Source organism: Oncorhynchus clarkii, chromosome 5, assembly GCF_045791955.1.
Source record: "Oncorhynchus clarkii lewisi isolate Uvic-CL-2024 chromosome 5, UVic_Ocla_1.0, whole genome shotgun sequence".
Classification (NCBI taxonomy): Eukaryota; Metazoa; Chordata; class Actinopteri; order Salmoniformes; family Salmonidae; genus Oncorhynchus; species Oncorhynchus clarkii.
The window spans coordinates 66,492,636-66,564,724 of record NC_092151.1 but is presented as its reverse complement, the minus strand read 5'-3'; the positions used below and the strand labels follow the sequence as shown (position 1 = coordinate 66,564,724).

Here is a 72,089-nt window from a genome sequence, read left to right as displayed (position 1 = left end):
ACTGCCCACCTAAGCCACTCGAGTGCCAGGGACAGTTTTTACTGTTTAATCTAAAGCAACTCCCTGTACTTACTGCTACAACGTTCTCATTAACATATCGCTAAGCCTCCCCTGAAAGCCCTGAGAGCAGCAGAAAGATATCTGACCTCTGGATGGGGCATAAAAAATTGCATTGCCCCCTCATAACATGAGGATTAATCCCACATATGATTACACATTAAATTACCTGGGATGTATGCATTTGTGCTGTGCTTTGGTGTCAGCACGTCAAGCTTTTTCACAAAGTTGGTAGCAACTACTTCCTTGCAAAAGAAAAAAATCCTTGTAACCAATTGGTTTCTTGACTGATATAGACTGACATTCTGCCTGGCTTACCCTTTTCTTTACAAAAAGGAAAGATTAAGACAATCCGTTGCAAGCCACCTCGACTTTGCAAGGTGCTTAAGGACTAAGAGCAAGGGGGATTTCTCCGGTGGTTTCTGAGAAGATGCTGAGGAATCTAGGGGCATTACTTTTGCCCACCTGGAAGTTAACAGTAGACCACATCAACTCTGCCCTCTGTTTATCAGCTTAGTGCCCTTCCACTCTTGAGCGCTGATAAACAGCACCTCTTGAGTTTCCATTTGTGGCCTTCTCCCTCCTCCTGGCTACAAACAGCTCTTACAGACCGGCTGGAAACTCGCGCACGCACACACGCACGCGCACACACACACACACACACACACACACACACACACACACACACACACACACACACACACACACACACACACACACACACACACACACACACACACACAGTGGCCCCCACTTCCTCACACACACTCACACAGTCTACACTCACACTCATCAGTCAACTGTCCCACTTCTCAAAGCCCAAAACTCCACAACATGTCTTAATACAGGTATGCAGGATCTAATCCCAAGATCGCAGAAATCCTCATTCTTATCTGCTGTGCTCTCAGCATGTAAACCCAGCTCTTCTAGGTCTTTTACCTTCAAATGATCAACTCCTCACTTTCCCCTCACCACTCTCTTACCTGCTAAGCTGTTATTCTGCCAACTTTTAGCTTCATACAGAAAAATAAGCATTTGGTAGATGGGGATATTCTGAATCTGGCAGGGAATGTGGATTTAAGACTTACATAAGGCTACCTTTAAACATTAAGAGCCGATAATCACCATTTCATCTGACAGGACTTGTGTTTTTAGCCTAGCTCTCCCTTTCAGACTCCCTGTCTTGACTGTCACAGGGCGGTGTGAGGTAGAGCCATAGATTGCCCTGGGCGGCTGACGTTAATAGGTGCTCGCTTTGTTGAACCCCTGTGATTTATGCACCTCTGTCTAAAGGCCGGCCGAGTCGGCCTGCTGCTCCTTCAGCCTCTGCTGAACAAAGTGACAGCTGGGAGACTTCACCACCCTTTCAATACTGGCCATGTGCTTTCACCTCTGAGTCCAAATCACCAATTAAATTAACTGCCTCCAGATCGCGAACAACAACAAAGCTAAGTTTTTCAAGATTTTAAGAGTTTATTCCAGAGACTTTTGATAAACACACTGTTCATATTTATCATAAACTGGTCCACCAATCAGAGGAGTGATCTCGGGGCCGTGGGAGATGATCTAACGGGAGCAGACCGGGCCGGATGGATGTTTTCAATGAGAATGACAGAATTTATGTAGGGCAACATTGAAGCCAAACAGCGTTTCTACAAGGAAAGGGAGAAGAAACAGACGGCTCCCTCCAATCTGTCCAAATGCCCCAGTGTACCCGTTGCCCCATGCCAGTCACCCATTTACACCAGGCAGGGCCCGCACTTAATCACCCGTTTATCTCACTCCGTTCCCCCCGGCCAGGCAGATGGCAGTGCCACCCCTGCCAGAGGAGCGTGCCAACCCCCGCACTAAGCAGGAATGCTAAACGAGTCAGCTGTATGCACATAGCATTAGCATATTGTTGACCTGTTTGGAAACTTTCATGATAGCCCCATGCGCTGGAGCCATGTCTCTCACAGTGGAGAGGTGTTTATGGGACCAGTTGGCTATGGGGGACACCAACAAAGGCCCCCGTAAATAAATATTGTTTTATTTAAAAGCCACTAAAACGTCCTTTGTTTTAATAGGCCAAGTGTCCACTATGCCCAGAGTCACCCAATACAACTTGTTCTCCAGTAACCAGGTACTGTTGCACTCTAATATTACAGTTTTTTTCGATTGCTAATCGACAGTGGGCACAACTGGAGTCACATGTGCAAAACTCTAACTACAGTCTGCACTACCAACAGTCACCTGAGCTAAACAGTTCACATCACCTGCAAAACCCATTCCAAGCTACACAACTCTTAACACATGGCTCAAAAAACGCTCAGTGTAGCCAAACACTATGCACAACCCTCACTGAGATAACACACACTGTCACTCAGAACACACTGAGAGTAAAAACACTAGCATCAAACACCAATACAGAAAATACAAACTTTTCATCTTTACAGTTTGAACAATTTCAGTGACTTCATACAAAGTAATATTTTCTTCAAAGAAAAGAGTGACATTCTTTCACATGATTTATTAAATTTTTTAGAACATAACAATTCTTTAAGGTAAATGAAAATTAGCAGTTTGCTTCAATAGTCTGTAGTAATTTACGGAATTACAGTAATGAGAAAAAAAAGGTAGAAACTAAAAGTACATACTGTAATTCAAACAAATAATTGAGGGGCTAATCCTGCCTCTCTCTAGCATCAGGCCACAGGTTTTCTTCAACATCACATCTAATGTTTTCTCTTGCCATGCACCTGGGGAAGAACCTTCTGGAGTGCCTTATCCATCCCTGGCAGTCCTCTGGACTCGTGTCCTCACATCCGGCACGCATGGCTTCCAAAAGAGACATTTGGTCATGTGGGTGGTGACCAAACACTTTCCACCTCCAGGCAGAGAAAAACTCCTCTATTGGGTTGAGGAAGGGTGAATATGCAGGCAGGTACAAAACCATAAATCTGTGATGTGATGCAAACCAATCTGTGACAACTGCAGAGTGGTGAAAAGCAACGTTATCGCAAACTATGACAAAAACTTGGGGGTTTCTTACTGGCTCCCCCTGTTCTGCTGGCACTAGCTGAGCATAGAGCTGTTCTAGGAAAGCTATAAGCCTTTCTGTGTTGTATGGGCCAATGAGTGGTGTGTTGAGAAGCAAACCATCATTGGCCATTGCAGCACACATGGTGATATTTCCCCCCCTTTGGCCTGGAACCTCCACAGTGGCCCTTTGACCTATAACATTCCTTCCTCTGCGCCGTGTTTTGGCAAGGTTAAATCCAGCTTCATCGATAAATACAAATGAATGTGGTCTTTCCAGTGCTTCCACCTCCATTACTCTCTGAAAAACAGTAAGTGCACAGTTTTACTGTAGAAATGCTAGTGTTTTTTTTTACTGTAAATATTTTGTATAGCTGTGTACGTAACCTCAGACGTCTTACCTGGACATATTGGTATCTTTGCTCTTTTACCCGTTCACTGTTTCTCTCGAACGGTACAGTGTATGACTGTTTCATTTTAACTTGGTGTTTCTTTAGGACTCGAGCAATAGTTGTTGTGCTGACAGAATTAACATTTTCAAATATATCATTATCAACCAGCACTCTATCTGGAATCTCCCGCAGTTTTATTGCATTGTTGACAACAACCATGTCAACAATAGCATTTTCCTGCGCATCTGAAAATATTTTTCCTCTTCCCCCTGTTGGGGGCAGCCATTGGGTCATGTTGTAAAAATATATTTTACAGTCAAACTTACTGTGATATATATCTGTGTAAATATTCTATAATTGCAATACAAAATAGATTCCTGTAATGTTTTCATTTACTGTAAGGATGTAACTCTCACCTGTTTGCATGATGGAAAATTCGCATTACAGATGCCACTGTGGATCTTTGCAGATTGGGTTGCACCCTCAACCATGCCTCTCTCAATGAGAGACCATGGTTCACGACATGGTCTATAAGTGTAGCCCTTATTTCATCTGAAATAACAGCTCTTTGTCTTATTTGTCTTCCTCCACGCATCCGCCCTCTCCCTGCCACCCTTCTCCCTCCACGAACCCATCTTCCTTGTTCCATTTCCAAAATGAGTCTTTCTGAGCTCTGCCTATATATACTGTAATATGTGTGTGTGTTCACTAACAAGTCTAAAACAAGACACCTGCTTAGCCTTTCAGCTGAAATTGCAATCAGCAGTGTTTGAAAGGCACAAGGCTGAAATCTATTCCGTTTTGAATGTGTGGTTCACAGTTTTGACAGCAGTGTGTTAGCATTTGAACAAAGTGCTGTAAATCCACAGTGTTGTGCAGGTTGTGGTTAAAGTCATGGGATAAGTGTGTAGAGTTTTGAAAACTGTGTTCAAGCAATGAAAAACGAACTAGAGTTTGGTCCACATGAACTGCTGCTGTGCAGACTGTAGTTAGAGTTTTGCACATGTGACTCCAGTTGTGTTCACTGTCGTTTAGCAATCAAAAAAAACGGTAAAAGCCAGGAAAGTGTGTGGCATCTCCAAGAGGCCATATTCAGGGGTTCCCAAACTTTTTTGGCCCACGACTCCATTTTGATATCTGAAAATTCTCACGACCACAACTTTTTTATTTGGGGCTATGGCAGTCAATGGAAAAACAATCTAACAGTTTTTCTGATTGTCTTCTCAACTCACCATCACATACTTTTAATACGGGCTATGACAGTCAATTGCAAATTATTCTGACATAATGTCTCTTATCTCACCACCACTAATGAGACGGGTGTGGCTTGATGCATGTCACATCAGAGCTTCTCAAAGTCTGGGGGCGTGGTCGACACCTCATCTCCGCTGTCACATTTAACCTGGATCGATATTTGGTTTTAATCCAAACGAGATCACGACATTCACACAGGTATGAGCTGGCGAAGGGTACCATTAGTTTTATGGTGCTTTCAAGACAACTGGGAACTCTGAAAAATACGAGGTCAAATCATGACGTCAATGATCTTCAGGTTGGAAAGTCAGAGCTCTAGAAAGAGGCCTGAATTTCCGAGTTGGATGACCGTTCAAAACTATTTTTCTGATTTCCCAGTTGTCTTGAACGTCGCATTAATGCTCAGAAGGAGACGGCAAGGTATTCCTTTTGAGTCAGAAACCAGAACGCCTTTCCCAATGATTTAAGGGCACTCTCTGGTTAGATTTAAAATTTTAGATTTTAATCATTTTTATTTAGATTTTTAAGGTAATCCACATTACAATGATTTTGAGATACAAAGATGACATTATAATTTATATATATTTTAATATATATATATTAAAAATATATACATGTATTTTTTTTTAATTGTAGCCCTCCACAAATCTGGTTCATCCTTGGGAGCAATTTCCAAATGCCTTACTCTACCACGTTCATCTGTACAAACAATAGTCACAAGTATAAACACCATGGGACCACGCAGCCGTCATACCTCTCAGGAAGGAGATGCATTCTATCTTCAAGAGATGAACGTACTTTGGTGCGAAAAGTGCAAATCAATCCCAGAACAACAGTAAATGACCTTGTGAAGATGCTGGAGGAAACAGGTCCAAAAGTATCTATATCCACAGTAAAACGAGTCCTATATTGACATAACCTGAAAGGCCGCTCAGCAAGAAAGAAGCCACTGCTCCAAAACTGCCATAACAAAAGTCAGACTACGGTTTGCAACAAAGATTGTACTTTTTGGAGAAATATCCTCTGGTCTGATGAAAAAGAAATAGAACTGTTGGGCCATAGTGACCATCGTTATGTTTGGAGGAAAAATAGGGAGGCTTGCAAGCCAAAGAAAACCATCCCAACTGTGAAGCACGGGGTGGCAGCATCATGTTGTTGGGGTGATGAAAGAAATAAAAGCTGAAATAAATCACTCTCTACTATTATTCTGACATTTAACATTCTTAAAATAAAGTGGTGATCCTAACTGACATAAGATAGGGAATTTTTACTAGGATTAGATGTCAGGAATTGTGAAAAACTGAGTTTAAATATATTTGGCTAAGGTGTATGTAGACCTCCTACTTCAACTGTATATATATATCACAAAACACACATCATGACAAGATAGACAACATAACACTACATAAAGAGACAACAACCTAGCAAGGCAGCAATACAACATGACAACCTCATGGTAGTAACACAACATTGTAGCAACACAAAACATGGTACAAACATTATTGGACACAGACAACAGCACAAACAGCAAGAAGGTAGAGACAACAATACATCACGCAAAGCATCCATATCTGTCAGTAAGAGTGTCCATGATTGAGTCTTTGAATGAAGAGATTGAGATATAACTGTCCAGTTTGAGTGTTGAAGCTCGTCCCAGTCGCTAGCTGCAGCAACTGAAAAGAGTAGCGATCCAGGGATGTGTGTGCTTTGGGGACCTTTAACAGAATGTCACTGGCAGAATGGATGTTGTATGTGGAGGATGCGGGCTGCAGTACAGTAGATATCTCAGATAGGGGGTAGTGAGGCCTAAGAGGGTTTTATAAATAAGTATCAACCAGTGGGTCTTGCGAAGGGTATAGAGGGATGACCAGTTTACACAGGAGTATAGAGTGCAGTGATGTGTCCTGTAAGGAACATTGGTGGCAAATCTGATGGCCGAATGGTAAAGTTGTGTATTTTAGATTCTTTCTAAGTAGCCACCCTTTGCCTCTATGATAGCTTTGCACACTCTTGGCATTCTCTCAATCAGCTTCACCTGGAATCCTTATCCAACAGTCTTGAAGGAGTTCCCTCATATGCTGAGCACTTGTTGGCTGCATTTCCATCACTCTACGGTCCAACTCATCCCAAACCATCTCAATTGGGTTGAGGTCGGGTGATTGTGGAGACCAGGTCATCTAATGCAGCACTCCATCACTCTCCTTCTTAGTCAAATAGCCCTTACATAGCCTGGAGGTGTGTGGGGTCATTGTCTTGTTGAAAAACAAATGATAGTCCCACTAAACGCAAACCAGATGGGATGGCGTATCGCTGCAGAATGCTGTGGTAGCCATCCTGGTTAAGTATGCCTTGAATTCTAAATAAATTACAGACAGTGTCACCAGCAAAGCACCCCCACACCATCACACCTCCTCCTCCATGCTTCACGGTGGGAACCACACATGCAGAGATCATCCGTTCACCTAGTCTGCGTCTCACAAATGCATGGCTGTTGGAACCAAAAATCTCAAAATTGGACTCATCAGACCTAAAGGATCGATTTCCACCAGTCTCTCCTTCTTATTGGTGTCATTTAGTAGTGGTTTCTTCGCAGCAATTCGACCATGAAGGCCTGATTCACACAGTCTCCTCTGAACAGTTGATTTTGAGATGTGTCTGTTACTTGAATTCTGAGAATAATTTATTTGGGCTGTAATTTCTGAGGCTGATAACTCTAATGAACTTATCCTCTGCAGCAGAGGTTACTCTGGGTGTTCCTTTTCTGTGGTGGTCCTCATGAGAGTCAGTTTCATCATAGCCATTGATGGTTTTGGCAACTACACTTGAAAATACTTTCAAAGTTCTTGAAATGTTCCAGATTGAATGACCTTCAGGTCTTAAAGTATTGATGGACTGTCATTCATCTTTGCTTATTTGAGCTGGTCTTGCCATAATATGGACTTGGGATTTTACCAGAAAGGGCTATCTTCTGTATACCAACACTACCTAGTCACAACACAACTGATTGTCTCAAACGCATTAAGAAGGAAAGAAATTCCACAAATTAACTTTTAACAGGGCACACCTGTTAATTGAAATGCATTCTAGGTGACTACCTCATGAAGCTGGTTGAGAGAATGCCAAGAGTGTGCGAAGCTGTCATCAAGGCTTAGGGTGGCTGCTATGAAAATATAGTATGATTTGTTTAACACTTTTTTGGTTACTACATGATTCCATATTTGTTATTTCATAGTTTTGATGTCTTCACAATTTTTCTGGGGTGGCATGTAGCCTAGTGGTTAGAGCATTGGATTAGTAACGGCAAGGTTGCAAGATCAAATCCCTGAACTGACAAAGTAAAAATATGTTGTTCTGCCCCTGAACAAGGCAGTTAACCCACTGTTCCGAGGTGGTCATTGAGCATAAGAATTTGTTCTTAACTGACTTGCCTAGTTAAATAGTGAAAATAAAGAAAAGCCCTGGAATGTGTTCAAACTGGTACTGTGTATAATATATTTTTTTCCAGGATTTTGGAAGTTCTCCCGTGACCCCATTTTCATATCAGGTGACCCCATATGGTGGTCACGACCCCTAGTTTGGGAACCGCTGCATTATGTAGTTTAATTTTAGTGTCGGCTGTAAAATCAAATGATGCAGGAGAAAACATTAAGGCCAATTTCATATTTAGGAAGATATCTTCAACTGAAAGAAGATGTATTGTAACCATGAGCTGAATGGCGTTAATATGATTTAAATGGCTAATCAATAGCCTACATGAAATCTGATTATAAACATCAGACTTGCATTCAAGCAACAGAAGTACGAAGCAGCTATTTGTCTCTTGTACAACATGTTCCTTAATGTTGTAGGTTTTCATTATCTGTCTCTGGAAGGATTTCCCATTCTTTAAAATGTTGTGGGCGAAGTTTGTTTGGTTTGGATTATCAATGTGGTTTGAGTCAAGTGGATGGCCCTGGTCTTGCCCTGGTCTAACCCATGTGGCCTTTGCCTTCCTTTAACTTTCTACAGTCTGACCGTTCAACACAAATGGCTTTGACTCCTAAAATTGATGTAATTATACACAGATCATAATACTGCACAATTACCTGCTTTTTTCTTTCTCTTAATGGGGGCAGTGTATTTAGTCTCCACCAGAAGAACACTACTCCCCCTGACTTCCTCAGCTCACACTAGACATGCAGTTTGTTGTGAACAGTAGACAAAGCATATCCTAGTGCTACTGCAAGTTTGACCAAATTAGTTGACAGTTCGCTTGACCAAGGGCTCACATAGTTGGACTGGTGTTCAATAAAAAGGCCACATTGTTCTCATGTTTGGATGGAGTTCTTAGTTGGAATTAAGGCCTTTTCCACCAGGATCACTGTAATCCCGAAATATTACATTTATTCTAACTCTTTTCTTCCTTGATTGATATTTACATCATAACTTTCATGAACAGCTTCATATTTTTGAATGCTCACATTTTGAGACCGACCTCTCACTCTGTGACAATCCATCAACAAACAGACAGCAGGCATAGGGCTGGGTTAGAAAACTGCTACTCCCACCTCAGGGAGTCAGCGGAGATAGCTGAGAGCAACAGTAGAAGAGGTAATTACACCTATCTGTCCACAGCCTTTGTCTCAGGGCAACTGAGCCTCACAGTGGAGAAGATAGAGGCTGCTCGGTCTAGGAGTGGACCTGTCTCTCCGGGGCTAAACAGGCTTTCTCCACCTGCCAGCTGTTGCCCACAGCTTTAAACTGTGGGACGGAGAACCAGCCTGAAGTGTATCGAAGAGATCGGAAGGAACGCAAGACAATAGACAGGTTGACAAAAAAAAGTAGGCCTGCGAGTACCTCTTTCCCACCCTTTCTCTCAATAACATGGTTGTGGAAAATAACACTGTACCTGAAGGTTATTTAACAAAGCTTTACTTATCATGACATTATAACATGTCCTTGTTTGCTATGAGACAGATGTGTTCATCAAATGCATTCATTTATAGTGTATGTATTTCTATTGCCATCCTTTTTGAACCAAGGTAAAGGGGTTAGACAATGGATTTTTGAAGATGTGAATTCTCTGTCCATGACATTACAGCTTAGACTCCATTATTTTTCTCTGTTTTTTTTAAACAATGAAAGCCATTTTCAATGTCAGTCTCAAATCGATATGCAAGCACAATGCAGACCAGAGCACTGCAGTCTGAAACCTTGGTCTCACAATAGCCTGAATAGTTTCATCTCTACAGACCTTGGCCTTGTAATGTACAACATAAATAATAAAATTGCCAGTTTCATAGAATCAGATTGGTTAATTGATTAGAGACCAATCAATTATAAGTTGGCATGTATTTTCACATGCTTTAACCCTTTACACTGGTGGGAATTGTCCTAACTGGGTGGGCTAAATTGAAATATTTCTTACAGAAGAAATATGAAGAGCATATTCATAACTATGGTAGCAATTGAAAGGGAACAGTTTCGAGGACACGGGAAAATGATTAGACCAAAGTTGAGGACACAACAGTTCACCTGACACAAGACTGAATCTAAGTATGTGATTTTTATATTTACTGTACTTTTCGTCACATTTTTTTTATAACGAAATCTGAAAAAGTAACATAAGACTATTCCTGGAAAATATGGGGTAGGTGCAACATAAGACAAATAAAGGGGTTGAATTAACTGGTGGCCAAACACCATTGCAAAGTATGCACAGTTCCTAAGTAATTTCAATGACTCAAAGAAGAGTCTTCAACTATAAGGTACATTTTTTAAAACTCTCCTAGATGTGCTGTTAAGAAACTAGAGCAAGCACACTTATGGTTGTTTTGTTTGGAATACAACCCTGCATTCCCGCCATCACACAATTACTGTTGTTTATACAATCCAAAAACGGTCCATGATAAGTCGCAATCTGGGTCAGGTGGGCATGATTTGAAAGCTTGTTCTATTGCCAACATGACGAGCTAAGTTATAAAATACGATCTTACAGTCTTATGCTTTCACAAGGCAATTCAGAAGCCAATCATAATTTTGGTACGCATAGAAAGGAGTCATAAGTGCATTCAGGGGCGTGTGTGGTGGAAAATGTTCTTCGCAATAGACAAACAGGCTCATTCTGTTCAGACATGTCATCTTGTAACTGTACATAAAACATAGTGATCATACATTTTGACACGGTATATGACATGAGTTTTATGATTTTTGTATATGACATGAGTTTTTTGATTTGGAGATGGTGAAGTGCGCATTTGGACTCACGGGTGTTTGGCTTGCTTGTATGACATCGAAGTGGTAACGTCTCCTCTTTCAAAAATACATCGTCATCTTAACTTAACATTTCCCTCACTCAGACAACAATACATTTGCAAAAGTTGCCCAATTAGCAGGAAGTCTGGGGGCAACTTCTTGTCGAGCGCAGTGCTCAAGTTCAGAATGGCTGTCAGTCAAAACCCATACAACGCTGTGAAGCGCAGAGCCAGAGCTCTGACGTCATGTATAGCATGTTAGTGTACAGCCAATATGTTCCAATTTATGAGTTTATTACTGCCCATTTCTCCCATTTTCCACCCGTATGAGTGTAAAGAGTTAACATAGGCACATGGAGAGGCTGCTTTGTAAAGAGGAAATGGCAGAATCTTTTATAACCCACATGGCTCAGCATACTCATTTGCACCCTCTGTGTGTGGTTAGCAGTGCCGTGAGTAATCCTGGTAACTAGTAAATATTTTGGGCAGCTTTGCAGTTTGTCATGCCATTGGGAGTAGATGGATGATGGATAAACAGCGTGTGTGTGTGTGTGTGTGTGTGTGTGTGTGTGCGAGCCCAATAATCCCCAACCTCCTACAGGTGAGGTCTAACTGGGATCCTCTCAGCTTGGTCCGCCTTGGCATGGAGAGAGGCATTCTGGGAACTGTTAGTTAATGTTTAACTCTCCTAAACAAATATGAATGTACATACAGTACATGAAGTATGTTATGAGGAAAATCTATCTTTCCCAATCTTGTCTGTAACTAATATTTAGGATTAATGTGTTCTAGCTCTATGGACTATGAAACAATTAGGAATTGTCCATTGTTGCCAAATGGTGTTTGGCTCTCTGGTGTTACTTTTTGCCACAAGTTGATGTTAAAATCCTTGTACATTTATTTTGTATTAATTGCACATATGCAGTACACTGTCTTTGCCTATAAAAACAATTGTTTAGGGAATCTTTGAGCATGTGTGCCACAAACTCCTCGGTCACCATGTGGCTTGCCAGGCAACAACAGAAAAGTTCCTTTCATTACTCCAACGGCTTCCAACCATTAATAATGTAAGAGGAACAAATTTTGAATTTGACACCGATTGGGCCAGTTGACGTTTTCAAAATACATCCTGCATGAATAATGTAGGGTGAAAATCCAATATCTGAACAGCAGACCATACTGATGGACAAGCACAGTTAATCTGCAAACCAGGAGGCTGCACCGCCTCCACTCTGAGCACATTACACTGGTGCCTTATAATGCACTTTGCACTGCTAGATGCTAAATAATGCTTCTGATATATTATAGTAAATCCTCGATTGCTTATGTGGCAGAACCCCCTCATTAGATTTAAGGTTAAATTCAGGTTTAGAGAGCAGTGTGTTTTCATGGGAGGGTTTGGGTATGGTGGTGGTGGGGGGTGGGGTTATGGTGGTGTTGGACTGAGGGTACCCATGGTTACCAGGTGGTCTGATGTCATTGTAAAGTTGCGCAGTTGTTGTGTTTAGGTGATTTGGGAGTCTATAGGTACAATTCAATTCAATACACCTATTTATCCCTTTTTGACCTTCTTGACTTAGGTGTTTTATATGCAGAATCTTCTGGAACCTGGACCAGGGTATGTGAGTGAGATTTGGTTTTGGGATTAGCAGTAATACCTGATGTTAAAAGTAATCAGAACGTCACTGTTAGCAGCTCTCTTTCCATCTCAACACTGCAAAGACAACAAATATCCTGGGGAGGGAGGGAGGGGAATGACTCACCAAAGTGCATTTACTCCCTTGGCACACAGCCTAATCTTTTAATTGTGTCTGTGTGAACTCTTTTATGGACAGAAAAGGGAACCATTTAAAAATGAATCGTTGTCATCATCGGCAAAGAACTGACTGAGTGCTGTACGTGTCAGAGTGCCTTGGGTAAATCCTGAAATAATCCATGTTTTTTGTGGTCTGAACATTTAAAGATATTGAATAGTACATGGCTTACTGTGGGAGCTATATATCATAGGTTGTGGTTATGTTATGGTTGTGTTTTTCTAAATGTTTGGAGGTAGATTCAAAATGTTTCCTATTATTAATCTGTCCATATTTCTAGCCAATGGCCATGAAACATTTGAGCATTCTAAAATGCCATCCATATCTCTCCTTGTTAGTGAGGGTCTTATTCTTATATTTCACCCGGGAGATCCAACAGGAATCCAGTTAGAGAGAGAATGAGAGAGAAGGAGAGAGAGGGGGAGTGTGTGTGTCCCAGGTAGAGAAAGTCATTTACACACAGGCTTTATCACCATACACACAGAGAGCTCTCATTACCACCAGTGAAGATGTGTCCACTCCCAGGAGTCAGGTGTCACTGGCTGAAGGACTGGCCTAGAACATCCTGCAACAGCCGCAGCACAGGAGCCTGGGAGAGGTTTGGCTGGGGAGAGAGATACAGACCTGGGACCACAACCTCTTACACACTCAATATCCACGTTGTGTTGTTTTTCAACCATATCAAATCATCAAATCAAATGTATTTATATAGTCCTTCGTACATCAGCTGATATCTCAAAGTGCTGTACAGAAACCCAGCCTAAAACCCCAAACAGCAAGCAATGCAGGTGTAGAAGCACAGTGGCTAGGAAAAACTCCCTAGAAAGGCCAAAACCTAGGAAGAAACCTAGAGAGGAACCAGGCTATGTGAGGTGGCCAGTCCTCTTCTGGCTGTGCCGGGTGGAGATTATAACAGAACATGGCCAAGATGTTGAAATGTTCATAAATGACCAGCATGGTCAAATAATAATAATCACAGGCAGAACAGTTGAAACTGGAGCAGCAGCACGGCCAGGTGGACTGGGGACAGCAAGGAGGCATCATGTCAGGTAGTCCTGAGGCATGGTCCTAGGGCTCAGGTCCTCCGAGAGAGAGAAAGAAAGAAAGAGAGAATTAGAGAGAGCATACTTAAATTTATACAGGACACCGGATAGGACAGGAGAAGTACTCCAGATATAACAAACTGACCCTAGCCCCCCGACACATAAACTACTGCAGCATAAATACTGGAGGCTGAGACAGGAGAGGTCAGGAGACACTGTGGCCCCATCCGATGACACCCCCGGACAGGGCCAAACAGGAAGGATATAACCCCACCCACTTTGCCAAAGCACAGCCAACCATATTCTTCCATCATACAACACTTTCATAAACACTCTTATTAGATTGCAGGCATATATGCACTGTTTCCCATCAATGCATACATTTCCCCTCATCCTGAGTAATAATGGCAGCATTTGTTGACCTCTTCACATAAAAAAATGGGAAGATGCTTTTAGCTGGAGACATTCAATGATGGCTGCCACGGCAACAAGCGTGTCCTTAAGAAACCCACACAGACAACAGTTCAGCAGTTCATTGTACTGCACTCCTGAAGTATACATACTTTAGTTGAATGTTATTTCCACTTTTTCACATTTTTGTAGAGAGAGAACAAGCAGGTCAGCTTTGAGTTTTCAGACTTTTAAATGGATGTGGGAATATGTTATAATTCCTCAATAAATATTTTTACAAACCATTATTAAAGTGGCACATACAAAGCATGACACTTAATATATTACCCTGAACAACAAAAGAAATGTGAATAAAACTGTCAGTATTTTAGAGATTTGAGGGGTCATATTCATGAGGCCAGGCATCACTCCCCTCAGAGTTTCCAACGCAGGCTGGGCCTCACATCAACGGAATCAGGAGCGACTGATGTGCCAAGGCCTCGCTGTGAACACATCAGCCCGACTAAGATGCTCTACTTCCCATGGCACCCTCCTCCCTCCCATCCTGCCAGCCAGCCCAGTTAGTGTGTTCGCACTAACTCTAGGTATGGACAAACCACTTCTCTCTACACCCATCTAGGGAAACCTCCAGACAGTCCCCGTCATAGCCATACATCTTCTTCAGTCTGCCTTATCATTTTTGTCCCCAACTAAAAATAGTATGAGAAGACACTGTGCATATCCACTTCTTTCAAAACTACTTAACCTAAAAATGGTACGTATGTAGTTACATGAATCAACCATGAAGATGTGTAATCCAGCACCTGGCTTATTTTCCTGGAGAGCTTTAAAAGCCTGTAACACTGTCATAAACTGGCAGTTTGTTTAGGATCTTATCTGCCACTGGAATCTGTGTAAGTCGACTGCAATGATATAGAACAGTAACCTTCCTCTTCCTTCAACACTTCAATCAAAACATTATTGATACAGACGCACAACACCGTTAAAGACATTGCGTGATGAACCCAAACAACAGGATTTGTTTGGATATTTTCTACGTTTCCCCCTCTAAACTTCCCCATCCATTTTCTCACTCCTCGCCAACTCCACCTTGCCATAGCAAATCAGACATTCAGTTCAGCTAAAGTGCATCACAAAGAGAGGGAGAAGGCTGATAATTCCTTTGTGAGCGTGTGTACGTACGTGCGTCTGTGTGTACGTGTGTGTGGCCGCCAACACACCTCAGAAGTGACAGACGACGGGTTGTAAGGAGAGAGAATTACATCCTGTCATCAGGCTGGATTAGGCATTCTGTTATTCCTATTTGGCCAAGGCATCTTCATTCTACCCATCAAAGACCCCAGCTTTACCCGGCAAAATACCTGCAAGCCACGCCATGTTTACACACACATTACTAAATCTCTGCTTATGCTGCGCTTTTAGTTTAAATGTACAGCACCTGTTAGTCTGCCTGAGTCTGTCCAACACCTAAAATGGGGATTGCTTGGAAATGTATTCGGAGAGCATAGCTTTCACGAGTTAATACAAAATGTGCAGCCAACTTCTCTCTCAACTCAATCCCTCTTCATCTGAAAAGACTCACGCAGGTGTGTGGTGAGACTCTGGAACTCACACACACACACGCACGCACACACACACACACATAGGAACAGAGCTGCGATTAATATTTCATCAGGAAGCTCAGTAATGATCTGAAATTGGAGTCCCCTTTTGAACTTGAATACTAATTCAATAATTATAGCTGTGTCCGAAATGGGCCAACATCCAACAATTGCAAAAGCTTAACCAGCACTCCGAGGCCCAGGGGTCACCACCTGAGTTCACAGCCTAATTAGCACGTCAGGTAGACTTTTGTCTGAGGATCGCTGGCCCAGACATGGATCCCAGAGTGAAGTTTTAGCTCTGCTGCTTCTGCTGCTGGTGCTTGTGGTGGTCACTCTTTAGCTGGCCTCAGTGGGGACACTGTAGATTAAAACGCAGATGTTGCACAGGGGTTAAGAGTGTTTGGTAAGGATTCAGTGTCTTTTATGTTGCAGGGTTGTGTTTGATTGTGGAAATAAGATGGTACAATTATAGCAAAGAGTAGTGTTTGGTGTGTTTAATTTACTAAAACCAATTTGATAGTCTGAAATGAAATCATATTGTCATCTTGGAAAACCAAAGGTCCAAAGTTCAAGAACAATAAAAATACAAATTGAAGAGAAATAATGATTGTAATGATGTTTGTTATTAAAACAGCTCTGAAGTGAGTTTGTTGTTGAAGTACGCACTGTGCTGTCTGTCCAACAAAACCAAAGTATTAAATCAGCTCTTTGTGGCAGGATGAATTGCAATCACAGAGGATACACAGGCAGCAGTGATGTATAACCTGTTGAAACCCAAACAGCCGATGTAGTATGATAAGAGGAAGGCCTATTGTGCAACTCAAACCCTTATGTCCCATCTGAGTGTGACCTCATTTTCTGGCCCACTTTGTGTGTTTTGTAGACCACACTACATTGGCATGGAAATGTATGACTTCAATATTTATGACTAGGTACATATCTTACAGTATATCTGAAATGTTCCGTTTGCAGTTGGGTTTTTTTCACCTTTATTTAACCAGGTAGGCTAGCTGAGAACAAGTTCTCATTTATGACCTGGCCAAGATAAAGCAAAGCAGAGCAGTGCGACACAAACAACAACACAGAGTTACACATGGAATAAACAAACATACAGTCAGTAAAACAATACAAAAGGTCTATATACAATGTGTGCAACTGAGGTAGGATAAGGGAGGTAGGTATAAGGCAATAAATAGGCCATAGTGGTGAGATAATTACAATATGGCAATTAAACACTGGAGTGATAGTTGTGAAAAAGATGAGTGTGCAGAGTAGAGATACAGGGGCAAAGGAGCAAAATAAAAAATACAAATAACAGTATAGGGATGAGGTAGTTGGATGGGCTATTTACAGATGTGTACAGGTGCAGTGATCTGTGAGTTGCTCTGACAGCTGATGCTTAAAGCTAGTGAGGGAGATATGAGTCTCCAGCTTCAGTGATTTTTGCAGTTCGTTCCAGTCATTGGCAGCAGAGAACTGGAAGGAAAGGCGGCCAAAGGAGGAATTGGCTTTGGGGGTGACCAGTGAAACATACCTGCTGGAGCGTGTGCTACAGGTAGGTGCTGCTATGGTGACCAGTCAGCTGAGATACGGCGGGACTTTACCTAGCAATGACTTATAGATGATCTGTAGCCAGTGGGTTTGGCGACGAATATGAAGCCAGGGCCAGCCAACGAGAGCATACAGGTCGCAGTGGTGGGTAGTATATGGGGCTTTGGTGAAAAAACGGATGGCACCGTGATAGACTGCATCCAATTTGCTGAGTAGAGTGTTGGAGGCTATTTTGTAAATGACATCGCCGTAGTCAAGGATTGGTAGGATAGTCAGTTTTACGAGGGTATGTTTGGCAGCATGAGTGAAGGATGCTTTGTTGCGAAATAGGAAGCCAATTCGAGATTTAATTTTGGATTGGAGATGCTTAACCTGAGTCTGGAAAGAGAGTTTACAGTGTAAACTTGCATTTAAGAGCAGTTGGAGGCCACGGAAGGAGAGTTGTATGGCATTGAAGCTCGTCTGTTGGTTAGTTAACACAGAATGGTGTCGTCTACTTAGAAGTGGATCAGAGAATCACCAGCAGCAAGCGAGACATCATTGATGTAAACAGAGAAGAGAGTCGTCCCGAATTGAACCCTGTGGCACCCCAATAGAGACTGCCAGAGGTCTGGACAACAGGCCCTCCGATTTGACACACTGAACTCTATCTGAGAAGTAGTTGTTGAACCAGGCAAGGCAGTCATTTGAGAAAACAAGGCTGTTGAGTCTGACGATAAGAATGTGGTGATTGACAGAGTCGAAAGCCTTGGCCAGGTTGATGAATACAGCTGCACAGTATTGTCTCTTATCGATGGCAGTTATGATATCGTTTAGGACCTTGAGCGTGGCTGAGGTGCACCCATGACCAGCTCGAAAACCAGATGGCATAGCAGAGAAGGTACTGTGGGATTTGAAATGGTCGGTGATCTGTTTGTTAACTTGGCTTTTGAAGACCTTAGAAAGGCACAGCAGGATAGATATAGGTCTGTAGAAGATTGGGTCTAGAGTGTCCCCCCCCCCCCTTTGAAGAGGTGGATGACCGCGGCAGCTTTCCAATCTTTGGGGATCTCAGACGATACGAATGAGAGGTTGAACAGGCTAGTAATAGGGGTTGATAATTTTAGAAAGAGAGATTCCAGATTGTCTAGCCTGGCTGATTTGTAGGGGTCCAGATTTTGCAGTCCTTTCAGAACATCACCTATCTGGATTTGGGTGAAGGAGAAATGGGGGAGGCTTGGGCAAGTTACTGTGGGGGATGCAGGGCTGTTGACCGGGGTAGGGGTAGCCAGGTGAAAAGCATGGCCAGCTGTAGAAAAATGCATGTTGAAATTCTCAATTATTGCAGATTTATCGATGGTGACAGTGTTTCCTAGCCTCAGTGCAGTGGGTAGCTGGGAGGAGGTGCTGTTATTCTCCATGGACTTTACAGTGTCCCATAACTTTTTGGAGTTTGTGCTACAGGATGCACATTTCTGTTTGAAAAAGCTAGCCTTTGCTTTCCTAACTGCTTGTGTATGTTGGTTCCTGACTTCCCTGAAAAGTTGCATATCGCTGGGGCTGTTCAATGCTAATGCAGTCCGCCACAGGATGTGTTTGTGCTGGTCAAGGGCAGTCAGGTCTGGAGTGAACCAAGGGCTATATCTGTTCCTGGTTTACTTTTTTTTGAATGGGGCGTGCTTATTTAAGATGGTGAGGAAAGCACTTTTAAAGAATAACCAGGCATCCTCTACTGACTGAATGTGGTCAATATCCTTCCAGGATACCCGGGCCAGGTCGATTAGAAAGGCCTGCTTGCTGAAGTGTTTTAGGGAGCGTTTGACAGTGATGAGGGGTGGTCGTTTGACCGCAGACCCATTACGGACGCAGGCAATGAGGCAGTGATCGCTGAGATCCTGGTTGAAAACAGCAGAGGTGTATTTGGAGGGCAGGTTGGTTAGGATGAAATCTATCAGGGCTCCCGTGTTTATGGATTTAGGGTTGTACCTGGTAGGTTCATTGATAATTTGTGTGAGATTGAGGGCATCTAGCTTAGATTGTAGGATGGCCGGGGTGTTAAGCATGTCCCAGTTTAGGTCACCTAACAGCACAAGCTCTGGAGATATATGGGGGGAAATCAATTCACATATGGTGTCCAGGGCACAGCTGGGGGCAGAAGGTGGTCTATAGCAAGCGGCAACGGTGAGAGACTTGTTTCTGGAAAGGTGGATATTTAAAAGTAGAAGCTCAAATTGCTTGGGCGCATACCTGGATAGTAAAGACAGAACTCTGCAGGCTATCTCTGCAGTAGATTGCAACTGCGCCCCCTTTGGCAGTTCCATCTTGTCGGAAAATGTTATAGTTAGGGATGGAAATTTCACGGCTTTTGGTGGTCTTTCTAAGCCAGGATTCAGACACAGCTAGGACATCCGAGTTGGCAGAGTGTGCTAAGGCAGTGAATAAAACAAATTCAGGGAGGAGGCTTCTAATGTTAACATGCATGAAACCAAGGCTTTTACGGTTACAGAAGTCCACAAAAGAGAGGGCCTGGGGAGTGGGAGTGGAGCTAGCTAGGGCCTGGATTACCCTCTACATCACCAGAGGAACAGAGGAGGAGTAGGATAAGGGTACGGCTAAAGGGTATAAGTCCTGGTCGTCTAGTACGTTTGGAACAGAGAGTAAAAGAAGCAGGTTTCTGGTCACAGTAGAATAGGTTTAAGGCATAATGTACAGACAAAGATGGTAGGATTTGAATACAGTTAAGGTAAACCTATGTATTGAGTGACGATGAGAGAGATATTGTCTCCAGAAACATAATTTAAACCAAGTGAGGTCATCGCATGTGTGGGAGGTGGAACTAAATGGTTAACTAAGGCATATTGAGCAGGGTTAGAGGCTCTACAGTGAAATAAGGCAATAATTACTAACCAAAACAGCAATGGACAAGGCATATTGACATTAGGGAGAGGCATGCGTAGCCGAGTGATCATAGGGGTCCAGTGAGTGGCTCTGGTGGGTCGGAGACACGGCGATTCAGGGAGCTAGCGGGCCGGGGCTAGCAAGCTAGCAGAAGGGCCTTAGGGGGACGTTGCGACGGAAGAAGTCAGTTGTAGCCCCCTGTGCTGTAACATTGGCAGACCAGTCATCGTGGATCAGCAGGGCTCCGTGTGGTGAAAGGGTCCAGGTCAAATGGCAAAATAGGTATAGTGGCCAAGAATTTGTCCGATGGGCCTTTTAAGATAACAGTCCGATATGCTCTAGACAGCTAGCGGGCCGTGGATAGCAGGCTAGCAGATGGGCATTCAGGGGACGTCGCGACGGAGGAGCCAGTTGAAAACCCCCCTTGGTCGAATTACTTTGGTAGTCCAGTCGTGATGGGTCCGTGGGGGTCCAGGCCAATTGGCAAAATAGGTATTGTAGCCCAAGGAGTGGCTGATGGACCTCTTCGGCTAGCCGGGAGATGGCCTTAGCAAAGGCTAGCTCCAGGCTAGTTGGTGCTTGCTTTGGGACAGAGACGTTAGCCAGGAGTGGTCACTCGGATAGCAGCTGTGGTTTGCTCTGGTTTGGGTCGCACTGTGCAGACTGGCGAGAGTTGTCCGGGCTAAAGGTAGCTGATGACCGACCGCTAGCAGTGGCTTGCTGACAACAAGCTAGTAGCTAGTTAGCTGGCTAGCTTCTGTTGGGGGTTCCGGTTCAAAGTAAAGAAAATAGCAGATCCATACCACATTGGGTGAGGCGGATTGCAGGAGTGTATGTTGAATTTGAGGTTAAGAAAAATATGAAAATATATGCAAAGAAAAAAAGATATAAACGATTTATACACGGGACACGACAAGACGAGGAAAAAAACGTCGGACTGCTACGCCATCTTGGACATCTACAAAATACAATATTTTACTGACCGTTTTTGGTGGGCAGGCAGGGAAAGCTCAGTTACAAAAAAATAAATCTATAAAATAAAGAGTAGAGTGTTTAAAATGTCAGATAGTTTGTCAATATTTTTATACATAGTATCATAATATAGGGTGTCTACTCTGCCCAGAGTGGGTAAAAACCCGCTTTGGTGATGAAATTTCACTTTCTTATGTTATAAAATATATTTTACCAAGACAAACATGATTATTCATGTTCTTAATCATACAGTGTGGTCTTTCTCTATCATTTCATTAACAGTATATACAACAAGGTGGATTTTGTACCCTACATCCCATGATAAGCACTGAGCTCTGTTGACAGAGCGGTGCATCTTTCTCGACGCAACTTTGGAAAAATTCCAATAACTTCTGAACGGATTATGATAAAGACATGAAGTTTGCAACATTGGTTTTCTTAGAGGATTATCTACACAACATATCATTTTATACATTGCTCAAAATATGCATTTTTTTTGTGGATCCATAATGTGATAATCTTGTTCATCACCACAGTGCTGTCTTTACTGAAGAGATGGACTGCTTAGTGAAAGAGGGCTGACCTCGATGTCTGTAGAAATGCAGAGAGATGTGACATGTCATCTGAAATGGGGCCCCAATCTTCTGCCTGACCCCTCCTGACCCTGTGTGCTGTAAACAGGTTGAAGGACAGACAGACAGTGAGGCATGAGGTCACCACAGGGTACTGCTGCTGTTTCTAACTGGCTCACTGAGACAGACTGCTGTCATTAGAGCGGGTGCTTAGTTTGTTAGTTAGGTACCTACAGTATTGGAATGGGGGCGGAGTCTCCATAGGGGTTTCTAAGGTTCACTCATTACCTCATCTCAAACTGTCCCCTCTTTTTTGGATACAGCTGCGGGATGGGTGGAAAGGAGAGGGGGGGGCACAGGGGAGGTACAGAGGAGGGTACGGGGGAGAGGGGTTGCCTTTCCCTTCCTCTAGCAGGCTAGACAGCTGCTTCCAGCTGCACCCGAGCCCAGCGGAGAGCTGTCACAGGACATCTGCGTTGGGCCTCCTCGCCCCGCCGTCACTGGCCCTCCTTTTCTGCTTCACTGGGGGCTTGTCACAAGTCGTCTCGGTGCTCACAGTGCGCTGACAGCTGCTGAGGCTAACGACAGGAGAAGTCCCACTGATGCCAGACATGCTGGTGTTACAGCCCGAATCACGCTCTCTGTCCTACCCTACCACACACACATCTGCCCAATCCCCCATCGGTTAGTAGACACACCAGTCTGACCTGTTGAGTAGCATGTTGCTATTCCTTGATTAATGAGTTTCAATTTCCACATTTTCATGGAAGTTGAATGGAAACTTTAACATTAATTTGCCATCAGAAAATGTTGTAATTTCATAGAATTACTGTTAGAGATAGTTTTAATATTCTGTATAGGTAGGTGCATTGCAACTTATGGGGGGAAAATATACTGAACAAAAATATATATTTAGAAGATTTTACTTAGTTGCAGTTCATATATGGAAATCAGTCAATTGAAATACATTACATAGGCCCTAATCTATGGATTTCACATATATGCATCTGTTGGTCACAGATACTTTAAATAAAAAGGTAGGAGCGTGGATCAGAAAACCAGTCAGTATCTGGTGTGACCACCATTTGCCTCATGCAGCGCGACACATCTCCTTCGTATACAGTAGAGTTGATAAGGCTGTTTGATTGTGGTCTGTGGAATGTTGTCCCACTCCTCTTCAAGTCGCTGGATAATGGAGCTGGAACACGCTGTCGTACATGGTGATACAGAGCATCCCACACAGCTCAATGGGTGACATGTCTGGTGAGTGTGCAGGCTATGGAAGGACTGGGACATGTTCAGCTTCCAGGAATTGTGTAGTTCCATGCGACATGGGGCTGAGCATTAACATGCTGAAATATGAGGTGATGGCGGCGAATAAATGGGACGACTATGGGCCTCAGGATCTCATCACTGTATATCTGTGCATTCAAATTGCCATCGATAAAATGCAATTGTGTTTGTTGTGTGTAGCTTATGCCTGCCTATACCATGACCCCACCGCCACCATGCGGCACTCTGTTCACAACGTTGACATCAGCAAACCTCTCGCCCACACGATGCCATTAAAAAACATGTCTGCGGTTGTGAGGCCAATTGGACGTACTGCCAAATTCTCTAAAACAACGTTGGAGGCAGCTTATGGTAGAGAAATGTGCATTACATTTTTTGGTAACAGCTCTAGTGGACATACCTGCAGTTTGCACGCTCCCTCAAAACTTGAGACATCTGTGGCATTGTGTTGTTTGACAAAGCTGAACATTTTAGAGTGTTCTTTTATTGTCCCCCAGCACAAGGTGCACCTGTGTAATGATCATGCTGTTTAACCAGCATCTTGATATGCCACACCTGTCAGGTGGATGGATTATCTTGGCAAAAGAGAAATGCTCACTAACAGGGATGTAAACACATTTGAGCATAATAAGCTTTTTGTGCATATGGAACATTTCTGGGATCTTTTATTTTAGCTCATGAAACATGGGACCAACACTTTACATGTTGCGTTTATATTTTTGTTCAGTGGATGTTGTGGAATATTGTTTCTTTCAAGCATATGCTTTTGTATATTGAATGCTATGAACCTAATTTGGAGTCACTAATTAGTTGATCCCTGGAGGATAAAAGACTGCCTACTTCCTGTAGGAAGTGTTCCGAAAGCAGAGAGATCTGTCCCTGTCCCCCTGTCCCCCTGTCCCCTGCCTGTTTAAAGCCAGTTTCCAGGCAGCAGGCTGGAGGGGGTGAGTGATGCCCTTGGGCCGTAGGTCTGTTGTCTCTGTGTGTGTGTGTGCTGTCTCCATCTCTACACAGTGGATTTAGCTCCCTTTCACCCCTTTACTCTCCACCACATACTGCAGCCTGGTCTCAGAAACTAAACATAACATACTAAATGTAAATCCGGAACACTCAAATTAGTATGATATGTTACATTTTGTATGGTTACATAAGACAGAAGGTTACTTAACCTCTCTAGGGTACGTGGGACGCTAGCGTCCCATCTGGCCAACATCCAGTGAGGTTGCAGAGCATCAAATTCAATTACAGTTTATATTCAATCCTCAGGTTGTTTTTTTAGCCTAAATGATCTATAATATTTCAACCGGACAATAACGTTGTCAATATAAAAGGTAAACAAGAAATGCACATGCGCCTGAAAAAGCTCAGCGTCACGTTAGGGTCCACTCGTTCAGACTGGTCTTACTCCCTCATTTATAAGAATACAAGCCTGAAACTATTTCTAAAGACTGTTGACATCTAGTGGAAGGCATAGGAACTGCAAATGGAGTCCTAAGTCAATGGATACTGTAATGGCATTGAATAGAAAACTACAAAACCAAAAATAAACTACTTCCTGAATGGATTTTTCTCAGGTTTTATACTCACAGACACTATTTTACCAGTTATATGCATATCATATCTTCTGGACCCGAGTAGCAGGCCGTTGAATTTGGGCATGCTTTTCATCCAAAATTCCGAATGCTGCCCCCTACCCTAGAGAGGTTTAAGGCAAAAACGAAATTAGGGTGATTGGTCGGGGTGGATTGGTGGGCATATAACACATCTAACAACATTTTTTTAATTTATCTTTCCAGAAATAATTATCTCCCAGCTGTGCCCTGGACACCATATGTGTATTGATTGCCCCCAATAAGTATTCTGGGTTCATTCTGTTAGGTTACCTAAACTGGGAAATGCTTAACACCCCGGCAGTCCTACAATCTAAGCTAGATGCCCTCAATCTCACATAAATTATCAAGGAACCCACCAGGTACAACCCTAAATCCATAAACATGAGCACCCTCATAGATATCATCCTGACCAACTTGCCCTCCAAATACACCTCTGCTGTTTTCAATCAGGATCTCAGTGATCACTGCCTCATTGCCTGCATCCGCTATGGGTCCGCGGTCAAACGACCACCCCTCATCACTGTCAGATAATCCCTAAAACACTTCCGCGAGCAGGCCTTTCTAATCGACCTGGCCCGGGTATTCTGGAAGAATATTGACCTCATCCCGCCAGTAGAGGATGCCTGGTCGTTCTTTAAGTGTTTTCCTCACCATCTTAAATAAGCATGCCCCTTTCAAAGAAAGTAGAACTAAGAAGAGATATAGCCCTTGGTTCACTCCAGACCTGACTGCCCTCAACCAGAACAAAAACATCCTGTGGCGGACTGCACTAGGATTGAATAGTCCCCGCAATATGCAACTTTTCAGGGAAGTCAGGAACCAATACACACAGTCAGTCAGGAAAGCAAAGGCTAGCTTTTTCAAACATAAATTTGCATCCTGTAGCAAACTCCAAAAAGTTCTGGGACACTGTAAAGTCCATGGAGAATAAGAGCACGGCCTCCCAGCTGCCCACTGCACTGAGGCTAGGAAACACTGTTACCACTGATAAATCCACGATAATCGAGAATTTCAAGAAGCATTTCTCTACGGCTGGTCATGCTTTCCTCCTAGCTACCCCAACACCGGGCAACAGCTCCGCACCCCCTACAGCTACTTGCCCTAGGCTCACCATTTTCTCCTTCACCCAAATCAAGATAGCAGATGTTCTGAAAGAGCTGCAAAACCTGGACCCGTACAAATCAGCTGGGCTAGACAATCTGAACCCTCTCTTTCTAAAATTATCCGCTGCTATTGTCGCAACTCCTATTACCTGTTTGTTCAACCTCTCTTTCGTATCATCCAAGAAACCTAAATATTGGAAAGCTGCCATGGTCATCTCCGTCTTCAAATAGTGTGACACTCTAGACCCAAACTGTTGCAGACCTATATCTAACCTGCCCTGCCTTTCTAAAAAAAGCCAAGTTAGTAAACAGATCACTGACCATTTCGAATTCCAACGTACCTTCTCCGCTGTCCAATCCGGTTTCCGAGCTGGTCTCGGGTGCACCTCAGCCACGCTCACGGTATTAAACGATATCATAACCGCCATCGATATTAGATAGTACTATGCAGCCGTCTTCATCGATCTGGCCAAGGCTTTCGACTCTGCCAATCACCACATTCTTATCGGCAGACTCAACAGCCTTGGTTTCTCAAATGACTGCCTCGCCTGGTTCACCAACTACTTCTCAGATAGAGTTCAGTGTGACAAATCGGAGGGCCTGTTGTCCGGACCTCTGGCAGTCTCTATGGGGGTGCCACAGGGTTCAATTCTCGGGCCAACTCTTTTCTCTGTATATACCAATAATGTCCCTCTTGCTGCGGGTGATTCCCTGATCCACCTCTATGCAGACGACACCATTCTGTATACATCTGGCCCTTCTTTGGACACTGTGTTAACAAACCTCCAAACGAGCTTCAATGCCATACAACTCTCCTTCCGTTGCATCCAACTGCTCTTAAAAGCTAGTAAAATATAATGCATGCTATTCAACCGATTGCTGCCCGCACCCGCCTGCACGACTGGCATCACTACTCTGGACGGTTCGGACTTAGAACATGTGGACAACTACAAATGCCTAGGTGTCTGGCTAGACTGTAAACCCTCCTTCCAGATGCATAATAAACATCTCCAATCCAAAATGAAATCTAGAATCGGCTTCCTATTTCACATCAAAGCCTCCTTCACTCATGCCGCCAAACATACCCTCGTAAAACTAACTATCCTACCGATTCTTGACTTTGGCGATGTCATTTACAAAATAGCCTCCAACACTCTACTCAGCAAACTGGATGCAGTCTATTACAGTGCCATCCGTTTTGTCATCAAAGCCCCATATACCACCCACCACTGTGACCTGTATGTTCATGTTGGCTGGCTCTCGCTACATATTCGTCGCCAGACCCACTGGCTCCAGGTCATCTATAAGTCTTTGCTAGGTAAAGCTCCACCTTATCTCAGCTCACTGGTCACGATAACAACACTCACCCATAGCACGCGCTTCACCAGGTATATCTCACTGGTCATCCCCAAAGCCAACACCTATTTGGCCACCTTTCCTTCCAGTTCTCTGCTGCCAATGACTGGAACGAATTGCAAAAATCACTGAAGTATATCTCCCTCACTAACTTTAAACATCAGCTATCTGTGCAGCTAATCGATCGCTGCATCTGTACACAGACCATCTGTTAATAGCCCATCCAATCTACCTACCTCATCCCCATATAGTTTTTATTTACTTTTTTGCTTTTTTGCACACCAGTATTTCTACTTGCACATCATCATCTACACATCTATCACTCCAGTGTTAATTTGCTAAATTGTAATTACATCACTACTATGGTCTATCTATGCCTTACCTCCTCACGCCATTTGCACACACTGTATATAGACTTTTTTTCTATTGTGGAATTGACTTTATGTTTGTTAATTCCATATGTAACTCTGTTGTTGTTTCTCTTGCACTGCTTTGCTTTATCTTGGCCAGCTCACAGTTGTAAATGAGAACTTGTTCTCAACTGGCCTACTTGGTTAAATAAAGATTAAATAAAACATTTAAAAATTAAAACATAAAAGTTACACGGTTGAGACAACTTTAGCATTTTAGCGACTTTGAAACTACTTACTACTTTTTAGCTACTACTTAGCATGTTAGCTAACCCTTCCCCTAGCCTTAACCCTTTAACCTAACTCCTAACCTTAACCCCCAACCCCTGTCCTAGCTAACATAAGCATCCTAGCTAACGTTAGTGTTAGCCACCTAACTAAAGTTAGCCACAACAAATTGGAATTTGTAACATATCATAAGTTTAGCAAATTTCTAACATATTGTACGAATTGCAATTCAGAAAATATTGTACGAATTGCAATTCGTAACATATCATACAAATTGTAATTTGCACAATACCATAAGAAAACGCTAATGGAAATCCACAAATTAATACATACCATACAAAATGAAACATATCATACTATACTGAACAAAAATGTACAGTGCATTCGGAAAGTATTCAGACTTTTTCCACATTCTGTTATGTAACAGCCTTACTCTAAAATGTATTAAATAGTCCCCCCCCCCCCCCATTTATAACTAAAATCACAATTACAAAAGTATTCAGACACTTTACTCAGTACTTTGTAGAAGCACCTTTGGCAGCGATTACCACCTCAAGTCTGGGTATGAGGCAACATGCTTGTTTGTGTCGCACTGCTTTGCTTTATCTTGGCCAGGTCGCAGTTGTAAATGAGAACTTGTTCTCAACTTGCCTACCTGGTTAACTAAAGGTGAAATACATTTTTAAAAACTGTATTTGGGGAGCTTCTCCCATTCTTCTCTGCAGATCCTCTCAAGCTCATCAAGGTTTGATGCGGAGCGTTGCTGCACAGCTATTTTCAGGTCTCTCCAGAGATGTTCGATCGGGTTCAAGTCCGGGATCTTGCTGGGCCACACAAGGACATTCAAAGACTTGTCCCGAAAGCCAATCCTGTGTTGTATTGGCTGTGTGCTTCGGGTCATTGTCCTTTTTGGAAGGTGAACCTTCGCCCCAGTCTGAGGTCCTGATCGCTCTGGAGCAGGTTTTCATCAAGGATCTCTCTGTACTTTGCTCCGTTCACCCAAACATGCTGAATGGGTGACATGTCTGTTTTGTATGCAGGCCATGGAATAACTGGGGCATTTTCAGCTTCCAGGAATTGTATACAGATCCTTGCAACATGGGTCTGTGGATTATCATGCTGAAACATGAGGTGATGGCGGTAGATGAATGGCACAACACTGGACCTCAGGATCTCGTCACGGAATCTCTGTGCATTCCAGTTGCCATGGATAAAATGCAATTGTGTTCAATGTCCGTAGCTTATGCCTGCCCATACCATAACCCCACCGCCACCACAGGGCACTCTGTTCACAACATTGACATCAACAAACCTCTCGCCCATACGACGCTATACACGTGGTCTGCGGTTGTGAAGCTGGTTAAGCGTACTTCAAAATTCTTTAAACCAACGTTGGAGGCGGCTTATGTTAGAGAAAGTAACATTAAATGATCTGTCAACAGCTCTGGTAAACATTCCTGCAGTCAGCATGACAATTGCACGCTCCCTCAAAGATAAATAAGCTTTTTGTGCATGTGGAACATTTCTGGGATCTTTTATTTTAGCTCATGAAACATGGGACCAACACTTCACATGTTGTGTTTATATTTTTGTTCAGTGTAGTTAGTGTCCCAGATTTGCATTTATTATGTTACTTCTACCACGTGAGTCCAGGTTGCATCCTGCCAAGAGGCAACACATTTATTCCCTTTCTATCAAATTAGTTAGGAGAAAAACATCCTAGAGTTGAGCAGAGACCCCGGTCTGACATAGCTTTTCAAAGAGATAAGATCTGAGTCAGAATAAAAGCGAGGGGAAAGGCCAATCCCTCACAGTCATCTTGCTGCGATTAACATCAGGATAATTATAAGTTGTATAGCTGGGGGAAATTGGTTCTACCTAAGGGGCCAGCGTTAACAGTACTAAGTGTCTTGTCCATTTGGATTTTAATTGCCAATACTGAGTGTTTCTTTTTTTCCACACAGACATTCCGAGCCTCTTCAAATTTTGGACCACTCAAGTAAAGTGATACATTTTCAAACTGTAATTCTTCTCTGGGATTTATTGCCCCCCCCCCCCCCTCTTCCATTCGTGCGTGTGTAATGTAGAAAGGAGCACATGTAATGAGCTTGGGAACTGGTTTTGGTTGTTTTTTGAGAAGTAGGGAAGAGGAGACGATCATGACAGGCTTACTGTGCACACAAGCTACACGTCCGCTGGAGTTTTCCAGCATCTCCACTAATCTGATGAAACAATGTGGTGAGGTCTACATACTGGCTCTGTTAGGGGGGGCTTCCATGGCACCATTTCAGGGGTGAAAGGTCATTAAAAAACCATGGAACTGTCATGCTTCATTACTACCTACAATGCAGAGGAGTGCGGGATTAAAAAGAAAAATCTAAGTTGCTACTCTAGTTTTGACCCATTATAAAAGATAGTACCCCAAATTGTAAATATACACTTTACAAAGCTACATAGTACTATCAATCATTAAGGCTGCTGGATAGATTGAGGGGCATTATAAAACTTTGTTTACGTTCTGTGTAGCTTTCATATTATGCTTATTTGTTGCTCATAAATGTGTTTTATTTCATTAACAGTAACATTAAAGAGCGACTGAAAGCACCGATACGTCATGTGTTTCACTGTTGTTCATGAATGAAAACAAGGTTTCAGCAAGTCACTTTACAAATTACCTCTACTAACCTTGACCCCGCACGTTTACTCAGGTACTGGTACCCCCTGTATATAGCCTCATTATTGTTAGGTAATTTTCTTGTGTTACTTATTTATTAAAACATTTTTATGGTTTATTTAGTAAATATTTTCACGGTAAGGTCTGTCTACCTGTTGTATTCGGCGCATGTGACAAATAAAATTTGATTTGTTTTTGGGTGTGGTTCGATGCAACAGTTACTGATGTTTGTCCCCAATGACAAGTCAGAAACAAAGCCAGTATCACGTCCTTAAAATAGTCCAAATGAATCTAAGATATCTAGCGATTGTGTTTGCTACCGTATTTCTTGAATAAACGTGTTGTGACGTGTTGTCTTATGTAAACAAAGTCAGATCCTCTGTGCTGATGGGCAGGTCTGTCTCACTGTCTGTGTGTTCTGCGGCAGGAATGGATAGAGCGCAATCACCACAGCTGTGTATCCCATGTTAGTGGGCAAGTGAGCATTGTCAAAATCAAAACCCAAGTAAGTCATGACAAAGTCACTTTATGACAAAATTATACTATTTACACTTTGTAGTTTGTATCAGAGAAGTTATTGTCTACAGTATGGGTTAGAATAATTAAGAAACCCAGACAGGTGTGCACACACAGACCCAGGTTTCACACCTTTTCACACCCTGTCAATCACCATAACAGGCCTTGTTGCAATGTCTTGCTAGTCCATGAGAATATGGTGATGTGCCGTGTAGTCATAGTGTTCAGGTCTCAGGCCTGGAGGAAGACAGCTGGGGTTGCTATAGACTACAAGGTGGATCCCTCACCCAGCTACTGTCTCCTTGGGGGAAGACACCTTACCTCTCTTGTTCTTGAAATGAATCCAGCTGTGTCATTGGGTCACAGAAAGATGGCAGAAGGATTTTAATGCTCAGATGAGTCTGGAATGCATGCTAAGCACACAGCTGATCTGTTTCTCTGATGAGTGACTGACACTGTAATTGACACAATGAAAGGGGGATAAACACTGTGTTAACTGTAGAGGAGTGAACCCAGGGCTTGACTGGAGGAACACTGTCTGTGGTACTGTACGTCTTGTAGCATCTTGTCATTATAGTCGTTTCATGAGCCTGCATCGAGCATGGTGGTATCCAGATAAAGCGATTGCATGCAAAAACACACAGGCCAGATAGTGGGTCCCCTGTGATAAAATGGCAGCCAGTGGGTGGGTGTTCTGTGGCAATGTCTCTTGTTTGGTCCTGGTCTGCTGCTAAAGCTCCAGTGAGTAACTGGCTGGACCAGTCCCACTTCTGGGCTGTCTGAAGCTTTTGCAGCACAGCAGCACTCCCCTCCACGTGGGCCACTCGTCACGCTGCTCCGGGCCTGCCTGCCTGGGGAAAAACATCTCATCATTCACAAAAACACAGCTGAAGATAAGGCGCAGTTCGAGTGAACTGTGTGTGTGAGTGTGTCTTCATGTCAATGTTTTCTGTCGAGAATGATTTATTCTAAAATGTTACACGATCGTTCATTGTTCAATAGTCCGCAGAGACAAAAGTGTGTTTTTGGTTGGTTTTGTGCAGATGTTGTGCTTTTGATTAGAACCGACAGACTTGGGACTGGCCCAAATTATTTGATTAACTAGCAGATTCTGCTCATGTCTAAAGCAGTTCACATCTATTTAAGGTGGCTGAATTTATAGCCCAGTTAAGAATTCAATTAAGCAACGACAATCTGCTGTAGAATGAAATCACAGGAATGCGACCATCTCATCCAAAGTTCAGATTTAAGCACTTGACTGAGCGGGCAGTGTCAATGGAGTGTCTGTGTGCCTCGCTCAAGCGTTCCACTGCCTGTGGGGGTGTGGTGCGACAAGTGTGTGTGCGGTATACATGGATGGGCCGGGTGTCTGCTCAGACAGACAGAAGGTGGAGGTGAATATGTGTCTGGGAGTTTCTCGTCCAGACAGACAGATGCATTCATCACTCTTTTCAGGACAGCAGGCTATCACAAGGCAGGGAGGTCTATGTGTGTCCAAACTAGCAGCAGTAAGCCTCTTCAGGTAACCATGTGAGGGGACAGAGGAGTAGACCGATAGGACATGGTATTACCCACTGTTTGGGGGATTTGATTTGTGTGTCTATGAGTTGTTACTGTGTGAGAGGACTACAACTTCCACTGTGCTGATGACAGTCACCACACAGGCTAAGACAGGGACACTTTGTCACCCAAAGCCCTTAATTGTGTCAAATCAATTCAGTCATGTCTGCTTCTCATTATTAAAACACTAGAATAGCATTTTAGTTACCAGCCAACCATTTTTGGCTCACATTTAATCTCCAATCGCTTACACAAAATAAAAAAATATTTGGCCTCTAGTGGCTGTTATAGTGTAGTCATTGAGACTAGTGATTGATCCATTAGCTGGAATTCACTGTTAACCTTTTGGATTGTAATCGGTGCTCAGGCTCTACCTGTGATTTCTCCTGATTGTGCAAACGTCTAGTATTTTCAGTGCTTTTAAGCTTCCTGTCTCTCTGCCCAGCGTATTAGCTCTAACATTCCATGAACATAAACATTGTGCCAAGTGTTGCCCAAGCAGGGGTTTTGTTTGTTTGAAATCAGCTTCCTAATGCAAGTTGTAATGCTAGACTTAGAGTGGAGTAGACGTACGACTTTGAACATGATTTCCAAGACTTTAAATCTATCCTCTTAAGACTGCATTTTTCACACACTAACTTCATAGATGTTGTCACAAATGAGAAATAAACATGTGCTGTAGCCATGTAATTGTGCAGTACATCATTTCAGACGTTTGTTTTATATAGCCGTTATAATTTGAAGATGATATCCGTTGATAAACCAAACTCTATAAATATAAAGTTAGTGAATCATTTAAATGCATGTAAACATTCCCCCAAAATCCCTTTAAAGTAATCCGAACCATGCCAAATGAAAAGATTCATTATAAAATCATCAGCTTTAGAACATTCTAGGATTTTTTACTTTGCGTGTGTAAGAGAGTGTGTGTCAGTGTGTGTCTGTTGGAGTGTGTGTTATTTATGTAAATCGACATGCCATTTTTTATTTCTGTAAAACTGACATCATTAAGAAAGCTGTAATCCTGGAGAAAAAAAATCTACAGATATTGGCTCCATTAAGGAGTGTAAATGTGTGAAGTGCGTTGTGGAGGAGGGATGAGACACTTTTTTAACTCCCAGAGCAAATGAGCTGGCCAGATAATTCAGTTAAGGGAGATATAATTACTTCTGGTTTCCTGCGAGGCAGAATGGAGTTGATGCAGAGAGATGGAGGCCAGGGTTGCATTTCAGGCCCAGCAGCCAGCCAGTCAGTGTGTCCCGGGGACTGGGCCCAGCGCTTGTTTGAGGAAAGATTATCTTGACAAATTGGATAAACATCTTGTGCATGACAGGATGCTGACGGAGGGTCGGCTCTACGTGCACACCTGGGGAGAGTTTGCTTAGTGTGTGACCAGGGTGTGCAGCTCAGCTCAGCTCACCCAGCCTGCTGCTGTTTATCCCAGACAGGTAACAACAGGCTCAAGGGCCCAGGCCTCTCCAGAAACACTCTATGCAGATTTCAGATATGTCTCTCTCATTCTCGCTCTCTCTCTTTCCCTCTCTCTCTTTCACTTTTGCTCCCCCTCCTCTCTCTGTGTTTTTAGCTGCATCTTAGAGGGACTGCAGACTGCAGCTTAAAGAGACAAAGAGAAGAGAGCAGGCAGCCTATGCTGTATTCTGTTGCAGACAGGGCCAGCCAGGTGAGGCAGAGAGCAGTAGGTAGATGGATCAGGGTTTGAGCAGAGGGCAGGTTAACACAGTGACTGACTAGCTGGATGGTCCCTTTCCCCTCACCTCTTCCGTGGCCGTCAGTCAGCGTAGGTGAACTCAGCGAGCATGTGAAACTTTATCGCAGGACTAAGTGTGTTGAAAATCACCCACTCAGTGACCACAAGCTCCAGAACAGAACACCTTTTCACTGTGACCCCCAGGGCTCTGCTACTGAAAAAACACACAGCGGGGTGAACATGCTAGAAAAACACATTTCAAAACTCCCCCATCAAATATGGTTATGTTGTGAATTATTTATTGACATGTTATAAATTATAGACCATGGTTTTTGGCACCGCTCATGGTTCACCATCACTTCTGAAAAGTACAATTATTAGTCATTTAAAATGGAGCAAAAACACAGTAATGATAGTAATGATTGTAGATTTATTTCAGTGAGAAAACAGTGGCAGTGAAATGTGTAAAAGTGGAGATGACACTGTCTCTCTCTCTTTACACCCATGCAGCCTGACGGTTAGACTGTGTTGAAGAGTGTGGTAATGAGACAGGTGTAATGGCCTTACGATTCTGTCCTGGGGGAACTGTCTCAGTATGATTGATCAGATTCATGGAGAAGGGGCCTCACACCTGAGATCACCTCTCTCTTTGTAATCCAGAAACCTTGGAAGGATATTCTATTACCTGCTAACCCAGGAAATCTCTTTCTGTCTCTCTCTCTCTCTCTCTCTCTCTCTCTCTCTCTCTCTCTAACTCTCTAACTCTCTAACTCTCTCTCTCTAACTCTCTCTGTACAGTATGTAGAGCTGGCTGTCCTAACCACACATCCCCTTCTGGAGTCGTGTGGAGGTTCATTTTTCTAATGCCATTCTCGTAGGCGCCAGACTCCGTTTTTGACAGGTCCATCTTTTTATAATTTTACACAGGATTTAGTGATTTCCTATCTGCCAATGTTATTTCCACTGTCTCTACGGGGGGTAATTTGACTTAGCGGATTTAGAGCCAAGTTTTCTTAATTAACTATGTAACCTACTTTGCCATGTGTACAGTCAGTCCTTTGGCTCTCAGATCAGTTCAAGGAACACATTACTCTTACTCGTTGGCACTACAAGGTCAGCTGCTTCAGTGGAGATGACAACATGAAGACCATTGGGCTCTTGCTCATCTTGTGTGCCCAACAGCCACACCAGCTTCATGTCACTTTTTGCTTTCAACTAACTGTGCTCTCTCAGTATAATTATTGTCATTGCTGTGCCCTCCCCCATCAGTGGTCCTCTGTTAAGAAAGTAGAAGCACCACTGTCACAGACCGGCCAAGCATACATTACAGAGTCTGTGTTTTCCCAACTGGAAGACACCATTCAGATAGGCAATCAATTCCAATCCCCTAACCATACAACCCCTACACCACCATCACCACCACTACCACCATTACCACCACCGAATACAATGAGGGCAGTCTGTGCTTTACTAAAAATAATCTATAAGCAAATAGCTCTCTTTCTGCATGTGAGAATGTGTGAAAGGGCCCACTAATCAAGTTATAAAAGAGTTGGAAAACAAGTGCAGAGGAAATAGAAGGCAGACCTCATAAAAGACCTTTGTGTGGCGCTCTGTTTCCCTTCTATCCTCTGAGTGTATCATAGCTGACATTTCCACTCTCATTAGTGGGATTCCATGAATGGGACCTCAAGGACGCGGTCGCTCAATGAGGGGGGGAAGGATGGCAGGCTCTTTCCCCTGCATGTTTTATCTCATACCAACCCCCAGCCACATTCCACTCTAATGGACCTGAAAGTTCTGTCCTGGTCTGTCCTTGTCTGCTCTGTTCTGTTCCCAACCCCAGCCCCAACCAACCAGGCCTCTGGGTTCCGGGTTCCATGTCTCGGTCACATTGTTTCCTTCAAATGGTTAAAAATCCCCAAGAAAAGTTCCTGTCTTTTCCCACTGGCATTCGAGGGCTAATTTCCAGATTAGGAACAGGAAATGTATTTAATCCCTCCCGGCTTCATTCAATTCAAGAGGGTCTTGTTCTTCATGCTTAAACGCTTGCTAACCAAAGCTTTATTTGAAAAGGTCAATAGTAAAGGACAACCAATCGAACATTATTAGGTCCCAAAAATATAATGGATGACATAAAAAAAAGGTTTGACTTACCATAATATTTGATGGTCTGTTGTTTTTTCAGTCGGTGATAAGTGAGAGCCTACCCTGATTAACACAGATGGCTATAAAAGTAGTGACCGTGTATAAGCTTTCTAAAAAATGAGAACTCTAGAAAAAATACAAGAAGCAGAATTTCATTTAAATATTATGGTTATTTAAATATTATTCCAAGAGCAGCTTGGACACAAGAGAAGAAAAAAAACTCTCCCTCCATTTCCATTATAGATTGCTGGGAATGGGATGAGCAGAGGGCCGAGGTGCTTGTGTGGCCTTATGCCATGTGCCATTTAATTTTCTCCCCTGTGCTCATTCTTTATAATCTTGGCTTGGCCCGCGCTAGAACCCAGTCCCCAAGTATCCAAAAACACAGGGCCTGGCTGGCTCCAGTTCTCTTTAGTCATCACTTTTAAAGGCCCAGTCTCAACTGGGAAATCATCTCTGATTGTGTGGCAGAGAGATGGAGAGCGATATACACTGAGTACAAAACATTAACAACACCTGCTCTTTCCATGACATAGACTGACCAGGTGAAAGCTATGATCCCTTATTGATGTCACTTGTTAAATCCACTTCCATCAGTGTAGATGAAGGGGAGGAGACAGGTTTAAGAAGGATTTTCAAGCCCTGAGACAACTGAGACATGGATTGTGTATGTGTGCCATTCAGAGGGTGAATGGGCAAGACAACATTTTTAAGTGCCTTTGAATGGGGTATGGTAGTACAGTAGGTGCCAGTCGCACCGGTTTGTGTCAAGAACTGCAACGCTGCTGGGTTTTTCACACTCAACAGTTTCCCGTGTGTATCAAGAACGGTCCACCACCCAAAGGACATCTAGACAACTTGACACAACCGTAGGAAGCATTAGCGTCAACATGGGCCAGCATCCATGAGGAACGCTTTTGACAACTTGTAGAGTCCATGCCCCGATAAATTGAGGCTGTTCTGAGGGCTAAATAGGGTGGTGCAACACAGTATTAGGAATATACAGTATATATTATAAGAGGATAAGGCAGAGAGTTTGTCCTGTGAAAACATGGTTGTTCTGTGTTGGAACAGGTTGGTGTCCCCAGACATGTAGTGATCTGGTAGACGAGACTGTTTGTAGTGAACCCCTGATACTGCTGTACGGTACCAATCACTCTATTCATTCATTCATTCATTCATTCATTCATTCATTCATTCATTCATTACTAGACTGAATTAGTCAACCTCCCTCTCAGATACTCTTCTCTATTTATAAAACAGTTTTTATGAATTACTGTGAACAACTCAACTTTACTAAACACAATAAAAGCAGGAACATGGTCAGATCTGATTTATTGAAATGAAATAATCAACCACTCAGGATAAGGATAATAGCATAATGTAGCATAATTTAGTGAAATGTATACCTGAATCCTTTTATATGTTTTTTACTGGGTTTGCAATATAGCCATAATCTCTTTTTGTGTAGTGTATGATATAATACATATTGCTTGAATATGATTATGGTTTATTTTTATTCAACAGTACAATAGGTGTTGGTAAATGTTGTTGTGATGACTTTATAGGTTATCTCAGACTCCTATGAGATGGATGGCCATCTTTGTTTTATTGACTTTTGTACATTTTGAACTGTAAAACATTGGGACAAAGATGTATTTCAGAGCTCTGTACAGTGTTACTGCGGGGTTTGTATCCTGGGCCCAGTTTGGCACAGTTGTGATGACTTTTTGGAGTAAGGGACTAGCCGGTTCCCATTCATTCAGTTTGTATGCAGCACCAGAAGGCAAGTAGCGCTGGGGTCTGAGTATGATCTGTTGACTACAAAGATTCCTGTCACACGCTACACAAGGCCCCTGACTAGCCGATTTCGCAGAGCCCTCAGTTCTATGTCAACATGAGGACAACTGTGGAGGGAAGCTTTTACTTCTTCTTTTGTTTATGCATGATTACACACACACATTTTAATGAGTCCATTTAAGAATGTTAAGAAATGTTTCATTGGGTAAAGCATTTGCCATCCATGATCAGGTTTTCAAGCGGGAACAATGATACAATATTTAAGAACTCAGACGTTTTCTTGTTATGTTGAGAAACCATTTTGTGTATCACAATCCTTACACAAAAGGTTTCAACCCCTCTGGACAACTGTACTATAACCAGTAAGTCAAAAGATGGTGTTTGTTGTTGCAGCTGAACAAAAAAAAGTGGTTCTAAGTGATTGGCTGATCCTTGTGTCCCATGCAGGACAATCGTCCAGTCAAAAAGAGAACACAGTCGGCCTGTGTGGGCTCTAGTAGTGAAGATCCTACTCTGTTCACTCTTGCCTGGCTGCCCGCTGCATGGACCCACCGCACTCAGAAGAATGTGTCCAGTCATCTCGCCACTGAAAAGGCCACATGTGCAACTATCAAGATTCCTTAATACAGTCGGAAGAAATGTCACTATTATGCAAAGATATTGCTGCTTTATGGACTACTGGCTGAACTGTACAGTACACTGTCTCGCTTATGTTGATGGAATAATGTGTTGATTTTTAGAAAATGTATTTCTGAATTGTGTTATGGTTCTTAAAGATCCACTTCAGCCATTTTTATCTCAATATCAAATCATTCCTGAGTAACAATTAAGTACCTTACTGTGATTTGTTTGGTCAAAAAGAAACAAAAATGTGTTCTTTGCAAAGAGATATTTCTCAAGCAAGAATTTTGTTAGGACAGGCCAAAACGCCATCCCACCAAAACATGATTCAATTTCAGGCAGTGTTTTCAAACAGCTTACACTAAAAGGGGTATTATCATAATTGTCACAATTTCACAGTATTATTCCAATCTCAGTGTGGAAATATAAATCAAATGTATTTGTATTTGTCACATACACATGGTTAGCAGATGTTAATGCGAGTGTAGCGAAATGCTTGTGCTTCTAGTTCCGACAATACAGTAATAACCAACGAGTAATCTAACCTAACAATTCCAAAACTATTACCTTATACACACAAGTGTAAAGGGATAAAGAATATGTACATAAAGATATATGAATGAGTGATGGTACAGAACGGCATAGGCAAGATGCAGTAGATGGTATTGAGTACAGTATATGAGATGAGTAATGTAGGGTATGTAAACAAAGTGGCATAGTTTAAAGTGGCTAGTGATACATGTATTACATAAAGATGCAGTAGATGATATAGAGTACAGTATATACATATACAAATGAGATGAGTAATGTAGGGTATGTAAACATTATATTAAGTAGCATTGTTTAAAGTGGCTAGTGATATATTTTACATCAATTTCCATCAATTCCCATTATTAAAGTGGCTGGAGTTGAGTCCATGTGTTGGCAGCAGCCACTCAATGTTAGTGGTGGCTGTTTAACAGTCTAAAACACAGGACAATCATGTTTATGACTGCTCTGGGCCTTTAAAACAATTAAGTTATTTTGTGTTATTTTGACACAATTCACTCTTAATGCATCTGTTGTATCTAATATCACCTTTAAAAACAGTTGTAATTTGAAACTGGTCGTGTAAAACTATAACTAACCCAGTGACTTTCTAACATACTCTGAGCTTTTGCATATCCATCTCCTTTGTTGTCCTCTGTGAAAGTTATGCGTGTACTTACTACTTATTGGTAGGCTAGTATTTCTACAAATGTTATAGTATATTCTGGTTAATGTATGTGTGTGGAGGAGGGCCCAGAAATGGCAGGCAAAGCTACTGGGCTGATGATGATTTAAGTGTTACACCCTCTTGTTGATTCTTACCTAAATGAAAAGTGCTGTGAATGGATCCCCTAAAATCTAGAATTGGCCTGTTGTAGTTTTGGCTGGGGGCTGTCTGTAGGAGGGTAGGGAGCACAGAGGGAGCACAGAAGGAGCACCGAGGGCCTGGTGCTGCTGGGAGAGAGAGGGGAGCAGTTTGTGGTTCTGAGGCCAGTGGGTCCAGGGACCCTACTGGGGAACCATACACCTGGCTGTCTGTTCTCAACTCATTTGTATAATGCTGGATCATGGATGAAATTGAGTGTTCGGGAGTGGGATTGAAGTTTTAATTCTGGCTCTGTGCTTTGGGGCAGCTGTTCTGCCTTTCCCCTTCCAATCAATTAGGGCAGAGACAGCAGAGCCATGTTGGAGCAAAGGCCTGCTTTAGCTGTGGCTGGCTGTCATCTAGCTACCTGGGAGAAGTACTGCTGCCACCATGCTGAATAGGAATAAAACAAAGGAGTTTACCGTCCAGTTGAGCTAGCTACTGTTTGTCCTCTAATCAATAAATATGTTGTGATTATACGCTCGAGTGGACAGAGGAGGAATGTCAGTGAAACGAGGCAAAGCAGCCAAGTCTTGAGAAATGATAGAATGTGATTGCACTGTGCAACAGTAATATTGGAATAGGCGTTTTTCAATTAGCAGTATCTGTAGCCTGCAGCTAAAGGATCAGATGTTTTTACAACATGCCACTGTTCCACCAGGCATCTGTCAGGTGGAAATGGAAATGCCTACAACAGCCGAGCGATTGGCTTCACATGCAAGAAGACTGACACGCTGCAGAGAGGAAAAGAAGCATGCAGACTAGACCGCACAAAGCAATCCTGATGGGTGGTCTGAGTGTATGCCCAAGCAGGCCCCACGGGAACCAAACCCACTCTTCTGACTCACTCTGTACTCTGTACTCTCATTCCAACTCTGCACCTCAGCCAGGTATGGATGTGGGAATGGGGAGTGGAGTCACCTCCGGCTCACACACTTTGCACAGATGAAATAGGAGTATTTAGGTGCATGTCGTTCATGCTTAATGCCTCCAATATGCACCAGTCCAACAGATTCAGGCCAACGGATGAGTCACAAAGCCTTTGATGCCGCCAGTGTCACAACCACCGCATGGTAATACCCCTCTTTGTTTTGTAAGTGCTGCCCTGGTCAGAACTGGCTGTGTGTGTGCCCGGTTTGTGACTATGTTTGACCTCTCTTTGGGCCGTGGCTAATGCAGAGTTTGGGCTCCTGAATGGGGCCGGGGTCAGTGCCCAGTGACACATGACCTGCCACGGTTAATTCCAGCAGAACAATAGGCCCGACCCCAGTCCACATCTCATCCCATTACACCTCCATGCCAAATGAATTGTTTGTTTTTGTGGGCTGCTCTCTCCTGACCTTTCAGCCCACTTGTTTTAATAACGTTCAGTTTAAACCTGGAAACACAGGATTCACTCTGCGCTGAACACAGATGGGCCTTCGATTGGTTCTCTCAAGGGTCTTCCTTAGTGTCATGATGCTGACCATCTCCTGGGCTGGACTTGACACGCCCAGAGAAAACGCTTCCTGCTTGGGTTCTTCTCAGAGGATTTTCAAGTGTGAGTGAGGAGGTATATCCACTTACTGTGTGGTTCCTGTTTGCTGATGTACACAGTAAATACTTGAGAGAGATATCTGTGAATGATATGGCTAATCAATAAGCCTAAATGGCCACACATACCCACTCTAGTTGTCAGTGATGAATGACTGGTAGCCAGTGGAACACGTGTGTTTTAAATAAAGGGGGATGAATATCCATGGCTGAAAGCTGGCCTGGGAGCTTCGAGAAAAAGTAGAGCGAGAGAGGGCAGCTAATGTGACAGAGACCGTTTCATCACCTGAGGGTTGCAGTGATACAACATGAACAATATACGATAACACACACCATACTGGAGGATAGAGTTACCCCACAATGTTCTGTATTTAGATCAATTATGACCAGAAATTGAGTTATCATTTACACGGTAGAGGCTAGCCTTATTCAGATATTTACAGAGGCCATCTGTAGATCTCTAAACCTACAGTGGCAAATGGTGTGTGTAGGGGGGTATTCTCTGTCCTGGAGAGCTGGAACAAAAACCTGCAATTACCTTCCCCTGCTCTGATTGTGAACTCCCTACCCCAGTTTCCAAATATTGTAATGCTCAATATTTCTATCAAAGACACCAATACATTTATTGAAGATATGTAACATCATGAAATATAATACATCAACGGACGATACAGTTCATATCATAAGCAGCGTAGCCTCTATTGGTCAAAAGTTTCACTGTTTCAGTTTAACCGTTTCAAAATGAACCATATGATCCAACCATATGAGAATTGCACAACAGGTGCATTGTTTTTGTCTTCACAGAGACAGATCATGCCATCATGTTTGCAGCAGAAGCAGTGGTGTCAAGATGTGTTTCATTTGACTCATCTTTCCTTAGGTCCTGTCTTTGGAGCAGTCATTATGCTCTGGAGGTCAGGGTTACAGCAGAGGGACCTCCATCACCCACTCATCATTGGATGTGCATCAAGAACGTCAGAAAGACACCTGGGAAAGAGACATGTTACAGGTATACTGCACCATAGGATTTCATGGTTGAGGTCTTGATGCCCTCCAAGTAAAAGCAATGTACAGTCATTCATTTATCTGGATAAAAGGGATTCATTGCCTGTCCTTATATTTTACCTTGTGTAAATTCATGCTTTTCCCTGCTTTATGTGCAGGTAAAAATCTGTCATAATGCCTTTCAGATGTACTTTTAGTGATGAGTAATTTTTTATTTCCCTTTTCTTGTGTTTTCTTTTTTAGTTTAAAGTGGTGGCAGGTAGCCTAATGGTTAGAGCATTGGACTTGTAACCGAAAGGTTGCAAGATCGAATCCCTGAGCTGACAAGGTAAAAATCTGTCGTTCTGCCCCTGAACAAGGCAGTTAACCCACTGTTCCTAGCCTGTCATTGAAAATAAGAATTTGTTCTTATTAAAAATATTTAATTGATTGATCGGGACAGCAAGCAGCGGGTTTACCCCACCCCACCCCACCAGCAGGTGGCGTGTCATCACATGGCACATGCTGCCTCACCGATGGATCATGCTTGGCACAGGGTGGGGTGGAGTCCAGGTGCAGAAAGAGGCCAGGTACCCAGGTGTGAGTAATCACCTGTCTCCCAAGTCAAACACTGATTGGGAATTTGAGAGCCTCTTAAAGAGAGAGGTGTTATCTCTGTCTGACCCACTGGTTGACCGGGGACCACAAACCAGCCATATCCTTCCTGCAATGATGGGGAAATGACTGATTTACAGACCCTGGTTGTGTCTACATTCAGGCCTGCCTTCAGCACACATATTGTACTGTATGGTTTATTCTGCCAGACATTATTTGAGTTGGCCTTATATACATAAGGGAATATAATGAATATAAACCTTTCCCTGCAGACAATTGGATAAATAGTATTTCATGAAGTGGCACTACAGTTTGTAGTACTACACGTTACTGTACAACATACAAAACACTTCTACTGTAATTCACAGCACTTCAGCAGCCCTCACAGAGGGGAATACTGTTCAGCATCTAGTTAAATATGCCCGGCTTAAAGACGCTCTCTGGAGTGTGTTTAGAAAATTAAGGGCCTGGATTTTTTCATAATTGTCCATTTTATCATTTTATTACAGCTAGCTTACTGTGATGGGCTCCTATTATCATTTATGAAATACAATTAAAGCGTGACTTATTTCAGGCCCCACTACAGTGAACTGCATGTGTCGGCTCTGCTATATTTAAATAGCATTAAGTAATTGGAAAAACACAAGAAGGGAAGGCAGAACATGTAACCAAACGGCAAAATTGTCTTTCTGGATTTATTTTCCCCTCCATAAATATTCCAGAGGTTCCTCTATCACACCCAAGTTTAAAGCAGAGAGGAAATAGTCTTTAACTGATACAGAAACTAATTTAGAACAGCTTTTCCAAAGAGATACGCTTTCCACTGAGAACGAACATTTGGCCCAAGCCGGCACCTTCAGTACAAAAAATGCTAATGAAGTTGATCTCTTAGCCATTCTAAACTAATTGCATAGTCGAGATTACAAAGCATTCAGTCAGTGAAAAAGGGGTTATTAATTGAAATGGTACCATATAATGCTCATATTCTCCATAAATGTGTAGATGGTAATCGGTGGAGGTTGGCTGGGTTTAAATGACACTCACTAGCTGTCAGAACAACCCTCATTCACTAGGCCCCTGTGAGGGGATGTAGCTAGGTCTCACTGCACATAGCAGGCCTATGTAGGCAAATAGCTAGGCTTCATTTGCATGAGGAAATGACTAATGATGCAACTGCTTTTTTAGCATGCTATAAATATAATTTAAACATCATTACATAAGCTGTAGTCCAAACTCCAACTTTATACCCCACCTTTTTAACAGGAACTAATACAATGTGCTGCCTATGGACATATATGGCCTCATGGATATATTATAGTGACAATAAGTATTCAAAGTATCGCTTCTTTCCTCTAAACAAATAAAACAAAGCATTACAAAACTACAGTCTTGTTCACTTTCCCCCCCTCCATTCTCCTATTTCGCTCACTCTCTCATTTTCTCTCCCCTCAAAAAAATACAGAGACAACGCCTTGAGGCTCTCTAGTCACTATTGTGAGTGCCTGTGAGTTCTGTTTGGCCTCATTGTTCTCAGTTAATCAGCCGTGGTAAATGTGGACCCCTCCAGCTCATTAGGATTCTCAGTCCCTCGGAGCAGAGCGGAGGTGACCATGGGAAGTTCCTGCTGGCTGGGCCTGGCCGGTAGGGCAGCCTATCCTGGAGAGAGAGAATGGCCTGATGAATTACCTGCCCAGACACCTTGTGAGTCCATCCTTCCCCATCCTGCTCCCCTCCCTCCCCATGGTTAAAGAGTTCCAGCTCTCCCTTTGACTGTCTGTGGACAAGCCCTGTCTGTTCATCGCTCATCCCCGCTCAGTCACAGCTCCCTCCTCGGGTTTCTCTGTGGGACCGTGAGCAGAGGAGAGCACACCCCAGCACTCCCCTTCTCCTCACCTGTCTCTGCATCCCCACCGTCACGCACTGTTTACAAACACTCACTATCTACTCCCGTCTTGGCCCAGCACAGTGTGGGGTGTTTGGAGACGGAAGTGAGTTTATAATATTCATGGTTTGTCTAAGTGTATAAACAACTTTTCCTAATTTTCGCAATCTCTGAGTAAACTGTGTCAACTTCTGTACCTGCTGATGTGAATGGGACAGAAACTCCACAATTGAAGGCCTCCTCGAGCCTACCTCTCCATAGCTTGGCTGTTCTGAGACAGTAAACCAGTTCTGTTGGTATTAGGTGGATGGGAGAGCAGGGACTGGGCTACTATGCTATAGAGAGAGGGGGTTGAGGCTGCTTGACAATAATTAGAGTTGACTCACCCTTTCCCTGGTTATAATCCGCTGGATATACTGCACTCATACAGGTGTCCAGAAAATCCAATTATCACAACCATGGCAGGGAAAACTAGAAGGGAAAGACAGGAGAAAATATGAACTAGAGATGTCATAGCCTTACATAAAAACATATTTATAAAAAACAAATACTTTTGATTAAACTGCCTGGCTGCACATAAGGCATTATGTTATTTATCTTATCTTGAATGTGTGTGTATGTGGGTGTTTCATGTCCATACAAGAGCATCAAAAGTTTTTAAAGTAAGAGAGGAGGAACCAATCTCCCTGCAAGATTCAGTAAATACAAAAATAGTAGAGGGTAGACTTGCAAGCATGTAATGTGCTTTTCCCCCTGCTGTTGTTAGAAGAGGAGGAGGGTATATGTGCTTCCTTCCCTGCAGGGTCCCAGTATTCCCCCACTCCCCCATCCTCTCACCCCCCCAGTGACAAAGGCCTGGAGCCCGGGCCACTCCTCCAGCTACCGGCCTCCAGGAGCACCATGCTGGGGTCTGTGGGAGGAAGCCAGAGTGCCCCTCTACCCCCTCTGCCCCCCCTGTCCCTCTCTGCTCTGTCCTCCCAACCTCGTGGCCCAAACATGTGGGCTCAAATCCCGTCAGTGCGGCCAGGCGCACGGCTGGAACAAACTCTCCCGACAGATGGAGTTGGCCTCTCCTCCACCAGATTCTCCCTTAGAAGTCCTGCATATCCTCTCTGACCTGAGTGATGGCTGCCCTGTGAGAGGCAGATGTGTTCCCATGCTACCAACGATGTTTTGAAGTCAAGAAAGATCCCAGATCACAGCATTCCTGCACAACAACATTGACAATGTCTACACTTGGTTTGATACATCATGGTTTTCCTCCCAATGACTTGTCTCTATGAGGGCTGCAGGTTACAGTATTAGGAATTAGTTAAAGCGTTAGTCCTTTTCAATACTATATTACAATCCAAAGTACATACATGTTTAATCCATCATCTGAAGACAATGGGATGTGTGAGCAGAGAAACGTTCATCTTCAAACATGACAAGTGGACAAAGCGCCATGTGTGTGAGGGTAATGAGTCTCGACTTACCCATCCAGAGTTTGGTCAATAAAACCAAGCACCCCAATGGGACTTCACTCTATTTGAATTTCAACAACCGTTGAACAAAGCAAATATGAAACTCCAACATTCAATCATTGCACTACCTAAATATTTAACCATGGAAATGAGCAAAAATAACAAATCCTGGTTATCCCTTTCTGGAAGCCGCCTTCATAAAGCCATCTTCCTACCATCACAACAATGTCGTGACAATGTAATGTAGACTTTTTAACTGACGGTTCCATAATGGGTTACACGTCTCCAGCTTCTGTCCTTAACTAACATAAATAGACTAGGTTTTGCCAATTCCACTGTGTCCCTTAAGATGCTCTCATTAATTTTAGATTGGGTCTAAATTGAGTCTTGCTCTTTGTGACCAAAAATTAGATTAATTTCTATTCAAATTGTGACTTGTCCTCAAATAACCATCCTAATAAGAGATTCATTATTTCCATTTCAGATATGGTGATATTCCACTGTGCTTTACAGTAAATCACCTCGTATTGGATCCGCTCTGCCCCCACGTTGCCCCATCAAACTGAAAGACTGGAGAAGGCAAGTGCTTCACAGTTAACGTGGCTGGTGACACAGACACATTAGGTTGTTGACTTGAAATAGCCATATTTTATGGGCCTTAAACCTAAAGAATGTAATTGTTCCTGAGCACAGGCCAGCTGCAGCAGAGGACCAACACTGCGCCACCAACGAGGAGGTGTGAAAAAAGGGAACTTTTCCACCACACAAAACTCTTATGACAAAGCAGGGAATAGTTCACAGAGACATGCCACATTCCACAAGGGCCCAATGCGTCTTTCTCTCGGCACTGTGTGTGACAGAAGTAGGGGTGGAGGGACGCTTTCACAATGCCTGGGGACATTAAGGGACTGAGAACTGGGACGTGTCCCTGTCTGAAAAGTCACTACCAGAATAGGGTTCAGTAATGTACACTGTTTTTCTTTACATACAGTGGGGCAAAAAAGTATTTAGTCAGCCACCAATTGTGCAAGTTCTCCCACATAAAAAGATGAGAGAGGCCTGTAATTTCATCATAGGTACACTCCAACTATGACAGGCAAAATGAAAAAACAAAATCCAGAAAATCACATTGTAGGATTTTTAATGAATTTATTTGCAAATTATGGTGGAAAATAAGTATTTGGTCACCTACAAACAAGCAAGATTTCTGGCTCTCACAGACCTGTAACTTCTTCTTTAAGAGGCTCCTCTGTCCTCCACTCGTTGCCTGTATTAATGGCACCTGTTTGAACTTGTTAACAGTATAAAAGACACCGGCCCACAACCTCAAACAGTCACACTCCAAACTCCACTATGGCCAAGACCAAAGAGCTATCAAAAGACACCAGAAACAAAATTGTAGACCTGCACCAGGCTGGGAAGACTGAATCTGCAATAGGTAAGCAGCTTGGTTTGAAGAAATCAACTGTGGGAGCAATTATTAGGAAATGGAAGACATACAAGACCACTGATAATCTCCCTCAATCTGGGGCTCCACGCAAGATCTCACCCCGTGGGGTCAAAATGATCACAAGAACGGTGAGCAAAAATCCCAGAACCACACGGGGGGACCTAGTGAATGACCTGCAGAGAGCTGTGACCAAAGTAACAAAGCCTACCATCAGTAACACACTACGCCGCCAGGGACTCAAATCCTGCAGTGCCAGATGTGTCCCCCTGCTTAAGCCAGTACATGTCCAGGCCCATCTGAAGTTTGCTAGAGAGCATTTGGATGATCCAGAAGAAGATTGGGAGAATGTCATATGGTCAGATGAAACCAAAATATAACTTTTCAGTAAAAACTCAACTCGTCGTGTTTGGAGGACAAAGAATGCCGAGTTGCATCCAAAAAACACCATACCTACTGTGAAGCATGGGGGTGGAAACATCATGCTTTGGAGCTGTTTTCTGCAAAGGGACCAGGACGACTGATCCGTGTAAAGGAAAGAATGATTGGGGCCATGTATCGTGAGATTTTGAGTGAAAACCTCCTTCCATCAGCAAGGGCATTGAAGATGAAACGTGGCTGGGTCTTTCAGCATGACAATGATCCCAAACACACCGCCCGGGCAACGAAGGAGTGGCTTCGTAAGAAGCATTTCAAGGACCTGGAGTGGCCTAGCCAGTCTCCAGATCTCAACCCCATAGAAAATCTTTGGAGGGAGTTGAAAGTCTGTGTTGCCCAGCAACAGCCCCAAAACATCACTGCTCTAGAGGAGATCTGCATGGAGGAATGGGCCAAAAAACCAGCAACAGTGTGTGAAAACCTTGTGAAGACTTACAGAAAATGTTTGACCTCTGTCATTGCCAACAAAGAGTATATAACAAAGCATTGAGATAAACTTTTGTTATTGACCAAATACTTATTTTCCACCATAATTTGCAAATAAATTAATTTACAAATCCTACAATGTGATTTTCTGGATTTTTTTTCTTCTAATTTTGTCTGTCATAGTTGAAGTGTACCTATGATGAAAATTACAGGCCTCTCTCATCTTTTTAAGTGGGAGAACTTGCAAAATTGGTGGCTGACTAAATACTTTTTTTGCCCCACTGTATGTAGAGAAAGTGGGGTGGACTAGGAACTCAGTGGTTCCATGATGTGTTGTCCCAGTTTGTTCATGAGGGAAATCCAAGCCAGGTGCACAAGAATAGAATGGGGACCAGGCTTGACGATACTAAGTGACAAGATACTGTAAATAATCGTAAAATGATCGAATGGACGTGGATTAGGATCAGATCTGGGCCCGGTTTCCCAAAAGCATTTTAAGGCTAAATTCATCGATATAGAACCTTCGTAGGAACATTGTTAAATCGCCAAACTATTCTCCTAAACCATCGTTATTAACTTTGCACTTGAAAACGCTCGTAATCTAATGCCTGCCTCAGACCACTCCCAGAACCGAGAAGTGCGTCGTACGTGATGCTTTTTTTGCCCTCATTTTATACACAGAAGATCTCCGCGAAACATAGAATCACATGGTTAAGCCATCGCTCTGTGACCGCCGATAACTTCAGAAAAAAGTTGACTACAAATAGTCTTTGCAATTGATACAAACAAGCGACGTATAAAACGATGCTTCAAACGAAAACAGAGATGGCTGGATTAAATTGTTAACTATAGGCCTATTTCAATCATATTGAAATGCATTTCATGTTCAATCAATTGAGCTCTATTTTGCTACTTTTAGTCTGTCTAATTTGTCTCAATATATTCCATGATGTGTAGTCATGCGCAGTGATGTGCCAAATCTGTGATTTTATGCATTTTTAATGAGAAGCATTAGAATAAACCGCCTCAATATTTGCAGGCGTAGGCGGTAATATCTTTCTAGTAGCTGATCCGTCGTCACTATTGTGAAATAATTATAATAAAGTAAGATTTCAATGGAGAAAGCTGAACCGAGAGCAGCGCTTTCTCTCTTTCCATCCTATCAGTATCGACACATGCTCCAACGACGCATTTAGCGACCGTTCTCTCTGCGTAGTGTTTTGGGAAACGCATGTTACATCTTCGGCCGTTGTAGGTAAGATGCATTGTTAAAACACTTGTAACACGAAGTTAAATTGCTATCGGGAAACCGGGCACTGATGTGTAAATTGATCAGTAGACTTTCTTCGGTCTCTCTCTGGCTGCGTTTACACAGGAAACCCAATTCTGATATTTTTTTCACTAATTGGTGTTTTGACCAATCAGATCAGCTCTGAAAAAAATCTGACGTGAAGAAATCTGTGATTGGTCAAAAGACCAATTAGTTGAAAAAATATCAGTATTGGGCTGCCTGTCTAAACGCAGCCTCTCTCTCTGAGTAATTACCACTCAGCTGTTCTAAAGAACAACCAATGGCAGTCTTCCAATGACTGAGTTCATATTCTTTGTGCCACGCTCAATTTGGAATAGTGATTGTTGGGCCGGCCTGCCACCCTCTCAGGGCATTGGAGAATGCAACCAACCAGGAAAAACAGGTATGGCAAGGCTTCTCAGAGGTAATGGGAAACGTCTGAATATTTCTCAATGAAGGAAGAGAACACTTATTTTTAGAGGGGAGGGATATTAGTAATAGTAGCTGTGAGCAATAAGGTGTACCAAGGTGTAGCAATGGATAACATGCAACCGGTCTCTTCTCTTCAGCCCCAAACCTACCATATCTGGTGAGGTATCCATCTCCTGGGCAGACATGTCGTCTTGGTCATATGGATTTCAGCAATCTCCTCTCACCTTTTCTGTAACAATATAATGCAAATAAACAAATTCTGGTTTACTATGTGTTACATATGTATTTAGAACACCGTGCATTGTATCTGGGAGCCTTTAGATTGAGGAAATATAATTTTCACAGAATACAACAGGTGTTGCTGTCTCTGTCTGGCCGGTTCCCCTCTTTCCACTGGGATTCTCTGCCTCTAACCCTATTACAGGGGCTGAGTCACTGGCTTACTGGGGCTCTTTCATACTGTCCCTGGGAGGGGTGCGTCACCTGAGTGGGTTGAGTCACGGATGTGATCTTCCTGTCTGGGTTGGCGCCCCCCCCCTTGGGTTGTGCCGTGGCGGAGATCTTTGTGGGCTATACTCGGCCTTGTCTCAGGATGGTAAGTTGGTGGTTGAAGATATCCCTCTAGTGGTGTGGGGGCTGTGCTTTGGCAAAGTGGGTGGGGTTATATCCTTCCTGTTTGGCCCTGTCCGGGGGTGTCCCCTCCTGTCTCAGCCTCCAGTATTTATGCTGCAGTAGTTTGTGTCGGGGGGCTAGGGTCATTTTTTTATATCTGGAGTACTTCTCCTGTCCTATTTGGTGTCCTGTGGGAATTTAAGCGTGCTCTCTCTAATTCTCTCTTTCTCTCTTTCGTTCTCTCTCTCGGAGGACCTGAGCCCTAGGACCATGCCTCAGGACTACCTGACATGATGACTCCTTGCTGTCCCCAGTCCACCTGGCCGTGCTGCTGCTCCAGTTTCAACTGTTCTGCCTTATTATTATTGGACCATGCTGGTCATTTATGAACATTTGAACATATTGGCCATGTTGTTATAATCTCCACCCGGCACAGCCAGAAGAGGACTGGCCACCCCACATAGCCTGGTTCCTCTCTAGGTTTCTTCCTAGGTTTTGGCCTTTTCTAGGGAGTTTTTCCTAGCCACTGTGCTTCTACACCTGCATTGCTTGCTGTTTGGGGTTTTAGGCTGGGTTTCTGTACAGCACTTTGAGATATCAGCTGATGTACGAAGGGCTATATAAATACATTTGATTTGTGTTGTATATATTTTTCACCTTACAGTGAAATGCTTACTTTCAATGTCAATGAGTCGATGTGTGGGGGTACAGGTTAGTTGAGGTAATTGAGGTAATATGTACATGTAGGTAGGTGAAATGTGACTGCACAGATAATAAACAATGACTAGCAGAAGTGTAAAAAAAAAAAAGGAGGGGGGTCATTTGATGAAATGTTGGCTTGGGGTAGAAGCTGTTAAGGAGCCTTTTGGACCTAGACTTGGCGCTCTGGTACAGCTTTCTGTGCAATAGCAGAGAGAGCAGTCTATGACTAGGGTGGCTATATACAAATTTATCACTTTAGGGTTGCCATTCCAACATGAAGTCCCCCTTTATCTAGTCAAAAGGAAACCATTGTTTCCACACCAAACATCGAAAACAAATCTCTGTAGAAAGTTTTTGAGCAAGCTTGTATAATCACACAGAGGGTACCAGAGACAGACAGGCCTGTACCAAAACAGACAGTAGGGAGCAGAAAATAAAGTGTTGCCTTGTGTTGGACTACATACTGCAGCTGCCTCGCGTTCTTCCAGTAGTTTAATACACATGGGCATGTAATGAATGGGGGCCGCTGTGTTACTTACTGTATGTTACTGTAGGCATCTAGCTCCTATAACCCCACTACAGGCTGATCTGCGAGACATAGCAATCATAATTCTTCCCCATCATAAAGAGGACTTGTTGGGGATCCGTGTGGTCTGTCTGTCTCTTACAATACCCTGCCTTCAGGGCCTACCCATGGCCAATGCCAGCCAGACCACGTTGTGTTCTTTGGCTTGGCAGTGTCTCTGAAACAGACTGTTCACTCTCCTTGGAGTGGCTCAGAGGAACTTTATTGAAGATGTAGATAAATAGGTTCAAGAAGGTTAAACTTTTTAATGGTAATAATGCCAGGGATGAAGAATATCCTCATTGCCGTGTCCCCAATTATTTTCCGATGCAAAATGTTTAGAAATATACAGAATTGTACTTTTGTTATTAGCTCCAGACCAACAAGGATTTAAACTATATGCTGAATTATGAAATCCTTTGACTTTTAAGTAGATTTTCCAGAATGCATACAGACATGGTTACCATGTTTTATTTGAGTGCTTCTGCTTCAGACAGCATGCTAGTTATTATTGTGCCAACATGACTACTGAAATCACCATATGTAATTCTAACTTGCAAGGAGAACTGCAGGTGGCTTTACAGTGACTTAGCCAAAGCATTAACCAAACAGAGGTGTGTGTCTACTTTGAATATCAGTTTTTCTGTTACAGTTGGAGCACAAGTGGCAAATCACAAGGCTCATATAAGATTTTCAGGAAGTCACAGCTCTGAATGTGACCGATGAAAATTAGTATTGTACTTTCAAGATTTACCCAGTTTGAGGCACTTGATCACTGTTTGTATACAATGTACCCATAGAATATAAAATGTTTCATACAAACGCATAGGCCCTATACTGATTTTGTGTGTTGGATTGGAAGTGTCAGCTAATTGATCATAACGCTATCAAAAACCAACTTCCTTATCATTAACATTTCTCCCAAATATTCTCCTCATATAGGTAAAGCTTATGTAACAGAGTGTGGAGGAGATGATGAATAAACAGGGTTGAAAAGCAGAAGTCCTGTTGTGTGTGTGCACTGCACTCTGTTATGGTGCTCTAGCTAGCTGTGCTCTAGTATGTTTGTTCCAGTGAAAGAGGGGCCATGTTCAGCCCAGACTGGGCCCCCATAATGCTGAAAACACCATGGATTTGGAGCTGTCCTTTGTTGTCCCGGCATGCTGACATCACATACTGCTGATGGGCCGAAATCCCTCTTTCTCCAGCACCAGCACTTTTGAAACAAAACTGCCATGACACTGATGAACAATGCCAACTTGCCAAAAAATCCCTCATTAAATCACACACACTGGCACCCAGTCACCTACACACATGCACGCGTGCGCATACTCACACACACACACACTACGCCCAATAAATCCAAAAGGTAATCAGAAATATATTGCTGCTGCCACAAAAAAAATGGTTCATTAAGCCTCTACAAGTGGATCTGGTACTTACTCTGTTGTCGCTGATGCCAACTCTGTTTCTGCACACTACCCTGCCCTTCATCAAACATCAGCAGGAAGAAGATTTGTCACATTTGAACAAACAAATACTGAAGCATTACTACAAACAATGTCTAGTGGCAGATATTATGTTGAAGACATAAATGCTTTGTATGCTTGTGGCCATATTGGTATATGAATGTAATAGTAGAGAGAAAATGGTAGGTTAGCCATTTGCATGGAGTTAAAAGACACAGGGAATGTAAGGATAGCTCTGTGCTTACCATTCAGTGTTTACAGAAACATTTGCATAGGAACACACATGACATAGTTCTCTTGAAGGGAGGATTGATTAGATATGAGGCTAAATAAAGCAAGAGAGATTCTCCCTCTCGGCCCGAGTTCAAGTTTACACCTATTGCTGAAACCATTCCGTTTGAAAAGAATAGTGAAACACATCCATTGTGCTAACACAGGATCACTCCATGAATGTCATCTCCAAATAACAGAGCGAGCATTTTTCCAGTTATAGGAATGGCATGCACCTTGCAGCACTCTCTTCCCTATGGGTACAGGAAAACTGCTTGGATGATACAAGCTCTCAGAAGCATCACATAGGTCCCACTCAAACACAATCAAATACAATCAATCACAATAGCATCCTCAAGCACTCAGACTAGTGTCGTCCCTCTTTCTATCTCTCTCTCTCTCACTCGCACTCACACACACTCGCGCGCGCGCGCGCGCACACACACAGAACACCCTCTAGAGAGTAGCAGTCTGTTTAACGTGACAAATAGCATCATTTGGGAGCCCATGGGGCATATCCAGGACCAAAGAGACAGCAGATTGAAATATCCTGTGAAGAGCTTCCCTTCATTCACACATGCTCCTGTGGGACTCGCCATGACAATTTCAAAATCACTGATAAAGTTGACACATATTTACAGGGCCATGAGCACCTTCACCCTTCACCCAGGGAGGTAAGCCATATCCTCCATCCACATGGGATGACATGTAAGCAAGCTAAACTATGTCATGGAAAAGCAATGGTTTCAAAGTCATAAGCATAATCTAACAATTTTTTCAGAATGGCACAAATTCCCCGATATCAGGGTACTCATGTCAACATGTTTGCTTTCAGAGCATATTTGATCCCAAATTATAAGGGGGAGAGATACCTCGGTGTCCCATTCTAAAAACATTAAGTATTAGCAAAGGTTGGATATCTGTATTTCACTAACTTATGTAAACTTTAGTTATCATCAAATATAGACATGTATTAATGTAATTGATCTACTAGAAAACTCAATATGAAAACTTTTTTTGTGGGGGGGGGGTATTTTTGTGGTTTATTATTTTTGTGTTTTTTTTATCATGTGAAGTGGAAAATGGGGAATTTCAGAACTGCATGAACACCCTGATAACTCTCAATCAAACATCACTACTAAAAAATACTGTAAATCCTCTCAGTAGATCGGTGAACTCCAGTGACATGTAATGCAACAAACCGACACAATCTTGAGCTGATTAAATAGAACAGCCACACACACACACACACACACACAACTCTCTCCTAACTGCTGTACTGAAATCTGTGGAGATCTGTCAGTGCCAACTAAATTCTCACCCAGGTTGTCAACCATGCCTCTGCTAGACAGGGTCACAGGGTTAAAATCGATTTCACAGGCCACCTGGAGAGCCTAGGCTGCAAACTGACTCAAAAAATGTATATCAGACTTGCTTACCACCCAGGGCTAGGCCAGGGCTAACACGCCCACTAAAAAGTCCCCAGCCCAACAGAAGTTGGCACAGGCAGAGGCTGGAGCTGTTGACCCTGCAAGCTGACCTCCTCAAACTTCAACTGAATTGTTCTGGCAGTTTCCACGGTGACGAGGCACTCCAAGCTTTATCCTACTTACTGAAACAAGAGGGACTGTAATCTACTGGGCAAAAAAGTTGCATCTCCTTATTTTCAATGAATGTCCTTTTTATACGGTACCTTTTGCAGTTTATTTTGTTATTAGGTTGGATTTCTTCTACTGTGTTATATTGACAATAATTTATTATTTACCAGATTATAATGTATATATTTATAATAATTATAAAAGCCTTGTAATAATGGCTGTTGTTGTGGAGGAGTAGGCAGTTTTTGTGCTTTTTCTTGTAGTGTCAATGTGGTCAAGTCCCTCTCTGCCTCCCCTCCCCATGTATGAATAACTGTTATTAAATTCCATTGCGGCCTTTCAATTTGTACTGTCTAAATGTCAATAAATGTAGGCTGAATAAAAAGCTTATCTGAGTCAACCAACTCTTTGTGTTTAGTGATTGTTCCTGTCCAAGATTCCAAGCACAATTTCCACTCACACTACTTCAATGAACTGGGGTATCAAAAGGGGAATTTACAAATACAGATTTATGCAATCACACTAATCTGAAAGAACATCAATGTTGCTCTCTTATTAAAACCACAATTTCATATCATTTCCACTTATGTAGACTTATTCCACCTGTGTGCTACTTTTGGACAACAATGTTTGAGATCAATTCATTTTAAAAGTATTGTTTTGTATGAGGAGTTTTCAATTCATGAGTTAAAGTTAAATTCACTTTCTGAATTGAAAACTGAATTGACCCCAACCCTGATAGACAATACTCTATTTCCAAATGTTGTGTGTGTATTTTTTATGAGACCTTCTAGAAAGCTAGGACTGAACTGGTTTATTATTGAGCAGCCCTCTCAAACTTTTTACTCGGAATTTCAGAATTAAAAGTGGTTTGATACTTTACTGTATGTATCCCACTGAATGCAACAGAAATCGCCCAAGGGTCATCCTTTGAGCTGCTTCTTACACGGGCCTAGAGTTCAAGACAATCAGAAATGTTGTACTGAAAGATAGGCTTAGTCCTAAACAAGATGACTATTAATCAAAATCTGCACTTTTCAAATGTTACCTTTTCCATTCCCTGTAACCAAGTTATGATTCCATCGATTGATCCATTTAATTAATTTTCCCTTTCTCCTCTCGCCCGGGGCAGCTTTGTGATGGAGTGATGTTCTGATTGCGGGTTTGGATGCACGCGCAGTAGAAGGTACTCATGGTTTAGATGTCCCGCTTATCGTCAAGCAAAACGTCACATAATCAATAAGAGCGTTCCAGCTGTCTGGGATCTTCATCTCTTCTTGAAGTCGTAACTTGGTCTGACACCCTGCCAACTGTGTGGCCTCGCTTCATTTGGCCATACACTTCATCAGTTAAGCAATGAGCCATGGAAATATAGGGCATTACTTCCCTATGTAGACCTACAACTATGGAAGGTTATACAAAATAGGGTCTTGAACAACAACAACAAATGTTTACGGTGGCCCTCTCTCTCTGAAAAACGTATCTTGAAGCAGACGATATGTTTTTACTTGTGTTAGGCTAGGCTACATAACTCGTTTCACTGCGTTATGCTAATGGTTGGGGCCTATAGCGCAGAGACAGTGAAATCTCATCCAGGCACTTTTCTGAGGGAGATGTCATTTCGCAGGGAGGACACAATGACGAGCTCGGGAGTGACAGAGCTCTGATCTCCGCGATAGGGAGATAGCCACCTGATTTAAAATGGTTCGCTTGTTCCCCTTAGTCACTCGATCAGCGTGTGAACTCTTCTTATTTACAATCAAATGCAGTTCAGAACAGCATACCTCCTACCCCCTCTGTCTCTTTGCCCTATATTTAACTAAACCCTGCAACAGGTGCAGCTCCCCAACCCCAATAGTGTAGACCTTTATAACACATTAATTAATAGGGCATCATTATTATTCACTGTCTTATGAGTAAAACGTAATGTTGTGTTTGCAACAGTGGACGTTTAAGAAACGAAAAAAAATACATTATGAGAAATATATGAATAGCCTAATGTTTCCCAGAAGTGAGTGTCATCCTCTCCCAATCAGGGCGCTGTTTACCCCAGACTCTTGTCGCATCTGAGTCATGCCTCATTATCAGTCACAGAAAAACGCCTTGGAGGTCTCTAGAGACTTTTTTTAATAGACCCACTTTTCCATTCCAGAACGGTTTCGGCAGAACGGTATGAGAGAGACCATTCAAAAACGGAGAGCCACAGAGCAGTTTTGTGTCTTATAATTAGGGTGATGCAATCCATGGAAATGTATGGATTCAGCATAATCGACTTTCCAGTACTGGTGGTAGTGATAGAATAGGCAAGCAGTTGGAGGACATCATTTACTGTTGGAGGGAAGTCATCCGTAATTTAGTATATTTAAACACAACCATTTTGAAGTTATAGAGGATATTTTTTCGATTGTGTCATACACTCACATAATCTCACACTGGGAGGAATAATTCTGCTGTTGTTTATTATTAAGACCAATAAAATGTCATTTTTTATGTCAGAGCAGGCCTACTTATTTTAGTTTTATCTAACACATTTATGTATCTAACTCTACTGAATAGGCTAGGCCTACTTAAATCATGGTTTCCAATATCGGTATCCAATATTCTCGTTTTCCTATTGGGAAAATGTGTGCGTTTTTTTAAATATGTAGATATGTGATCATTTTAGTTGTTTTGTCAACAAACCCACGTGCTCAAGGCGAGTAGTTCTCCAACTTCCATTGAAATGACTCGGGCATCATGTCTAGAGAAATATAAAGGGCCGTTGTGGGGCCCTTTCAGTGCTCAGACAAACTTTGTATACCCTTTATTCTAAAGCATACAGAAAATGAGCCGCTAGCAAACGAGCTGTGTCGTAGATGTATTTCCAGAAACAATCTCGATCTGACACAGGGATAAACAACACATTGATGAAGTTGGACAAGGCTAAACTTTTCTAGGCCTACAGTGCAAACTGTTTGCCTAGCTACATGTCTGTATGTTTATATTGAATGATTGAAATACTGTATCTAATGATTCAAATTTTTTTGAATTTCTTACTGATTTGTCTAGAATCCCGAAACGGTCTTTCCTAGGTGTTTATAATGTGATCGTTGATCAATATGAGGTGCATGAAGCCTGAAATCGTGAAGGAATTAAGTAAACAATGAGACCTGCTGTTGGGGAAGTCAGTGCATTGTTGTCGACAGAGGGTTATATAATACAATTGCCACTACTGGGAAATGACAAAGAAGTTCCCGTTTCGTCTGCTAAATATTTACCCAAAAGTGTCGAATGTCATATATAGGCCTACAATGTAACATATATGATTGTAGAAAGATTTGGAATAAACATAACACTTTTCACAAGATAGAACTAAATGTTACGTTTTTTATTGTATGATTGTGTAAGACATGTTATGACATTTTATATTTTATATGAATAGCTTTATTGTTCATTAGTTGGTAGTCCTGTCATATAACTTTTTTAGTCTAGTAGGCCTAACGAACTTTGTTTGAGTCAGATGCAACATTCAGGCCCTCGGTGTCTCTGACAAAACTAAATAAGTTAACAGGTTAGTCATATTTGTCACCATTTGAGGCTCGTTGGCTAAACCTGTGCTTAAAAGGGGCTAAATTCAAGATATTAGGGGTAAGAAAGTAAAAAATCCCCCCCCCCCACACACACACACACACCCACACACAAACACACACACACACACACAATTCTTAGAAATTGGTATGTCGAAAAATAACTTACAAATGAAAAGTGAACAAACTACTTTTTTGTTGTAAGATTTAATCATGCATATTGTTCAGCTATGTTATTTATTAGGTTTGCAAAAGCAAAACCTAATCACAACTGTGTTTGGTTAAAGGTCTGAAGGCAAGTATCAACACAGCAGCACAACTATTAAAAGCTGTCTGAAACAGACGTTCTGCTCACCACCCCGCGCACTCAGCTCCTCGCCTAGTTTTTATCCCAGGCTGTCAGTGGTCCATAAAGCTCGAGCTTGATCTGCATCTTACTGCACACCCCTGCTGGCTGCACCGCTGCATCAAAACATATATTGTTTTAGGCATAGGGTGAACAGTCCAATAACTGGAAACGCAGAAACACTTGTCCGACCAAAGTTGCGCATGAATAAACTTTGTTTCCGCACAATAACATCCTAACCAATAAAGTTCTACGCTTTCACTTTTCGACACGATTAAAATGTATTCAGCCTATCGTGTAGTATTCCGTCATCACCGCTTGCCTGTCAGACTGCTGTATACATGTGTCGGTAAAGACCAGTAGCCAGACAGATACAATGTCCCTGAAATGAAAGTATTCCAAGTCCGCTCAGCCTTATTTCCCTTTACACAATGACAATGTTGACAATCAAGAAATATATATTTTTTACTTTAGCTATAGGCAACCGTTTAAAGTTTTCGTTTAGACTCTTTGAATGGGAAGGAGACAGTGGGCAGTACAGTGCAAATAATGTTAATGTTTCCCTTCCTAGAATAAAGGAATTCGAGTCACAAATGGTGAAAGCTAGAACGGACAGTGGACGTGTCGTCTGCTCTATGTTCAATATCTTTGCTGTTCACTTGTAGTGGCCATGCAGCTTTTGAAATCTCCACAATTAGATGTGCATTGTTCCCTTCCCAACAACACTGCACAGAGAAAAGGTATTCACTGTCAGAGCCAATCCAGCGAAGCGTTTGACGTTATTAAAAAATAAAGAGATGGTGATTTATATTGTTGTTCAGTAAAAGGGCCAATTATCAGCTTATATCCCGTCATTGCAAGTGTATTAACTTAGTTAGTTATAAAACAATGTACATTTAAGTTTGAGATGCCACTTCTAGCATGCCCCTCTCTAAAAACCGGCCCCATAAATGGTTTGTGAACTATGATAAGCGGTGACATGCTTCATCATAAAAAGCATAATCTTCCAATATTATAGCAGTTGGTTTTTTTTTTTACTGCATCCCATCATTGGAAGAGCATTCAATGTGCTGTTAATAACCTGATTAGTGCAGATATGTTCAATTCAATCAGCAACAAATTCTCTCAACTTCTCCCTCAAAAGTATTAGTTTGATATTTTTATATTAAAACACAAAACAACTGGAGTCACTGAAATAGTGAAACTTGAGAGACCAACTGTTGTATCTTATCAGAGCTACGTACCGCGGTTTGGTTAGAATTATAGGCAAGTGCCAGCGGCCTCCATAGCAACTTGAGTACAGTGGTATATTGTATTTACTAGCACACTGGTAGGCTACTAATCCATTGAACTGTCGTCCCTGTTCTAATCCCGTCTCTCCTAGAAACCAGAATATGTAATGAGTTTAGGGCCGCTGTTTTACCATTTAAAATCCACCATCAATCAAATTAGGGTGTGTCCACAATCGAAAACAACTAAATGTCCATGGTGATGGTTATGAAAAAGAAGGTTCGACATTCTACTATTACTAACATCACACTGGGCACAGACATCAATTCAACGTCTAGTTTTGATTGACATTTGGTTGAGTTGTTAACTAATGTGAATTCAACGTGAAATCAACAAAAAATGTCACCATGTAATTGGATTTTGTTTAAAAGTTGGCTGAAAAGAAGACGAAATTCCGTTACATTGATTACTTTTTCCGAATCCAAATCAGTCTTCTACGTCAATTCAACGTCATCACATTTAATATTTTTGTTGTTGAAATGACGTGGAAACAACGTTGATTCAACCAGTTTTTGACCAGTGGGATAAGATCACACCACATCAATCAAACGGAAATAACTTGAAGAATGTTTTCAAATAATGTATGATGTTCTCAAAGCACACATTTGCATATGGCTATAAACCTTTAATTATCAAACATGAGTGATAAAAACAGAAAAAGTGATCATTAACAATCTTGAGAGTCATTCGGTCCCGCGCTTGTGTAGGCTATGTCGGTATATCTGCTGGCGAGCTGGTAAAGCCTGCACTGCTCTGAGAATGTATGAGAGGCGCAGAGATGATGGCATGCTGGCTGACAGTGTGTGGTCTATTGAACAGAATGCGCATTTTGGCCGCGCAGAGAGACCCCCATCCCCCTGCTTCCCTGCACCTGCACTGGATCAGGGAGCGACTGCCATTCACCCCACGAGAGACTTAAAATAGATGGCATATCTGACAGATTTCAATTCAACGAATCTCACAATGCTGCATCCCCCCACAGAAAGCCGTCCACTACAACCCCCAACTCCTCAAACTACAGCAGAGAAAGCGAGAAAAGTAATTACTATAGAGAAAAGTAGTTTTCTTTACAGTGTAGCTATTAGTTAGAACCTTATCAATGGATAGTCCCAATGATGTGCGTAACGAGACATAATATTTTCCAGCAGAAATAGCCTAATAAATTCGTAAAAATATCAACAACAATACAACATCAACAATACTAATAAGTAATCAAATATAATCTTTCAAAATCTATTATGCCACCAATCGAAATAAAGGTGTAGGCAAATAGTAATACGCGTAGGCCTTTTCTTGTTGTCTATGCAATTACTTTAATCCAGATGTTTTATTCAATACATAATATGTTATAAGAACACACTCGCACGTGGTATGTCCAATAAAATATTACCCAATGAGAAAATGAAATACTCTATTTACCAATCTAGTACATGTGACGTCATTACTCCGTACTATCAATAGGCTAAATCTGGTGACTGATTATGGGTTGGATTGGAAGCCTAGTTGGCGACCATTACTTGTGCGCATATTCCACTACCTCTGGATCAGAGAACACTATGGGACACATCTCTCACGTTTGTATATAATTTATCAAACGATACACCTTTTATTAACTACAAAAGTTATATAGCCCTACAAATATAACATAGCCTATATCGTATTAAATATGGAGGAGGTCTCTTGCCGTCTTCCTACCCATATGAATGAGATCTGGACACTAGAGATTAACATGTGTTTATACACGTTGGGCCCTCATATGTTATGATAATTACTATCCAGGAAGAGCGTGTCATTTCACAAAGATATCAAAAGATAATATCTGAGGGGTTTTACTATGAACAAAACATAGCGCGCTTACCACCTGTTGCTGTCCAAATAGCTGCGGCAGACTGGGCGGACGGCCGTAGAGCAAAACCAGGCCTTTTGGAACCATTGGGTCCTCTTCTTATACAGTGCTGTTATCCTAAATCACACAAAACGATATATTTAGTTGTCAATGTTTTACGAGTGCCTATATCCAAGCATATGGGGGCCTACGTCCAAGCATTCAAACATGAGAGGGTTGAACACCAGCCATTAGGCGCTTTGAGATTAAATCACGCAATTGAAAATAATTTTAAACACTCCTCTTTTATACTTTCCTCCTACTGTGGTGAGCCAACAGGGGGATTCCTTGACTGATTACTGCTCCTCCAGGGAATAGAAAAAGCATTATATCCCTTATTCAACGTGTAGAAGACGAGAGTCTCTCAATGGAAGTCCAACACAAAAGTCTCAAGTTCAATAGGTCCAGTAGCCTAATATAGTTCATGCCCTGTACCTTATCACAACTACAGGGAATATAGTTGACACCTCACTACAAAAAAACGTGCTCCGTTGATTTTTTCATGCATGTTTTTCACTTACGTGTTTGCAATAGACTTTAAAGGTAAAATGCATATATGCTATCAAATGTTTATTTTCTCCCATTCCCCCCCAAAACACTAATGAAACTACAGCTAAACGCTCATGCTTCAATATTTCACATATGATGACATGGGCCAATCCTGCTTCCAGTAAATTAAAATAAAAGCCCTTACACACTCGACCTTTAAAAATCCTAGTTTATGAAACATGTTGAGCTATTACAACCAATTCTACTGCTTGTATAAATAATTAATTGAACCACTGCTCCCTGACCCCTTGAAAGTCCGGTAGGGACACGTTTGTCGAATAATACTTTGAAATGAGCCCTCGTCAAATATTCATTTAGCGGTTAATGTGAGCTCCTCTCCCCTGAGACCTAGTGTAATAGAAGCTTCCCAGCCTTGGCAAGCAACAGTGCAAATCTACCTCTACAGTTCAGGAAAAAATAATTGTTTAACACCCACAGATTTAAAACGTTGTTATATTCAACACATAACCTCATCTAGGGCTTTTTGTTTTGAAACAACAGATGACAGTGCGAACACTTCAGGAAGGATTTTTTAAAGGTTTGCCCATCGACCCATGGACATGAACTGTGTGAACCGTGGTTATCTTAAAAATCTCAATTTGAATAAACGGTGAATTCAATGGCCACTCGAAGATGGAGCTACAGTATTTAGGCATCTGAGTGAAAATTATTTGAGCTGTTGGGTCTTTTGATTCTTTGCAAAAATACGTTCCATTTGATTTAATTATTAAACAGGCTACATTTAGTGTAAGACGGTCGAACAATTTGATACTAAACGAATAATCAAATTAATATGGAGCGACGTGAAAAATGCTGTTGATGTGGTGCATGCATGCTTTCAAGACAAGTAGCCCTATAGGCGTGTAACAATATGCCTATTTCTAATATAACATATTTGTTTCGTTGTTGCTCAGTGGGTGTATTTATATTCATATATCAAGAGCCTTTCATGTTATTACATTTTAAATGATCGATACTACAAACATGCCTTTAAAATCCAGGCGCTCAAATGGACTGTCTCAACGTTAATGTAGTCACATTCAAACTTTGTTTTCTGATCCATGAGAGGTAAACTTATTTCAAACCAGTATAGGCCTGTTTTAAATAATATGCATGCCCCGAACAAACCTGTTCTCAATTTGAATTATAATTAAAATAAATCAAATGATGAGTGTATTGATTATGTAAAAAATATAAAATGAACGAATACCTTGGTGAGAATCTTGAACATTTTGGGCGAATAATCTTCACCTCAAAGCATTGGTTTACAGGCAACAAACTTTGCACGGTAGTCCTTCGTAATCCTTAGGCGCATAGCTCCTTTCACAAAAAAAATAAAACGTCGTTAACCTGAGTCTTAATCATCTAAAGATTAAAAATGACAAATGCATGCATGCTTGCACATGGACACAGAAGCAACCACACAATACAATTATTTGCTATGATTTTGTCTTTGTTGATAGTTATGATGAAATATGATTTCAGATTTAGCACATTATAGCTTTATTTTATTCCTGTTTCCTTGGATTGTAAAAACAAAACCGATATAATAAATATGACAGAATATGAAAGGCTATCAAGTTCTTACATATTATGTGATTAATAAATATTGACGCAACATGAATAATATAAATGCAATACAAAACATGAACAATCCACAACAAATTGAGTGTGGATGACAATCTTATCTAATGAATTAAATGATAAATAAAATCAAAACTCATACAATTTCAAGTATCCAAATTTCAAAAATTTATTCATTTCAAACTGCATATTGAAAAAACTCAGCTGAAATTGAAACTGTTATAATGATGATATTAGTTCGAATATATATATACATGAAGTGTTGGCAGCTGCGTACAGGCCAACATTTAAAATACAACTACGGGAATGAAATTTGAAATAAAAACTTAAAATATCACAGTAAATATACATAAATCGTACAAATCATTAGAAAATAAAGAACACAAACTTTATACCTCTAACAGATGAAAAGTGGGAGACAAAATATAAATTAACAATTATGCTTAACCTGCAAGGAAAGGTTTCCGCTTCTTCTTCTTTTTTTTAAGGAAATTAAAATGGTTTAGTACTAATGACCCTCAAGGAGAAACATTTACCTGCTTTGCTTTTTCTACCGCTATTCCAATGTTTGCAGTTTTATAAGCATCTTGAACTCAATTTCAATTCTGCCATTTTCTTTGCTGCAGACTTTCTGATGATAAAAATGTAACCTCTTGTAGTTTACAAACATTACATCTGATTGTTATGTTTCTTTGATAAATACTGTACAAAGGGTGATTGCAATAATAAAACATCTGATTGAGACTCTCCCACTTTCTACTTTCCAAACTTATACATAATTGAAAAACTTTTGCAGAGTTCCTACCGTTCCTCTAGAACTTATCTTTAGAATAGAAAGACAAACACGTTTTATGTTCTTTCCTTGAGTTCTATACAACATTTCCCACCCCAAATTTTCTGTACAAAAATAGTCCAGAGTAGTCCAGTTTCTCTTATAAAAGTTAATTTACATATGTGATAATGGGAGTGTGCCATTAATCGTCGTGCCGGGTACAGGTGCGCTCTGGTAATGTTGGGACATGTGGAGTCTGCTTTGAGCAGTTTGCTCCGGCACCTCAGCGCCGGGTAAGTACATACTGATCATGTCCCGTAGGTCTCCTGTCTGACATGGAGCACCCCTGGAGTGAGACGACGATGTGACTACGGGGGGACTGGAACTGGACTCTGACTTGACCACCGAACCCATGGAGCCCAGAGTCATTCCAGGAGTGCTCTGCTGTGAGTAGGACATGCTATACGTGGGTGATCCGTTCATGTAGGTCTGGGAGTTAGTCATGGAGTTGTACTGAAGTGCGCTCATGTCATAGCGGTGCATTTGCTGCATCTGCGCGTTGTTGTGAGCGTTTAAACCAGGGTGCTGCCCGTAGCCAAGCTGCTCCTGCATCATGCCATAACCTCCATTTGTCCAGCCGTTCATATGTGCGTAACTGTCCATCCTTTGATTAACACCACCACCCAAGCCTCCCCCTACACCCACTCCCGCGCCCATGCCATTGCCGCCCGGTGCAAGAAGCCCACCTGGCAGAGTGTACTTGTCCTTCTTCATCAGCGTCTTGGTTTTCCTCCGGGGTCGGTATTTGTAATCCGGATGTTCCTTCATGTGGAGAGCCCGGAGACGCTTCGCTTCGTCAATGAAAGGTCGCTTTTCGCTCTCAGATAGAAGCTTCCACTCGGCCCCAAGTCTTTTGCTTATTTCCGAATTGTGCATTTTGGGGTTTTCCTGTGCCATCTTTCTTCGTTGTCCCCTCGACCAAACCATGAAGGCATTCATGGGTCTCTTGACTCGGTCCGGGCTGTTTTTCTGGTTGTTTCCAGATGAATTTGAATTCCCAGTACCCCCAGAATTTGTCTGGGGTGCGGGGGGTTTCAGTTCAGTTTCCATCATGTTATACATTATTAACAGATTTTTATTAAATTTGCCCGACCAATTGAAAAAGTCCAACTCAAAAGGTAGTTAGCTGGAGTTACCTTGTCGTTTTCAGTAACTTTGTAGAAATAGTAAACGTCTTTTTGCTTTGAGCCAGTAGGTCCTGTTGTGTCCACAAACTTCTCTCTTGGTCTCAAAGAATCAACAAACTACTTTTCCCTCTCCGCCAGAGCCTTGACAACTCCTGATACTTTTTGAACAAGTTAATAGACAACCATTCATGTGATGAGGGCTGTCAGGGAATAAATGCCTTTTTACCTGACCAATCACAGAGCGACTGTTCCCTCGGCCAGGATTGTGTCTTTTATTTAGCATAAAGGGGCGGGGTTACTTGCGGTCAGTGGTGGAGCACTGAGGCAGAATCTGCTGTTATCAACCAATAGGCCTAAGCTATATATTTATTATTGAAAGTGCTTTAAGTGGAAACATTTCACTAGGATGGCAAACTTTAAGTGCTTCCTACTGAAAATCGAAGGATTACAAGATCCAGAAATTATACAGTAGGATACATTTAATTATGTTGTTAGGTAAACAGCATATTGGACCAATTCAGCTGTTTCAATTTATATAGGCTATTATTTTAAGCCAATATTAAAAAGTTGCTGAGAATAATAAATAGCATTTTAAACTTAATTAGATAGTGTATCTTTACTGAATCAAATGCAAATATCTTTATATCATGTTTTCTATTTGTAGGCTATATCCTGATTTTTTAAATGTTCAACGACTAAACAGGGGCAAAGCAAATGGGGGCATAAATCAATCAAAACTTAAACATACAAATATCCTGGCCTATATTATTCTATCAAGTTCGCTTAGAACAATCACTTTATTACCATTAGGCCATAGTAACAGTTGTAGTAATAGTTGTGAATGTGGAGGTCTAGTTGTAGAGGCTATAGCCATAGGGGTGATGTTATTCCTTTTCTGATAGTAATTAGAAGTAGTGTAGCTATCCATGAAATAAATATTAGTGTTTTCAGTTAACTTAACATAAAAGGAACCGATCAGCAAGTTCAGCTCGGTTTTTACATTGAAAAGGGGATAGGTAATCTTAGCTGTTTCCCCATTGTTAAAATGGATGAGCTTCACTTGAACTGAAGTTGAATGCCAAAAGAAAACGGAGGCAAGCCCATCACAAATAAGTTGCCTAGTTTTGTTTCGGGTGTTGTCAGCACATAAGCCTGAACAAAAACATGACTACATATAGCCTAACTTCCATTCCTTTGTTGTTGAAATTCACTTAGTCGTAGGACATTTGAGTAAACAAAAAAAGTTCACTCACTAACAATATGACCAAGAGTGGTCACTACTTCAATGACAGGCCAAAATAACATGCAATTTTGCGCATAGGTTTTCAACCCATAACATCAACAATTGGCATTGTTAAAACTCCTATAGGATAGATAGATACATGTTTTAAATAGGCCTATACAATTGTTTTTGTTTGTTAATGATCTGATGGTTAATTTACATTGTAAATGTGAGCTATGAAAGATGATAGAATATGAGAAGCAAAATACAATAACAAGCCGCTATGTATCTTGTAAAAGCACGTGTTTATACATATATAAATTCACACATAAGCTATATCCAAAAGGTTAGGCGTGAGCAACACAGACAGATGAAGCCACGTTGTTACATGCCTTCAGCGCCGTCTGCTGGCGAAATAGACAATAGCAATAACACATTTATGAACCTAAAAGGTTTCATGGAACACTGTTATAGCCTAATACACTTATATATTCTGTTGTGAACTATAATAATATAACTTGTATAAGCTACCAACTACATGTTTAGTTTACTGATAATACCTTTTCATTTGTAGGCTACATTCCCTCTTATGGTAGAACATTTGGCTATGAATGATGCTGTAGATCCTGGAAAAGCATCAGATAGGCCAATACATAAATGTATCGAGAATCTGGACACTGTATAGACTGTATTTTTAGATCACATTTTTGTGAGCGTGTGCTTACAAAATCTTAAACATTTCAGTGATATGCATCAACAATGCTTAACCTATAATATTACATTAAATTATATTTTAAATCAAATAATTATAGGCCTCTTTTGTATATTTCATCAAACCCAACATCACTACTTATTTAAATGTATATAGAAATTGATACATAGTTTATTACCACCATATTGAAAAGTTTAACATTTGAGTAATTGGGTGAGATGTGGCGATAAGGTTACAGCAGAGCAGACCATTATAATGCAAGTTGGAAATAGCCCTCTCCTCTATCTGCATATGGGTGTGTTCCCCGCTATTTGTAATCTGCTTATGATAATGTGAAAGAAACAGCGGGAGTCTGCAACATCATGAAGAATACTTAACAGGAGTTTCCCTGCATTTGTAATTAGCAAACCGACAACTAACAGAATTGCGGGCAAACCTCATTTGACCACTCTTGAGACCAAACCAACCTTTACTTCTGTTTGCAGCATATAAACCATATTTGCAATGAAGGCTGGACGGAGCAAAAGACATGATAACAAATGTATAGGGTATTTTATTTATGTATAAACTAAAAAAGAAAAGCACTGCAATTCATGTCAAATTAACTTTGACATTTATAGTAAGCGCAAACATTAAATTCAGACCCATCCCTATCAACTCTTGAACACAATGAGTGTGAAAATGTCTTAAAGAGGGAATTTGTTATAGATTGTAAAGCCTTCCGTTCTCAAAAATGTAGTCACTATTGCTCCCTTTCAAAATTGACACCTCACCCGATAATAAAACAAGCCTGCCATAATAACCCTTAGGCCTATAGCCTAACTCATTACGCAATCTCCCATCACACTTTCTCCTGAAAAATCAATATTTACTCAATATAATCCAACATAACCAAACCAGCCGTGATATTACTAATTGGATGTAATATGTTTATTTAATAAATTGGTTTACTTTTTCAACAGATCCTTCCTTTTCTCAGCGAGAGAGAGAGCGGAAGAGAGAGAGACTTCAGGTAAGAAAATATATAGAATTATGAATCTCCAAGCTTCATATTATTGTCCACTAGGGGCCGTGCCAGTGATTGGAGAGCAGTACACCACAGAAAATATTACCTTCTGAGCACTCAATACATATAGCCTATGAAATACCAATGGGACAGGGAGTGGACGGTTAAAAAGTGCAATTTTGAAACGAATATTCTTAGACTTGCTTAGCATTAGCAAAACAATATTTGTATGATTTTTCTCTAATTTGGTATATTTTTTATTAACTCCAAACTCGAAATCAGTATTGTAGGTATAGAGTCAGAAATGTATAAATCTATTTTAAACATTTACTTTGGACCAACCCTTTTTCAATAGGCCTATTTATGATTGACAGCCTAATCTCAGCAAGTTCGCCAGAATAGTTCATATCCAAATGAAACAATCTTGAAAATGATTGAGAGCAGTGTTTGGGCTAAAGATCAAACATTACTTCTGCTGAGAAATAAGGAGAATTTCATAAATCTAACAAAATGTCCCCAAAATATAATTGGAACATTCTAAACCAGTCTACAAAAACAAAACATAGCCAGCAGCCTACAAAAGAAACAAACCAAAAAACACTTACACTTTGGATTGTTAGGCTATAATAGAAAATCTACTTAAAATCTAATGTTTGCGGGTGTTGAGCAAGTTTTAAATTATGTCCGAGACATCAATGGAAAAAGAACCCACGAACCACTGAAGCTCATAATGCGATACTCTCACACTGCTGTGCACTGCATTCGCGCACTCTAGACTGCAATGCTACTTACGTGCCAGTTTGGGTGTTGTCCTCATCTTTGGGTGATTGGCAGAAAAGAGGATGGAACATCATCTGTCCGATTCAAGAACCACTCTTCAGCCGCCGGAGAACTCTCTCTCGCTCGACCGAAACAGCTGTATGCTCTCTGGGCATCTCTCCCTCTTTACTAGCCCCCTAGTCCGCAGAGTTTTTACAAGAGCCAGTGCTCCTACTTCAGCGTACTGCCGCTCATGCTCCTCGCTGAACGCTGGTCCTTTGCTAGCTACCCCTGTAAGAAGAAAAGCCGTTTATGGCTACACACAATCTGAAAAGGGGCCGATTTAAAACGAGAAGAATGCATCAAGAACAACAAAAGTCAGTTATACCAAGTCTGCTTCACCCCCCCCCCCCCCCCCCCCCTTTACACCGCACATAATGAGAAGCCAAAGCTTTATATTTTTTCAGTGGGTATTCAGAGATAATTTGAAGCCATTGTTTCTGGTACAGATGGTTCTTTTTAATACAATAACACTGCTCTTTGTGAATTCTACCCACTATAAAAATCTAAAGCGTTCTCCTGAATAACCATTTTGTTCTCGCTTGTATAGGGCCAACAAAAGCTGCCGTGAGGTAATGGGCTTGGTTTATTGAAAGGCATAGAATAGGGATTTGATAAAGATTTTTTTCTTTGCAGAATGTAGGCGTCATTGTAATGTAAAGAGAAACTAGTTGAATAAAATGTTAGAAATAGGTTGGTTATTGTTATTATTATTACTAACATACATTCCCCAAAATGACCGTTCACAAGCGGAATCCTTAAACTGCACAGAAAATGGAGGAGAGTGACACTTTTTTGGAGAGATAGGCTACAATAGACAATGATAAAATTAACTGTGGTTAAGGATTGTGAATTAAGCTTAAAAGTTGCATATGTCAGTGGGTTTAAAATCTCAATAGTATTCTTACCATGGATTTCACATAGCATCATTTTTTTTGTGAAGTGAGATGATTGAATTTAGCATTCAGGGAGCATAAGAAGGTTTCTATAGCCATTTAAAGTAACAGTATTCAATCTGCAGTTGATGCCATTTGTAATTAAGCTATAGGTAATCAATAAAGTGCTTAAGGAATTACAAAGGGAGCACCGAAGTTTAGCCAAACAAAACATATTGCATATCACCAATCGTTAGGGCTGGATTTACTCTCCATGTCACCTAGGCTTTGGCTTTGGCCTGACTCAAGGTCTTTATCACTCCTGACA

The 72,089-nt window shown here is 41.8% G+C and overlaps 1 protein-coding gene and 1 long non-coding RNA gene across 4 annotated transcripts; both read right to left on the bottom strand.

Moving 5' to 3' along the window:
- Positions 1-42,360: 42,360 nt before the first annotated feature.
- On the bottom strand, positions 42,361-71,154 carry LOC139410179 (uncharacterized). 3 transcript variants are annotated; one of them, XR_011634458.1, is made up of 6 exons: positions 70,860-71,154; positions 64,795-64,904; positions 63,009-63,113; positions 50,882-50,961; positions 45,622-45,706; positions 42,361-45,009 (listed from the first exon to the last, which is right to left on the bottom strand). It is a non-coding gene; the product is annotated as an uncharacterized lncRNA (long non-coding RNA). The 3 variants fall into 3 exon arrangements; XR_011634460.1 differs by having other exon boundaries at positions 42,361-42,741; XR_011634459.1 differs by lacking the exon at positions 64,795-64,904.
- On the bottom strand, positions 65,303-67,292 carry LOC139409255 (SRY-box transcription factor 2). Its single transcript, XM_071154140.1, has one exon. The coding sequence runs from the start codon at positions 67,060-67,062 to the stop codon at positions 66,115-66,117; it is 948 nt and encodes a 315-aa protein (XP_071010241.1). The 5' UTR covers positions 67,063-67,292; the 3' UTR covers positions 65,303-66,114.
- Positions 71,155-72,089: the final 935 nt, after the last annotated feature.

Excerpts from the sequence above, each read along its gene's own strand:
- LOC139409255 (XM_071154140.1), bottom strand. The coding sequence starts at position 67,062 with ATGTATAACATGATGGAAACTGAACTGAAACCCCCCGCACCCCAGACA.